Source organism: Zingiber officinale, chromosome 8B (genome assembly GCF_018446385.1).
Source record: "Zingiber officinale cultivar Zhangliang chromosome 8B, Zo_v1.1, whole genome shotgun sequence".
NCBI classification, from domain to species: Eukaryota; Viridiplantae; Streptophyta; class Magnoliopsida; order Zingiberales; family Zingiberaceae; genus Zingiber; species Zingiber officinale.
In genome coordinates, this window is record NC_056001.1 from 64,410,521 (window position 1) to 64,482,609 (window position 72,089).

At 40.3% G+C, this 72,089-nt stretch overlaps 4 protein-coding genes and 1 long non-coding RNA gene across 5 annotated transcripts; 1 reads left to right on the top strand and 4 right to left on the bottom strand.

The window, feature by feature from the left end:
• Positions 1 to 6,742: 6,742 nt before the first annotated feature.
• Positions 6,743 to 7,635, bottom strand: LOC122017278. Its single transcript, XM_042574847.1, has one exon. It carries the CDS (start codon positions 7,543 to 7,545, stop codon positions 6,874 to 6,876), a length of 672 nt encoding a protein of 223 aa, XP_042430781.1. The 5' UTR covers positions 7,546 to 7,635; the 3' UTR covers positions 6,743 to 6,873.
• Positions 7,636 to 14,536: 6,901 nt separating this feature from the next.
• On the bottom strand, positions 14,537 to 15,088 carry LOC122013903 (LOB domain-containing protein 18-like). The gene is made up of 2 exons (XM_042570115.1): positions 14,735 to 15,088; positions 14,537 to 14,560 (listed from the first exon to the last, which is right to left on the bottom strand). Exons 1-2 carry the CDS (start codon positions 15,086 to 15,088, stop codon positions 14,537 to 14,539), a joined length of 378 nt encoding a protein of 125 aa, XP_042426049.1.
• A 31,537-nt stretch (positions 15,089 to 46,625) lies between these two features.
• Positions 46,626 to 47,165, top strand: LOC122013904 (dirigent protein 2-like). The gene has a single exon (XM_042570117.1). It carries the CDS (start codon positions 46,626 to 46,628, stop codon positions 47,163 to 47,165), a length of 540 nt encoding a protein of 179 aa, XP_042426051.1.
• Positions 47,166 to 49,312: 2,147 nt separating this feature from the next.
• LOC122013905 (calcium-dependent protein kinase 20-like) lies at positions 49,313 to 50,543 on the bottom strand. Its single transcript, XM_042570118.1, has 3 exons — positions 50,514 to 50,543; positions 49,796 to 50,191; positions 49,313 to 49,690 (listed from the first exon to the last, which is right to left on the bottom strand). The coding sequence occupies exons 2-3, from the start codon at positions 50,042 to 50,044 to the stop codon at positions 49,313 to 49,315; spliced, it is 627 nt and encodes a 208-aa protein (XP_042426052.1). The 5' UTR covers positions 50,045 to 50,191; positions 50,514 to 50,543.
• Positions 50,544 to 51,414: 871 nt separating this feature from the next.
• Positions 51,415 to 52,184, bottom strand: LOC122017273. Its single transcript, XR_006121312.1, has 4 exons — positions 52,120 to 52,184; positions 51,863 to 51,925; positions 51,654 to 51,712; positions 51,415 to 51,471 (listed from the first exon to the last, which is right to left on the bottom strand). It is a non-coding gene; the product is annotated as an uncharacterized LOC122017273 (long non-coding RNA).
• Positions 52,185 to 72,089: the final 19,905 nt, after the last annotated feature.

The window sequence follows — 72,089 nt, forward strand, 5'->3', positions numbered from 1 at the left end:
GAGTTCAGTGGCGTTTCCAGCACAGTGTCCACTTCCATATGTCAGCTCTTTTAGTAATGCTCGAGCCTCAGTTTTGATGATATTGACATAGCACGTACGTGCCACCAGTTGATTTCCTTTGACTTCCTCGACTTGATCATCCATGAGGAATTTGAATTTCTGGTAAAACATTGATACAACCGCTCAGAACTCATTTAAAGTCGGTCGACCTAAAATTACATTATATGCTGAGGGTGCATCCACCACTATGAAGGTTGATCGGCGTGCCCTTATCAGGGACTCCTCCCCTAAGGAGATGACAAACTTTATTTGTCTAAGCGGCTGAACTTCATTGCCTGTGAATCCATACAGAGACGTTATCATGGGCTGAAGCTCACCCTTATCAATTTGTAGTTGCTCGAATGTCTCTTTAAAGATAATGTTGACCGAACTGCTTGTGTAAATAAAAATGTGATGTATGTTATAATTAACTATAATAACCTTAATTATTAAAGAGTTATCATGGGAAACTTTCACCCCTTCTAGATTCTCAAGCCCAAAGTTGATCTTGGTCCCTTGTGCCTGCTCCTAGCTATAGTCGAATGCGTGGATCTTCAATTGGCGGGTGTGTGACTTTCTCACCCAGTTAGAATCTTCATCGATTGGGCCTCCTGCGATCATGTTAATATCCCCTGAGTGGCATTATTACAATTTTGCTCTTGTCGTGTCGGGGGATGATCCTGCTGAGCTCGGGTCGGGGTCTGGGTCACATTCTCTTACTGTTGGGGCAATCTTTGGTGTCGCTCGGTGCCTTGATATTCTCTTCGGGGTGGTCCGTGCAACCTCCGATAACGATGATAGTTGGCAAATGACGACTGATGGCAAAAGGCTTGGTTAGTCGCCTAACGTTCCTCCTGATTGTAATGATAATAATTCTGAGTGTTATGTATCCCTAATTGATGATATATACAGAATTTTGGTAGAGCCCATCTAAGAGGATCGAGGAATCTTCTCCGCTAGATCTCCACGTGCTGTACAGCTTGAGGTCGCGACTCTTGGTGATAAGGTTGAAGATCCGCTCGAGATCCTTTATGAGGAAGAGCTCGGCGCTCCGCAACAGGTGATGGAGTGAGTATAGTGACCTCTTTCTTCCGAATGGATTGAGCTTCTTTTACGTTAATATACTTGGTCGGCCGGCCAAGTAAATGATCGAAGTCCTTTGGAGGCTTCCGCACCAAGGAGCAAAAAAAACTCATTATCTATGAGTCATTAAGCAAAGGCACTCATTAAAATCTCAGGGATGACCGAGGGAACATCCATGATCACCTAGTTGAACAAAAAGAGGCTTAAGATGGTTTTGTGGTAATGGCAGTTGTTGGTGAAGTGGTAGAGGAAAGACTTACGGAAATCCTTAAAATAACAGATGGATTCGGTCAGTAGTCGTTTGAACCACCTCCGTGCTGAGCTAGAGAGTGTGGCGAGAAACACTCAGTACTTTGCACCATCCTTGTACTGATGAAGGAGGGCGATGTTTTTGAACTTAAGGAGGTAGTCTTCTAGAACAGTTGACCCTCTATATCCCCTATTATCAGGGGTCGATAATATTTTAGCAGCTTATCTTCCAATATTTCATGGGAGAAGGGCATGCTTATCCGCTCAAGAGACCTGCTGACCCTCGAGGCTTTCCCCTTGTGCAAATTCAGCACCGGCGCGTCCCTAGAAAATGATACTTGGGGCCTTTCTTCTCCACTCATCTCCTTGAAAGGAGTGCAGAATAGTGCTCAGTGATGTACTATCGAGGATGGTGCACAAGTGGCAGGTTGATTGGTTGGATGGATGGTTGTATGAAGTCAACAATTAGTGGAGAAACTGGCTGAAATCCAATTGGGTCTTCTACTCGAGTCCCTCTTTTAGTGTGAGGACCCGTCTTGGACACAGCCGGATCATGTGTCAACGTACCAATGGCAGTCATTTGCTACTATTGCATTAACTTTTGTGCTCGAGTGGCTATCAGTAACTCGAAATCCTCTTGAGATAGGGTAATGGTGGTGACTCGTCCAACTTCTTCCATCTCTACATTTCATATTCAAGCGAAAGTTCTCACAGAGAACACAAAATTTGATCCCGTCTGAAAGCTACAGAGATGACGCGCTAGTAAAGGTAGCACTGCTATTAACCTGGAGAAGACTTTGCTAGGGAGAAATGATGATGCCTGGCGCTCCTTTCGACTCTTTCGAGTGTGCACAGAAAGGAGCCAAAGATGACCGAGCGAAAAGTGTGAATGAACTACAGTAAAGTTGAGTGAGCATAATAAAGAGTAATTTTGTATTGTAGTATGTAAAGCATATCTCGCTAGTGGAGAGAACCCCCCCCCCTTCTTTTTATATATATATCACCTCTCATAACTCTGCAATAATGAGGTGACAGGGAATATTCAGTGTTAGAAGATGTCGAATAATGGAAGGTGTACAATCTAGAATTTGTACTGTTATCCTTCGAGGAATCTTCTATTATACGTATATGAACAGTCTCATGTAACCTCTGTAATAATGATAAAAGTTGTATAATCACCTTCGTAAGAATGTTCTATTGAATGAATATATTGTAACCAAAGAATATTCTCTGATAGATAATTATTATTCTAAGAATCTGTTACGATTCCCTAATAATGTTGTCTTCAGAAATATAGCCCGACCAGATACTTGGACGAATGGGGTATCCCAACCATCTCTATATCCGACCGACTTTGCAATAAGAATTACCTTATGTATTTTTCCTTGAGTGTTCTCCTAGAATATAGCTTGGTCAGATACTTAGATGAACAGGGTATCCCGACTGTCTCTATGTCCGACTGGTTTTGTGATGAGATAACCTTATGCATTTTGCCTTGAGCATTCTTATATGAATCAGAAACAACACCTCGTAAACCTAATCAAACTTATAAATAGGAGCATTGTACCTTTGAAGGAGGAGTTGAATCCCATAAGTACGACCGACCATAAATCCGATCGGCAATATACTCGTAGGCTCATGTTGAAGATCTCATAAGTAATGAGGAGCTAAGTCTCATAGGTCCAGTGAGCTCTAGGACCGACTGGTTGTATAATGAGAGACTAATTATTGGATAATAAGGCACTCGAACTTGTAGGTATGACCAACCTTGTGACGGTCTGATTTATACTAAATGTTGTACTGTACTATAGGACAACGTTTGTAAGTTGAACGTAATATTGCAGAAGTGGAAAAATGAATCTCATATGCTCAATCGACTTCAGGGTCGTTCGGATTTAGCCTATATATTTTGGCGCTGAATGGAAAGATAGGTCTATTAAGTCTTCGGCCATATATTGAGAGTGAACATAGCTTAGATATATTCGGCCGGCCTTTGGGCCGGTCGGATATATATATAACAGAGTTACATCGTGCAAGTCATAATTTCGACCAACCTTTGTGTTGGTTGATTTTTTACAAGTAGAGCATTGGATCCTTCAAATACAACCGTCTCTTAGATCGATCATCCTTATACCAAAGATCTTAGCATTGAGTGAAAGGTTAAGTCTTGATGAGAGTGACGCCTTACCTACCATTCTTCTTTGACTTTAACTTTTACATTACCTCTAAGTTCCATTGTAATATTCCATATCAATAGAAGAGATTGAAAGATAGAGAGAAAAAATGTTCTCCATGAATAACTGGAGTAGAGGTTAATTATATTTTGCAGAGATGACTGGTTTATGAATTAATTTTAGAGGAATCTTTTGGATTAATCTGTCATTCAAATTAATTACTTTCCATGATTTGCACCAAAAAAAAAAAAAATCGGATCGATTTGAAATTTACATAAACGGCCCTAAACAGTTAGAAATTTGCAAATGCACGTAAAAACATAATCAAGTGAGCGCAATTGAGTAGATGGTTATTTATCTCATGAGATCTAATGATCGAATCTGAAGATCAAAGTATAAATTTTTGCATCATCCCATATAACTCAGTAACTCATTATTTTATTGATTTATCTTCTCAGTTATTATGATTTATCTATTTCGTATTGATCTTAGGACGTTAAGGGTGAACATTTCTATCATTTGCCATATTTATTTGAGGTATTAGGGTGAACGTTTTATCTTTTATCATATTTATTTAAAATTCATAAAATTTAAAAAAAAAATGAATAAAAAACTTTGAACTATTTTAGAATTAAAGTCTGAGATTTGTAATTTTAACTAGTAGTGAAATTCAAACATGATCTTTTTATCTTAAAATTAATATAATAGGTATCAAGTCATATAATTCATACTATTAATTAGATAATAAACTTTTTTTAAAACTTTAATTATTAGAAAAGTGTTAATAAATTTTTATATTATGGATGTGATATATTAGTATCATTAAAAAAATAATTTAGAATTATAATCATTAAATATACCTGATAATATGTTTTAGAGAATTTAAAAAAAGCTAGGAATATTATTAAGGACACTGTTAAATGGTTAGAATTTAATCAACTAAAATAAATATTTTATAATTTTTAAAATATTATTAAAAATATCTAAATAATATTATATTTTATGAATCGATTATATTTTTTTATCTATTTTTATATTTAATTTTTAAAATTTATCATGCTCGATATTAATAATTAATTATATTTTTAAAATGACATGCATTGATTAAATATCTTGGTATGAAAAGACATTCGTTAAAGAAAAACACAGTACGTGGATAGCCATAAATAAGATTCATTCTAGTTTATTTAAAAAAAAAATCACAAAAATCTGGGTGTATAATGATGATGATAAATATGGATATCACTGTGATTTTTACCGTGACATAATATCGCAAAGTGGGATTTTTTGAAATTGTCTGCAGTTGCTCTGCAGTCTTATCTGAAAATTTTCATCGCAAAAATTTGGGTCTTTGAAATTGACAATAAGGGATTTTATTAGTTTAAATCTAACTAAATTCAAATGGATTTGAAACTTTTTATTCTATTTAAGCTAAAAATAAAAATGTTTGAATTTTTTTTTTAAAAAAAAATCACTTTAGTGTTTAAATTTTGCTCTTAAATTGATAAACTGATCCATGTTAATCAGTGGTGGTCGTAGATAAATTATAATTAATGAGGCAAAATATTTTTTTCAAAATTATTTAGGTTAAAAAGAAGGGTTGAATTATGGAGGATATAAAATATATTTTAAAAAATTTTGGAGTTAAAGTTAAAAAGAGAGGGGAGGGCGTGTAATTAAGGAGGGTAAACTTTTACTAAACATTTCTTAGATTAATTAAGGAGGGTAATTAAAAAGATAGTGTTTTGGTAGAACTTTTACTAAACATTTCTTAGATTCTAACTTATATAAAAATATTTTGAGCGTTTGTAGACACGAGAGCAATAGTGAAAATTTAAATTTATTTTTTCTCTTGAAATTAGTAATATGGGTGAGAGAATAATTAATGATAAATTATTGTCACGTAAATTAAAAATCATATTTAATTAAAATATTAAATAAAAATTATACATAGAGATGTTAAATAAAAATTAATAAATAAAAATATATAATTTGATAATGTATGCCAATAAAAAAGTTTTTTTAATGCTTCTGAGGTGATATGATATGGTATCGTGGGACTAAAAAATAAAAATTAAAAAAAAAATATCAGATCATAACTTTAACTGAAGATAAGGATGATAATGTGTCGGGTTCGGATCGGATTCTATATCCTTTGTCTTCATACTCATCGGATATAGGATTTTCGATGGATATACCCATACTCATTAAAGGATCGAATATCTTGTATAATTTCAAGTTTTGTTCTTTCTATCCAACTATTATCAGTCAACAAAAATATATTAAAATTAACATCTTATTAAAAAAAATATATATATAATTAGAAAAATATATTAAACATCTATATAGTCTCCTCCTAATATCAACAAAAATAACAAGTTGATTTTGGAAAAAGAAAATTTTATTTAATATATGTATATATATTATTTAATCGGGTATTCGGGTCGGGTATCGGGTATTGATAGTCCCTCCATATCCTCCTCCATTCGGATTGAGTATCGGATCCTCTATCAGGTTCGGGTGAAATTGTCATCCCTAACTGAAGAAGATGCCCTAAGTTCGTTCATTAGCAATGAATGTAGATAAATTTTCAAACAAATTTGATCTAATAAGATATCAAAAACCAAATTAACTGCACTATTAATTGTAGCAATCAATTGCACTATTAATGAATAGGGGTGTAATCGAGTCGAGCCGAGCCGAACTCTTGGATGTTTGAGTTTGACTCGTTTATAATCGAGTCGAGCTCGAGCTTTATTTAACGAATATATTCATGACTCATGAGCTTATTCGAGCTTTGATCGAGCCTAAACGAGCTTAATATATAAATATAAATTATAAATTTAAATATTCATTAAAAACTAAATTATATATTTTTTAAAAATTATAATATTTTTGTTAAAATTTATAATTTTATTCTAATAAATAATTTAATATATTCGTCTATGTTTTTGATAAGTAGAGTGTAAAATCTATAAATTCAATATCAAAATTATTATTTTTTTATTAAAAAGTTGATTCATGAGCTTAACGAATATGTTCACGAGCTAACAAGCCGAATATTGTGAAGCTTGAGCTTATTTGTTTATCTTAACGGGTCTCATTAAACAAGCTCAAATAAACTTTTATCAAATCAAGTTTTGAATAGCTCACGAACGACTTAGCTCATTTACACCTATATCAATGAACATCGTAAATGTCAAACTAATTACCATTTTTTGTTTTTTTTGAAGTATTACCAATACTTAAACAGGGAAGAGCAGAGTACTGAAAGCAGAAGTGAAGTAACAAGTATTTAGTTAACAGATCGAGATCGGCCGCAAGGTCGTTATGCCGTTTTCCGACGGCGTCCTCCATCCTCCGGCTTCCCTGGCACGCTTTTTTGCAGGCGGAGTTGTTCGTAGAACTCCTTAATGAACTCCTCCGCCCGCCGATCCACCTTGCCGCCATCGTCCTTCCCCTCCCTGATCACTGGGAACGGCGAGTCCGTTACTCGCAGCCGCCGGACGCCCGCCTGGTTTCTCCAAGACAGCAGCACGGGGGACGGCGTGGCCGTGGTCGAGTCGGCGTCGTCAGGCGCGATCGCCATCTCCGCGGAGAGCGTCTCGAGCCCCCTGACCATGGCCGCTGCCACGTCGGCGTCGTACCCGAAGTCGAGGCCGTGGTGGCGGCGCTGACAAGCGGGGAGGAAGAAGGAAGGGTAGGAGGGGGTATTGCTGCAGCTGAATTCAAAGTCCTTGGAGTACTCGTAGAAGGCGAGGGAGGGGTCTATGGTAATGGAGCGGCAGGAGAAGGCGGAGCAGGCGTCGGCTCCGACGGCATTGCGGTGGTTGTGGTGGTGGATGAGGAAGTTTCCGATGGCTTTTCCGGCGAGTTTGCTGCGTTTGAGGAGGAGGTCAAGGTTCACGAGGAGTTTGTGCTTGGATAAGCCCTTGCGGAGGAGCATGACGTAGGTGGCGCGAAGCAGGTGCCACAGGCGCTTGACGAAGGAAGCATCCATGAAATTAATCTATATAGAGATTTCGATCGTTCAGAGAAAATCAAAAACTGAGGAAAGATCGTTGGAGAAGGAGAGAGATTGATTTTGCCTGTGTGTAGATTTAAAGGGAAGAATGGAATGGTATTTAAAGGGAAGCCGAAAGAGGAGGAAGTGGCCAAGAAAACTGGCTTTTGATTTATTAACATTTTCTTCTTCTGAAATTATAAATTTTGGTGGATAATTTATATATCTATATTCTATGTAAGGCATTTATGGATATTTAAGTTACAATAATGATTTTATATCGAGGTTAATTGGATATTTAAAATAAGTATGTAATTAAGTATAACTGATCGATTAGAGATTTGGGTGGAGAACAGGCGTGGCCCGACTGTGGTGGTGCTTGCAACATAAGCAATCACTGCTGCATAGTGCATGCATGCCAGTGCGGCATTAAAGGCGACAATAGTATTCATGTTTTATTAAAAACTAGCGATGATCCACCCACGTTATATCGGTGGAGACTCATGTAAGTGCAATACATAATTTTAGTAGCAAGCCATAATAATAAATGTTGGTATACGTTCAGGTTGAGTAAGTTGACTGGTTTTTATGTTTGATAATATATAAAAATTATAAGTGTAATTATTTATTTAGAAAGATTATTAGAGTAATTCTTCTCTAATCAATGTTTGACTAATTTGGTGTGAAAAAGAGTCAAGTAGGTCAAGATTAATTGGATACTTGACTAGGAAGTTCTAATTGGAAGTTAGGAAAGGACAAGTCTAACGGGGAGATTGGCAGATAATGAAAATCCAAATGGATCAGTGTTGACCAGACACTTGGTGTGGAAAGTCCTGGTAAGTGAAGCCAAGCAGATGGAAAGTCTTAGTGAGTGAAGGTAGGCAGTTGGAAAGTCCTGGTGAGTAAAGCTAAGCTAGGTAATTGGAAAGTCTTGATAAGTGAAGCTAGACAGTTGAAAAATCTTAGTGAGTGAAGCTAGATAGATGGAAAGTCCTAGTGAAAGAAGATAAGTAGTTTAAAAATTCTGATGAGTGAAATCAGATGAAAGACCTAGTGAGTGAAACTAGGTAAATAGGAAATCCTGGTGAGTGAGGCCAGGTAAAAGACATAGTGAGTGAATCCAAGTGAAAGTCTTAGTGAGTGAAGTCAGGCGTGTGGAAATCTAGGTGGATCCAGGGTGACCAGACACCTAGTGTCTAGAAGTCCAAGTGGGTCATGGTGTACCAAACACTTGGCACGAGACGGTAAGCCAAGTGGGTCAAGGTTGACTGGACACTTGGCATGGCTAGAAAAGTCTAAGTGAATTAAACGATTGACCGGACACTTAGTAAAGAAGTCCCAGTTGGTAAAGGTTGACCAGAAGCTAGGCATGAGTGAGTCCCAACAGGTCACGGTTGACCAGATGTTGGATTTATGACCATAAACTTGAGTTAGTCAAGTTAGAGTTCGTCAATCGATCAACCGATTGATTGAACCAGGACCCTAATCGATTGGGAGAGCTTCGCGAGAAAGGACAACCCAATAGATCAGCCAATCGATTAGGGTTACGCCAATCGATCAGACGATCAATTGGAGGCCACTTGCGGGAAGAGCACAATGTACTCCCCAATCGATTAGCCGATCGATTAGGATACTCCAATCGATTGGTCGATCGATTGGGGCTTATTTTTGTTGGTAGAATATCCCTTGGGTCAAGGTTGACCAAGTTGACTAAGCTTGAGTTGGCTCAAGCTTGAGTCTTAATGTTTGGATTTCGATATTTGACAATACATGGAGATTGCAGATGTAATCGTCTGATTGGAGAGATTGTTAGCACAATTTCCCTCTGGTTAAGGACTGATCAGTTAGATATGAAGAAGAGTCAAGTAGGTCAAGGTTGACCAGATAATTGACTGGGAAAGTCCTAACTGGTAGTTAGGCAAGGGAAACTCCTGGTGAATGAAGTCAGGTGAAAGACCTAGTGAGTGAAGCTACGCAGGTGAAAGTCTCGGTTGTTGGATCGTGAGTTTCGCTAGAGAGGGGGGTGAATAGCGATAAAAACTTTCGTAAAGAGTTAAGCATCGGAAAAAGAATAAGCAAGAGAAGAGCAAGGCTAACACAAGTTATTTTTACTTGGTTCGGAGCCTATGTCGACTCCTAATCCAAGGCCCGCACGCAAGGGTGCTTTCGATGGGCAATTCACTAGCAATTCGAAAAACTTGATTACAAATTAATTACAGCAATGCTAATGAAAATAACAACAATACCGACAAAATAAAGAAAAGAAGAGCGCGTGGTCAGAGTAGCTTTGCAGCGTTGCAGGAGCACACGAGAGCAGATTGTGAGTTCTGAGTTGTTGTTCTGACTCCAGCCTTGACCCTCCTTATATATGAGGTTCGGGGCGCTTGGAACCATCAGGGCGCCCTGATTGTGACGTAGCTGAGCTAATCAGTGAACTCTACGCGGCGAAATGACGTTAGGGATAAATTTTTGCCTCAGAGCGCCCGGGTACCTCCCGGGCGCCCGGAACCGTCCCAGGCGCCCGGACCCTAGTTTTCCAGCATCTTCCTTCCTGCAAGAAAAACGTTAGTCCGGAGGCAAATATATAATACATATGTCCTGCAAAACAAAGTGTTAGCACAGTTTAAGTTTAACAAGTAGAGTATGACTTAGATTCCATCTTTCCAAGACCAGAATCTAGTCAAGATCTTGACTTAGAGTTCCGAAATGGTTCTAACTGTTGGGACTGAAATGTAGCTAGAGGGGGGGGGGGAGGTGAATAGCTCGGCGCGATCTCGTGCTCGTCGTTGCTTGTTTCTTGTGGTGAAATGCAGCGGAAAATACAAAGAAACAACACTCAACGCTAACACTAGGGATTTACTTGGTATCCACCTCAAGAAGAGGTGACTAATCCAAGGATCCACACACTCACGAACCCTCCACTATGAAAAACACGGTAACTATCGAAGGTGGAGAAGCCTTACAAGCGCTTAGTACAAGAAGAAAGGAAAGGGAAACAAAATACAATGATATCTTACAAGTTTGCACAAGAAACCCTAACCCTAACTTCTTCCTTGCCTCTTGACTTGGACGTGCACCAGCACAAGCCTCCAAGAATCTTCAAGAACCGGCGGTGAGAGCTGTGGAGAAGTGGCTATGAAGTCGCTGTGGAGAAAGAATCGAAGCCGTGGAGGAACTGCTGAGAGAAACGCTCGCCAATAGCTAAATACGACGCCAACGGTCGAATCCCCACTACAACAAAAACCTTCATAGACATCGATTTTCCACCGGTGTCTATTTCATTTTCGACCGATGTCTATGAATCCGATGTTAAAAGTCTGCCATTTTAGACATTGGGTTAAAACCGGTGTAGTATCACTTAACGACACCGGTCTTCGAATCGGTTATTAACCGGTGTAGTATCACTTAACGACACTGTTTCATCAACGGTGTAAAACCGATGTAATATTGTATGTTAATAACACCAGTTTTGGCAGCAGTAATGACCGATGTAATATTAGTTAATAACACCGATTTTACAGCGGTGGAAAACCGATGTAATATGTATATTTTTTAACAGCACAAATTTGATTTCCGAAACAATGAAAAACCGACAATAAAAAAAAACACAAATATTCATAAATTATACAAATATTCTTCATTCAATAATATCCATAAAATACACAAATATTCACAAACTATATAAATAATCTTCTTACAACAATATCCATAAAATACCCAAACATTCTTTTTACATCAAAAGCTAGCTAATAGATATCAAAATCAAGGTAGAACATTCTTTTAACACATCAAGGTAGAACCACACTTCAAATGTAATCTAGCATGCATTCAGCCCATTCGAACCGCACTTCATCAATTTCAACTCTAAAGTACTTGAGATTTGTAAACTGTAAAAACACATAAATAATATATTAGTAAACCAAGACTAAAAAGGATACAGCATGCAAAGTATCAGTAGTACAAGATGTTAGCAGTTCCTGCTAACAGAATTATATGCAAAGCTATATAAAGAATATTAGGCAGTAAGAGCATGGATAACAATGAGTCTGTCACATACTGATGCTATATGGATAACTTAATGCCTATCCCATTGGATAAACTTTCATACACTCGAGCAAACTATTATTCTAGGCATGCATTCCATGCATAAATTTGTAGATATATATGATTCTATCTTATATGCGTTTGCAGTAGATGAAAGAAGGGGTAACAAAATATGTTGCACAAACAAGAAACAAGGAACAAAGTTTAACAATAGAGCATTGCCTGCAAACTTGGCTATGGACAAAAAAAAGGCAAGATAGTCTACATAGAAATAGATACTTAGAGAACAAGAAGATCCAGAAGGTATGGTCACTTTCACACATCAGTACTTTAACAAACAGAATATTACAAAGGCCAATCATAGGAAGGAGAATTTTACCGAGAAAATAAAGTTGTATCCCATTTCAAGAATAACACGCAGAAATTCTATCCTTCTCCACATCATTGACAAATATCCAGCAGTCATGTAAATCTTCTCATCTGAGAAATCCATTTCCTCAGTATAAAGAGCAAAACAGTGAGTATGCAAGGATATGCACCTTATGTACGCTTTCTTGTCCAAGGCAATGATTACCAAATGGTCCAGGAGTCTGCGTGTTCCATCTCCTGTCCGAAAACTTTGAAAAAACAAATCTATAATAGAACCAGGAGAAGCCCAAGCAACATTCAAAGTTGTTAATATTACTGTTTTGTTTTCCATAGCTGCTTCCTTTAGAACTTTCTCAAGCTTAACATCATTCTTTTCCTGCAAGCAGATATATAATTCTCTATAAAGGAGGAAAATTCACAATTGTTTGCAGGCACACAAGTTAAACGATATAAATTAGGGGGGGGATGACTTATTATATTGCATAAATCAAGTGATTTACTGACAGCTTAAGCTCATGGGGTAGATAATCATCCAATCGGATTTAACATTGTATTAAGCAGAAGAAACAAAATCAATCCAGGTACTAGGCTTGTCTACAAATTCAACTTCGCCAAAATGAAGTGTGTTGAGAATATAGCATTCAGAATTCAACATCAAAGGAATGGTAGCTAGAGAGTATCCTAGAAAGTCACAAGGCATAAAAATTTTGAAAACAGTTATAACTTTTCAATAGTTTAGAAACATTATAGACTAAACCCTATTATGTCTAATTGAAACAAGTTGATCGGGAAGGTTAAAATAAGTTAATCAGCTTTTCATATATGTTGGATTTACTATAGAAAACTTGCTGCACTATGCAGAAAAGACATTCAATTGCACTTTACAGTATCTTAAAGTTTTTCAAGAAGAACAAAATACTCTACAAAAGACTATTGTATACTTCATAAGTAACTCATATCATACACATACTAAGTGCATAATGAAAGTTGTTAAATTGTAGTTAGTCCAACAGAAATGGCTTCATAATTAGCATCAAGAAGTTCACCAAAACACAAATGATTAGGAAGACTAGCATATGAGGAATAGATTTAAATCATGAAACTTCTGACGCAGAAGGTACATGCTGGTCCAACAAAGTTGTACACAATTTAGTTGTTAAAATAAGTGAGATGAAACGTAAAGCAAAAAAACAGTTATGTGCAGAAATACATGTAATAATAAAATTGCTGCATAATTGAACATGCCCAAGATACACAGGATCATGACTCACTAAAACGTTGATGTTGTTGCTCAAATGTTATATCACGAGGAGGAAGGAACTCAAAGCCATACATGATAAATATATAGAGCCGAACCTGATCATAGAAGTAACCCAAGGCCATACTATGCAATCTTAAACATTTAAAAGAGAAACATTTTATCACCTGTTTGAGACCAATAATGTAATTCTCTTCCATGACTTTATCCCAATCAAACCTCTCTGTCAAACCATTTAGCAAGTCTGCGATCTGCTCATAATTCATTGGGCGCAAAGTATCAACTTCAAAACCAAACTTTTCATGTTCAGTACCAATTCTGTTTCAGCAAAAAAAACATACAAGTCATTATAACAATATGACCAACGATAGTGAAACGTCTCTTTTAACTTCAAAGATAAACAAAGAGGCATCCCTTCCATATGGAATAGAAAAAATGAAACAATTCAATAAGTACAAGGAAATTAATTTTCATAAGAAACAACATCGATAAACTATTGATTCCTAGAGGCCAGCTCCATGGATCTTTTCTCAACATTGACCTCTATGTAAGGAAATGAATGGAAAAAAAAACAAATTCATAAACAAGGAGCCTTAAATAAGGAAATAAAGCAGTTTATTCAGGGTACAATAAATGGACAAGATTAATTTGCAATATTAATACGAAGGAAAAAAATCTTCTTTGTTCCTGTACTTCACAAGGATACTAGGACAGTAACTAATACAACCAGCCAAGTCTTCCTCGACTTAGATAATTAACAGGATATGTATTTAGTTCCTACAGAATTCCATATACTAATCATTCAAAGAAAACTTAAAAAAAACATAATAATTGGAAAGGAGAAACAAAATCACATCAATAGAGATCCTGTATAAACTTCTGTACACCAAATGCATGATCAGAGGCAATCCATATTTATCCACCAACGATCCCAGGAAGGACTAGCAGGCATAGCAGAAAAGCCAGATGAAGAGTATATACCTCCATTTCTCCTTGGGCTTGCAACCCGAAGCGAGATACCTCACGAGATCGGAGTAGAAACCGACACCAAATTGACCAATCATGCTCACATCCACGCCGGCTTGGAGTGCCTCCATGAACTCCTTGGTGCCATACCGTGCGATAGTGCCCAAATTGTTCACTAAATCTCCTTGGTGCCAGACCGTGCGATAGTGTCCGGTTTTAGTATTGTTCTTGATGAACACTTTCCATGGGCGGGTAGGGTGAGAGGAGGCCTACGTTTTCAGTCACGAAAAGGTAAGGTTTGACTTCATTGAAAGCACAAAGGCGGATGAGACGTCGAGAGGAGATGGGTGTTCAGGTCGCTGGGACGTTGTCCGCCTCCACGACATGTGTCGATTTGTTGCGTTATGATTAAATGAAATATTGATTAAGAATCAATCATCTCGCTACCTAGGACAGAATACAATCGATCGAGATCGATCGATCGATGGAGCTAAAAAAATTAATGATCAATAATATCATATATATATATGTATATAGTATATTACATACCTGTTGTTCGAGGGCGAAGATGTGAGCGACGCAGCCGTAAACGGGATCACGGAGGCGAGCCTGTGCCTCGTAGCAGATGGTGACGACGGCGTCAAGACGCTTGTGAGCGGGGATGTGGAGAAGCAACTTGGAGATGTTGCTGGCACCGAAAACCTTGTGAACCGCCGCGAAGTACTGCGTCGCGCCCTGCTCCGAGTCAAAATAGGGAGCGAAGATGCATCCTGTCACGCACTTACGCCGCAGAAACTTGCAGGCCCCGCAAGGCCCTCCTCCTCCTGCTCCTCCTCCTCCACTGCCAGCTCCGCTTCCTCCTCCTGATCCTGCTCCTGCGCTGATACTGCTTCCACTACTCATATCACACCCTGCAGCCAGCCAGCCCCAGTTGATAATACTGGCTATCTATTACGCGCGCATGAGAGCTTGTAGCAGTCTTGAAGGAAGAGTGATCGATCGAGATTATAAGAGGGAGGGAGAGAGCTAAAATGGTGTGAGGAGAGAGAAATTAAGAGGGGCGGTGGGTTTGGAGGAGTTACTACTGTTCGATGCTCGTTGGCTTTTGGTTTCTCTAGCACTTTAAAGCCACGCCAAGCGCCCAATCCTATCTCTTCTCCCCACTGATCTCACAGGCCACTTCTACACGGCCAGGGCCAGGGCCAGGGCAGCCCTTCCCTTAGTAGCTTGCGTGAAGAAAGCATGCAATGCAAATTTAATTAATTTAAATAAGAAAACCAAACCCTATCTCTATATTTCCTCGGCTCCATCTGATCTATTCTTGCTGTAGCTAGCTTGTCACTGTGCATCAGTACCACTGCACAAATTGTGTTCGGTCGATGGAGGTTGGGGGAGGCAGAGGAAGGCAGCTGCTTGGACATGGCTTTTTACGCCGCCGCACCTTCGGCGCCAGGACCGAGTGCTTCCCTTCTGGCGGCGTCGATGATGGTCGGGCGGAGGAGGATAATGTGGAGGAGTTTGCTCAGAGGTTGGAGGAATCGATTCTCGAGCTTCAGCGGCAACAAGGAAATGGAGGAGACGCATCCCTGTTCTCTGCTTCCTTTTGCCTCAACACGAGCTCGCCGTCGTCGTTGAGCAAGCAAGAGCCTTCAACAGAGCCCCCGTGGGTGCCGGTGAGGCCGGAGCCGCTGGACTGGCCCGGCCAGATAGTGCCGGCGAGCGTGGAGAAGAAGCAGGTGGTTTTGATCCGATTGAGGGGGGCATCGATCCAAGAAGGGGAAGAGATCCAGGAAGGGGAAGAGGGAGATGAGGCTGAGACAGATGGTCGGGAGGTTTAGGCTGAGAGAAGCGGCGCGATATTAGTTTAGGTTTTGAGGGAACGAAGTGTTGTAAATTTTGGTTGGAAAAATTAAATTATTTTTTTTTGGTTCATTAACACCGGGTTTTAAAAATCGCTGTTAAAACTGGTGTCTATTAACAAAAAAAAGGCGCTCATAGACATCGGCTAAAAAATCGATGTCTATGAGCGAAAATCTGCGCTCATAGACATCAGTTTTTGGAAAAACGGATGTAAAATACTCATAGACATCGGTTTTTGCTTAAAACTGTTGTTGTTCCACCGATGTCTATGAGGGTTTTTCTTGTAGTGCCCAATCGATTGGATTGCTCCCAATCGATTGGGGAGACTTTGGATCGATCGATCGATCGATCCAGAGTGTCTCTGTGCTTTCGATCGGGAATTGCCTGGATTGATCGACCGATCAATCCAGGGCTTATCGCACAGAATCGTGACTCCCAATCGATCGGCTGATCGATTGGAGGCTCTGAATGATCGACCGATCGATCCAGAGCCATTCTGTGCGATCGCGAGCTTCTCCCAATCGATCCACTGATCGATTGGGAGGAGGCTTGTCGCGGGGACTCACCCAATCGATTAGTCGATCGATTGGGCATGAGCCAATCGATCGACTGATCGATCCAGCTCAAGGTTTTGTCCAAAACCAAGTCCAACGTCTCCTAACCCAACATCCGGTCAACTATGACCTGTTGGTACATCATGCCTAGCATTCGGTCACCCTTGACCTGCCAGGACTCCCTCACCAAGTGTTTGGTCAATCCTTTTGACCCACTTGGACTTTTCTCCTCGTGCCAAGTATCTGATCAATCCCTTTGACCTACTTAGACTTCCCACTGCCTGACTTGACTCACCAGGTCTTTCCTTACTGCCTATTTTCACTCATTAAGACTTCCCAACTGCCTAGCTTCACTCACTAGGTCTTTCACCTGGCTTCACTCACCAGGATTTCCAACTGTCTAGCTTCACTCACTAGGTCTTTTACCTGACTTCACTCACCAGGATTTTCTTCTGTCTAGCTTCACTCACTAGGTCTTTCACTTGACTTCACTCACCAGGATTTTCTTCTGCCTAACTTCACTCACTAAGACTTTCCACAACTTCCTGGCTTCCCAGTTAGGACTTTCGCCTGGCTTCACTCACCAGAATTTTTCAGTCAAGTATCTAGTCAACCTTGACCTACTTGACTCTTCTTCACAATCTCCCCACATGAACAATCGCACCTGCAATCTCCATGTCTTGTCTACATGTATTGTCAAACATCAAAATCCAAACATCAAGACTCGAGCTTGACCCAATTCAAGCTCAGTCAACCAAGTCAACCTTGACCTAGGGAATATTGCACCAACACTAAGTCGGATCGGTGCCTAAGTTCCCTTCCCAGGAATGCGTCCTCACAATTACTCCCCTCCAGTGACTTACCTTTACTTACCTGCCAGACGTCCGGTCAGCCCTTCGACCCGTCTAGGCTTCGTGCCAGCTATTCGGTCAGCCCGTCGACCTAGCTGGACTTCATGCCAAACGTCCGGTCAGCTCGTCGACCCGTTTAGACTTCATGCCAGCTATCCGGTCGGCCCGTCGACCTAGCTGGGCTTAGTGCCAGACATCAGGTCAGCCTGTTGACCTGTCTGGACTTCTCCTGCACACTTAGTCAGAGTGTTTAGAAAATAACAAAACTAACTTAACTTATTTTATCATTCATCAAAACTTGAGTTAGACCGTTAGTACTAACCGCACCAACAATCTCCCCCTTTTTGATGCAATGACAACCTGGTTAAGTTAGTGATAAATATGCATGTAAGAAACAAGCATATGGTTGTTGAGTTAGCTTTTAAGTTTTGTCTTGTTTGTGTTTGTTTAACTAACTTAACCACCTATCCCTCCCCCTTTGACATTCATCAAAAAAGTAACATAGAACAACAAGGTAAAAAAGATCAAGGTTAAGAATTTTTAGAAATGTAAGTCAGATTATCTTAGGGGAGCATAACATAGAAAATGATTTAACTTTTTAACTTTCAAAATTAAATAAGATTTAATTTTTTCAAGACTTAGTTTGTAAAATCCAACTTTCAAAATCAACTTTTGAAACTAAGAAAAAATCTATTTTCAATTTTAAGTTTGTAACCTTCAATTTTCAAAATATATATATTTAAAAATATAATTTTCAAAACGAAGTATACAAAAAAGTATAAGTTACAAAACTTATTTTTCAAAGTCAACTTTTCAAATCTAAGCTTAGAAGGTCTAAATATCAATACTAAGTAGAAAAAAAATGATTTTCAAAATTAAGTTTAAAAAGTTTAAAGTTCGAAAATAAAAATATATTTTTAAACCTAAGTTTAAAACAATCCAATTAAGGAAATCTTAGTTTCAAAATCAATTTTCAAAATGTAAAATCTGATTTTGTAACCTTTTAGATAAATTTTCAAAAGTATGTTTTGAAATTTAAATATGATTTTAAAAATTTGAGGACTCCAATTTTCAAAATTAACTTTTTAAAACTAAATTTGGAAGGTTTAAATCAGAAATTTGAAAAGTTGAAAGAAGATTTAAAAATAATTTTAACTTTCAAAACTGATTTCGAAAGCTAATTTTAAAATTTTGAACACTTAGTTTTGACTTGGTTTTAAAAAAGGTATTTAAAATAATTAACCTCCCCCTGAACCTGACATTATAAAAACCTGACTATTCAGAGGATAGCAGCTTTCATTTGGTTAGTCAAGTTAAGTCTAAGCATCAGTTAGTGTTTGACTAAACTGAATGACTTAATTTGATTAATATCTGTTTGGTATTTAATGTCAAGACTTATATCGATGCACTGATATAAGCATCTTAAGTCCAGGCAATCTGCCTATGCATCTCACCCCTTTCTATGTTTGGCAATCACAGACAAGGGAATCCTAGGGTGTTGGTGAGATGCTCAAGTACTAGCCCTAGGGGAACATGATTTCTAAGGTTAATATTCTAGTCTAAGGCTAAAACTGATTTTGAAATACTAAAAATAGGGAGTTTTGAAAACATAACAGCATTTTACCTTAGAATTTGAAAATAGTTATTTTTGAAAATAATTTTTGTAATCCTAGTCTATTAAACAAAACCAGAGTCAATCATTTTCAAAGTTGAGATATACCTAAGTAGGTGTAGAATATCATAAGTTAATGTCAAAGTCAAGGTACAGTGATCATCATAAAATATACATAGTGATCGGGATATCTATCAAGATGAGGAGGAGGGGGGGTGGTCCGGATCCCAAGGGACGGAACATCTCGATCAGCTCGGCGTGACGGGTCCGGGCATCCTCTTGGGAACTGGATAGATCGCATCGAAGGTCCGAGATATCCTGTCTCACGTCTCGTCTGAAGTCAGAGACCTCCTGCCGAAGACTCGTCATGGATAGCTCGAGTCCGACAACTCAATAGCCTAGAGTGCGATGAGTGGGACGAGGTGCTCGGCTTGGAGGTGGAGGCGGTACCGGGGTCGGAGCGTTCTTGCCGAACAGTGCAACCATGAACTCATCATGCTCTGCCTCCTCCTGGGCATCTGGGTCTGGCTGGTGCTGTGCCCCCTCCGCCAAGACATGACACCATCATCATCTAAGTGGACACCCGCTAATGAGAAGCTCCTAGGTCCTATGACGTCGAACTCAGTCATGGCCCGAACATTACCTCGGGTGGCGTTGATATGTAGGTGGGCAAAATATGTCGTCAAAATATGATAGTACGGCATATGAACTCGAGCGCTGGTGACGTATTCAGCTACGTAGATAATGGTCTGAAATATATGTAGATTAATATCTATGAATAATCTATGGCAAAGTGCGTACAAGAGAAAGGAATGAAATGGACGCATCATCGTTATGTCACAAGTGGATAATGGTAAGATGCAGAAAACTAAAACCCTATAGAGTGCATAATCATGAACTCGAAGGCCTACTAACCTAAACATAGTCACCGTGGGTACACGCACCCCTCCGAAAAAATACGAGTAAATAGTATCCAGAGTAATGTGTGAGTAGGGATCACCAAATGGTAGATCCATAGGAGGGTAACACTGAAAGGTGTATAGATGGTCGTAACTCTAAGAAGTCCTGGTTAGTGGTAGGAGATAATATAATATCTGTACCAGCTACCCTAGTAACATAGGAGAGATCATCTACCCTAATCAAGTTATTATAAAATTCAGCACATAAATCTATATTTACTAAACTAGTACAATAAACAAGGTTTCGCAAGTTATAGTGGCTAATAACCTCTACAACTGTAACACATGAACGTAAGAAAAACTCTTTATCTAGGCATTTAGTCCTAATAGCCACATAAATAGTCGACTCAAACTTAATCCAAAGTTTGTCAGTAGGGAACCTAGGGTCAATACTAGCAGTCAAGGGCCCAGCACCAGATCTAGAGCGTTTTCTACATAAAAAAAACTATACTTAAGTAAATAATTAGTGAAATATTTAAAGAAACTTAGGAGGAAAAAGAGAGTTACCGAGGTATCGTGACTAAAGTTTTAGAGGTGACGACCTCGGTTGATTCGCACCAGCATAATAACCTCAGAATGGAATAAAATTTTAATTTAGATCACTCTCGCGGTAAAGCTCGGAAAGAGCCTTGACAGATAGGAATTCCGAGCTTTACCGCGAGAATTTAATTTAATTTAATTTAATTTAATTTAATTTAATTTAATTTAATTTAATTTAATTTTTATTTTAATTTAATTTATTTTAATTGAGTCCTTAGTCATCTCACCCGATCTACGTTTTCAATCAGGGAATCCTATAATTTTGTGAGATGAATTAGGTTCAATTTTAGAGTTTGCTTTAACTTTATGTTAGATTCAGGTTTAACAGATGGACATTCTTTAGATAAACTTCTGGGTTATGTTGAGTCACTTGGGCATCATTAGAGTAACCATACATTCGAGATTTTCCAAATAGTCCTATCCACTGGACTTAGTAAAAAATCTTGGTCTAACTGGTTAGGATCCATAAAGGGTAGTTTCAGTCAGTTTCACTTAGCCAAATGCACCAGGTTGAAGCCATATCTTCCTAGACATGCATAGACTAAGCTTCCCTAACGTACTATCATCCAAAATTTCACCAGTACCATAGGTCAAGTTAAACTTGAACCCTTTCTAATTAGTCCTAATTACCCTGCCGGGTAGATTAGTTTGGGTTACCCTGCCGGGTAGGTTAGTTTTGGAGGTGTCATCTATTCTAGAACCCCCCCTGAATTATTGGCCTTTATTTAATTTTTGGTTCTTGGTTTATGTCTGTTCTTTTTGTAATTATATTTAACTTCATGATATTCTAAGTTTTGGTGGGTTTTAAAATATTTAGTTTTTGAATTTGTTGATTTAGATTTGTATTTAGGTTTTTGATTTGAATTATCTGATTTTATATAGTATATTTTTTTCTTTAGGTATGTAGTATTGGTTAAGTCCTACTTGCATAGTTAAGCACGCTTTCGGAACCCAAGCTTTACTTGTTGGATTATTAATGATTTAAATGTTTTATTTGAACTTGACTTATAGGACTCGGTTTTGTTGTAAATTGCTTTTTGATTATTTAATATTAAATCTAAATTTTTAGATCTTGTTGTAAATTTTTCTAACATTTCTTTTAATTTATTAATTTCTATTTTTAGTGATAAATTCTCCTCCTCAAGTGTTAGATCTCGAGTTGGATTATTTTTTGTAATTTGTTCCTTGAGGTTTTGGTTTTCCTCAAGGAGTAATTTGTTTTTATCTTCTAATTTAACTAATTTCCTATTTAAACAAGAAATAATTTTAAAGAACTTTCGATTTAAATTTTGGTATACCTCTTCGGAACCTTCGGAAACGAGTACGGACTCGTGGCTCGATTCGGGTTCGAACCCGCCTTTCAATTCGTCCTCCGACTCTGCTTCGCAGGCCATCAGCGCGAGGTGACTCTAGTGCTTCTGATCTTCGGCCTCCGATTCGTTCGAGGAAGAGTTGCCCCACGTCGCTTTGAGGGCCTTCTTTTTGATCATCTTCGGTTTGTTGTTCTTCAATCTCGAGCACTCGTTCTTGTAGTGGCCCTTCTTGTTGCACCCGAAGCACGTCACATTCATTGGTTCGGTTGAAGAGTTGATCTTCTTCAGGTCCTTCTTGTTGAAACTCTTCTTCCTCCTGGTGAACATTTTCCTTACCAGGTTCACAAGGTACTCCTCTTCTTCAGAATCGTGGTCAGAATCTTCATCGGGTTCAGACTTGTTCTTTGTTCTTTCCTCGGAGGAACCTGCAAATAGGGCAATACCTTTCTCGGTTTGGGCGTTAGTCTGTTCGTGTAGTTCTAATTCACAAAATAGTTCATCTAATTTTAACTTAGATAGATTTTTAGAAATTTAGTAGGCATCCACGATAGATGCCCACAAATTATTGCATGGAAATGCGTTTAACGCGTACCTTATCAGATCTCGGTTTTTCATCTGGTGGCCTATTGCATGGAGTCCGTTGAGGATATCCTTGATCTTAGCGTGCAGCTGACTCGCCGTTTCTCCTTCCTACATTTTTATATTAAATATTCTATTTAATAACAAATCTCATTTCGTTACCTTAGCGTCACTGGTTCCTTCGTGCAGCTCGATCAACTTGTCCCAAAGTTCTTTCGTGTTCTGGTACGGTCCTACCCGATTAAGCTCTTCCCTAGTCAGTCTGCACTGTAGCATGTTGATTGCCTTGTTCTCCGTCGATGCTTTCTTCTTCATGTCCGGAGTCCACTGTTTTGGATCAAGTGGACTTCCAGAGTTGTCAACTGGTGCTCTGTAGGCTTTTGTGACGTTAAACCATTGGTCGAAGTCCGTCTTCAGGTATACTTCCATTCTTCTCTTCTAGTACGAAAAATCATCCCCGTTAAATAGGGGAGGACGTACCGTGCTGAAACCTTCAATTTGAGACATCCTGCACACAAGAAAGCAACTAGACAAGCAAGGTCCCAAGACTTGGTCTTGGATTAGTAGTGCGGTAAAAAATAGAAGTAATAGAGAGAACTAAATTGGTGTTGCACCAATTTAGATTAACTGCAACGAGAAAATATTTTCAAAAAGGTAATAGTACCAGTTTGGAATTATGCGAAAAACTGAAAAGTCGAAAAAAATAGAAAAGAAATTTCACCCCCTTGTCTGATTGGTGGTTGCACCAAATCAGAGCGGTACCTGCTCTGATACCACTTATTGGATCGTGAGTTTCGCTAGAGGGTGGCGGGTGAATAGCGATAAAAACTTTCATAAAGAGTTAAGCAGCGGAAAAAGAATAAGCAAGAGAAGAGCAAGGCTAACACAAGTTATTTTTACTTGGTTCGAAGCCTGTATCGACTCCTACTCCAAGACCCACACGCAAGGGTGCTTTCGATGGGCAATTCACTAGCAATTCGAAAAACTTGATTACAAATTAATTACAGGAATGCTAATGAAACTAACAACAATACCGACAAAATAAAGAAAAGAAGAGCGCGTGGTCGGAGTAGCTTCACAGCGTTACAGGAGCACACGAGAGCAGATTGTGAGTTCTGAGTTGTTGTTCTGATTCCAGCCTTGACCCTCCTTATATATGAGGTTCGGGACGCCTGGAACCATCAGGGCGCCCTAGTTGTGACATAGCCGAGCCAATCAGTGAACTCCACGCGGCAAAATAATGTTGGGGATAAATTTTTACCTCAGGGCGCCTGGGTACCTCCCGAGCGCCCGGAACTGTCCCAAACGCCAGGACCCTAGTTTTCCAGCATCTTCCTTCCTGCAAGAAAAATGTTAGTCCAGAGACAAATATATAATACATATGTCCTGCAAAACAAAGTGTTAGCACAGTTTAAGTTTAACAAGTAGAGTATGACATAGATTCCGTCTTTCTGAGACCGGAATCTAGTCAAGATCTCGACTTAGAGTTCTGAAATGGTTCTAAGTCGGATCAGCGCCTAAGTTCCCTTCCCGGGAATGCGTCCTCACAGTCACTCCCCTCCAGTGACTTACCTTTACTTACCTGCCAGACGTCCAGTCAGCCCTTAGCTTCGACCCATCTGGGCTTCGTGCCAACTATCCGGTCAGCCCGTCGACCTATCTGGACTTCATGCCAAACGTGCGATCAGCCCGTCAACCCGTTTGGACTTCGTGCCAACTATCCGGTCGGCCCGTCGACCTAGCTGGGCTTTGTGCCAGACATCAGGTGAGCCCATCGACCTATCTGGACTTCTCCTACACACTTGGTCAGAGTGTTTAGAAAACAACAAAACTAACTTAACCTATTTTGTCATTTATCAAAACTTGAGTTAGACCGTTAGTGCTAACCGCACCAATACTGGTGAGTGAAGCTGGGCAATTGAAAAATCCTGGTGAGTGAAGTCAGGTGAATGACCTAGTGAGTGAAGCTAGGCAGGTGAAAATCTCGGTGAGTAAAGCCGGGCAGTGGGAAAATCCTGGTGAGTGAACAAGCTAGGTGAAAATCCTAGAGAGTGAATCTAGGTGAAAGTCCTGGTGAGCGAAGCCAGGCAGATGAAAGCCCTAGTGAGTGAAGCTAGGCAAAAGGAAAGACCTGGTTAGTGAAGTCAGACAAATGGAGATCCATATGGGTCAAAGTTGACTGGAAACCTAGTGTTGGGAAGCTCAAGTAGGTCAAATGATTGACTGGATACTTGGCACAAGAAAATCTAGATGGGTTAAAGGTGACTGGACATCTGGTGGAAGTCCAAGTAGGTCATGGAGTACCGGACACTTGGCACGAAACGGTAAGTCCAAGTGGCTCAAGATTGATCGGACACTTGGCATGAAGAGAAAATTCCAAGTGGATCAAAGGGTTGACCGAACACTTGGTGAAGAAGTTCCGGCAGGTCAAGGTTGACCGGATGCTAGGCATAAGTGTAGGATCGAAAAGAATTTAGATATCTCCACAATAGCATGATATTGTCCACTTTGGGCCTAGACCCTCATGGCTTTGCTCTTGGGCTCTCCCCAAAAGGCCTCATGCCAATGGAGATATCTTTTCTCTTATAAACTCATGATCTTTCCCATGTGTTTCCAATATGGGACTATGTTTGCAACCTTGCAACTCCAACAATCCCCCCCTCAAACAAAGGACCATGGGCTTCCCACGTCTGATCCTCGACCCACCAGGTCTTCCTGCCCCTCGGTCTACTCGACCTACTAGGACTTCCTGCCCCTCGGTCTACCCGACCTACTAGGACTTCCTGCCCCTCGGTCTACCCGACCTACTAGGACTTCCTTGCCTAGCCGCAACTAGGACTTCCTGCCCCTCGGTCTACCCGACCTACTAGTACTTCCTGCCTGGTGTCTGGTCCTCTTGATCCGAACATAGGAGCCCCCACTTTCTTTGTTCGAGGTCAATATTGTACCCACATGGCTTAATCAGACCATAGCTCTTGTGCACAGTCGGTGGTTAAACCTTCTGGCAGTCCGGGCTCTGATACCAATTGTAGGATCGAAAAGAATTTAGATATCTCCACAATAGCATGATATTGTCCACTTTGGGCCTAGACCCTCATGACTTTGCTCTTGGGCTCTACCCAAAAGGCCTCATGCTAATGGAGATATCTTTTCTCTTATAAACTCATGATCTTTCCCATGTGTTTCCAATATGGGACTATGTTTGCAACCTTGCAACTCCAACAATAAGGAGTTCCAACAGGTCACAGTTGATCGGATGTTGGAATTGGGGAACCTTGGACTTGAGTTAGGCAAGTCAAGGGGATATCAATCGATCAGTTGATCGATTGAACCGAAGCCCAATCGATTAGCCAATCGATTGGGAGAGTGCTGCGATAAATAGCAACCCAATCGATCGACTGATCGATTGGGAGATTATATCACACGTACAGAAGCATTCCCAATCGATCAGTCAATTGATTGGGCACCACCAATCAATCGACCAATCGATTGGCAGCTAGTTTTCTAATGCGATTGCGAGGAAGCTTGAATCGATCGGTCGATTGATTCAAGCCTTCGTCTAGAGAGCACAGAGACGCTCTGAATCGATCGACCGATCGATTCAAGTCTCTCCAATCGATCAGCCAATCGATTGGGATACTACCATTGCGCAGGATGTAGGTTTTGGACGGTTGAAATTGTTGGGATCTGACGTGACAATCAATTGGGAGGAGCCCCAATCGATTAGAAGCCCTAGAAGTGCAGATATAAAGGCGACGAAGCGTTCAAACGCTGCAACCCTTCTTCCCGATCTTCACGCGCTCTTCCACGACGTTCACTGCCAGTTCTTGGAAGCTCTTGGAGACAAGTGCAAGTGCACTTCCAAGGTTCAAGAGGCATCAACAAGCAACAAGTGAGCAAAAAGAAGGTTTTTCTTTGTATTCTTATATTTTTCTTCTTGTGTGTGTTGTATTTGTTGTGTGAGTGTTGTACGAGGTTTCTCCACCTCCGGGTATGCTAAACAAGCTTTTTCCCAAGTCTATAAATGCATCCCCTTAACATACGTCATACGAGCTCCAATTAAATCCCAGAAAATTTCTAAAATTTTTTAAAAATTTTGTTAAGATTTTTCGTCCATTAAACCTTATTATTTAATTATTATTTGTTGTCATATTTTACAGTTACCGAGAAGGAGTGTTTTTATTAGTGTAGTGAGCGTAGGTGAATTCTTGGATTAATCACCTCTTCTTGAGGTGGATACCAAGTACATCCCTTATGTTAGCATTGTGAGTGTTTGCTTCAAGTTCTTTTCCACTGCACATCATCACGAAGTAAGCAACGACAAGCGCGCGATGAGCTATCCCCCCCCCCCCCCCCCTTTAACATAAATCGACCCTAATAAGTGGTATCAGAGCGAGGTCGCTCTTCACCAGAATCATCGCTGGAAGGGGAAAGAAACTAGAGGGTGAAGAAGTTGAAGTAATTTCATCAAGTCGAAAACTTCATCAAAAGCTCAACTTCAAGATGAAATTTTGAGATGGATTCGGATTCGACACAAGGGTGTCTCCACTATTTACAATGACGAGCTTCGATTCTTGGAAATCAAGAATTGAAAATTTCTTGATGATGGAGATAGAGCAATGGTTTGCTCTCATGGAAGGCTTTGAAGCTCCAAAAGATTCAAAAGGCAAAATTCTCAAAAAAAGCAAATGGAGCAAGGAGTAAATTCAAAGGTGCGAGGTAAATGGCAAGGCAACCAAGTTATTGGTTAGTCTATTGACAAGCACAATCATTTGCAAAATTGGAGAATACAAGGACGCAAATGAACTTTGGAGCAAATTGGTCAAGCTTCATGAAGAATCCTCCACTGTACCAACTTAAGAGAAATCCAATGAGGGTAATTCATTGGAGCAAGACCAAGAGAAGGAGGACTCCGAGGTTGATAGGTGCTCAACATTGGAGAAGAAGTCCAAGAAACTTCATCCTCAACGGAGTACAACAAAAAGGCAAAGAGAGAGCATACTCTTTGTTCAATGGGCAAGAGGATGAAGATAAAGAAGCCTCCACCTCTAGGATTGAGGGGGAGCGACATTCATTGACACCGGACCAAGAAGAAGGAGAGACTTCTACTTTCGGGTCAAGTGAAGAAGAAGAAGATGGTGCCACCTCCACAAATCAAGAAAAATCAAATGGAGGATCAAGTGTCATCCCTACACGTGAAGGTGTAATAAGTTTAATTAAAAATAAAAATCATATTATATGTTTTGAGTGTAGGGAAAAAGGACACTATAAGAGCAAATGCCCAAAGTTGACTAAAAAAAAGAGTCAACCGACACTAAGGGTGCGTTTGGTTCAAGTTATCATGTATAACCTTGGTTATGTGATTACCAGGTAATTACATAACCAAGGTTATGAGGAATAAAACATAATCAAATGTTGTTTGGTTCAATTTAGGTAATGCAACAAAAATATATTTGTTTGAAGGTTTTAATGAATAACCTAGTTTAATATTTTACTATATTACCCTTAGTTACAAAACCAACTATACATAATAATAATAATAATAATAATAATATTATTATTATTATTATTATTTAAACTCTACTATATTTTACTATATTTTCATGTTTTTCTTTATTTTTATATATATTTTATTATTTTTATTTGTTTGTTTTTTATTACTTTTATTTTTTCAGTTTTTAAAGCTTTTTTTACTTTTTTTTAAAGTTTTTTTACTTTTTTTTATTTTTTTAAAAAAAGCTTTTTTCCTTTTTTTATTATTTTTTATTTTTTAGGTTTTTTTGTTTTTTTGTTTTTAAATTTTTTATGTATTTTTTTACATTTTTCCATTTTTTATTTTTTATTAATGTTTTTTAACATTTTTTATTTTTTAATGGTTTTTCTATTTTTTATTTTTTATGTTTTTTTCTCTTTTTTAATTTTTTATGTTTTTTTTTATATTTTTTAATTTTTTTTAAATTTTTTCTAAAGTTTTTTTTACATTTTTTATTTTTTATTATTTTTTTAAAAAAATTTTAATTTAATTTTTTATATTTTTCATTGTTTTCTTTACGTTTTTTTTTTGTCACATTTTTCTCTTATCCGATAGTATTTTAGATAAAAAAAATTCGTTAACCCCTGAATCAAGAAAAACCTCAGTTTTCCGAGGTTTTCCGATTCCTGGTTGCATGCCCCTTTTGCTGACGTGTCGAGCATGAAACATTACTCGGGAATCATCGATTACCTAAACCAAACAGGGTTTTAGTTGATAATCTTGGATGGATAACCAAGGTTATCAAGAATAACCTCCAACCAAACGCACCCTAAAGGGTAAGGAGAAGAGCAATGAACACATTGTGTGTTTCCTTTGTAATCAAAAAGGACATTACCGAAATCAATGTCCTAAGGGGAAGAAATTGGTCAAAGCAAAAGGAGAAAGCTCAAGTCAAGGGGGAGCTTGTAAGAGCAAACCCAAGGTATCATTTATCGAACCAACTCCTTTGAATAATGATAAAAAGTATGTTAGTTCTAATTTTTATCATTTCAATACTATTTATCATAAAAATAGGAGGCATGACAATGTTAGAGAAAAATATGTAGCTCTTCATGCAAAAACTACCACACTCAGGGTTAGGAAGGTAAATAAAAACTTAGGAAATAACTCTAAGGATCTTAGTTATATGCCTAAAAATAGAAATACTCATAGAAATCATGAAAGATTAAAATCTAAGGATTTAATGATAGAAAATCAAGTCTTGAGATCAAGACTTGATAAAATATAAAAGACCCTAAAAAGGATGGAAAATATCCTCAAGGGACAAAATGAATACAACCTAGGGCTAGGAACACAAAGGTCACATAATGACCATAGAGGTTTGGAATACAAACCTAAAACCAAGAAGGATGTACCTTCTTACCATAGGGTTCCATATAGTTATGGAACCAACCCTAGGTTTAGGGGTCAAGACAAAGATACAAGGGAAGTTATCCCTAGAAGTATTTTTACCACGACCAATGTGACTAAGACTTCTAAGAAGTCTAAGAAAGTCATTAAGAAGGTCACAAGGGAAGCTATTGTAAGGAAATATGTTGCTTAACACGCAAACGCGCAACGAAAAAATATATTTCCTCCAGAAGATCCAGCCGAAGGGAAACATAATTATATACTAAGTTTATATCTAAGAACATGATAGAGTATACCTTTGTTGCGTGCTCACGGACTCCCAACAGTTCGGATCTCAGCACGAACACATGCTCGCGCCTCTATGGTATCCACATGAACAAGGATTCGTTTGTCTCACAAACTCACTAAGTGGAGATGCCTACCACCTAAGGTTGTGCTAGCAACCTATGAAGGAGGATTCGTCCAAGAAAAGAAGAGAGGGAGGAGATAATGAAGAAGTGAGAAAAATGAGAGTAAAATTGGCTTAAGTATTTTCATCTAATGAAAATACTTAATGCTCATTAACTCCATTAATGAGCCTGAATGAGTATTCACTCTTCATTAATGGCCATTTTGAAACTCCTCATCTTTCATATTCAATTTCAAAAAATTGAACCCAATGATTCATTGAATTCAAAATTCAATGAATGTCACCATTTATCATTGAATTCAAAATTCAATAAATATCATCATTAAGCCTCACTTGAGTCTAACTCAAGTCTAACTCACTCGAGTCTAACTCAAGGCTAATTCAATCGAGTCTTACTCAATTAATTCTCATGCAATTCAAATTTAATGAATCACTATTTCATTAATTTGAATTGACTTTCTCTAGTCTAATTTGAATTGGACTTAATCAAATAATTAGATCCAATTGAGTCTAACTCAATAAGTCCAATTCGGATTAGACTTAATCCAATTATTCATCATATGAATACATCTCCAAATCTACCTGTTCTTTGTGTGTGACCCAATAGGTTCTCATAATGTTGGCAATGTACTCAAATCAACATTTAGATACATAAGCAATGAGTGGCATCTAGCAAGGTATCATTGCTGCCCAAGTGACGAAAAGGTCAAGATCTGACCTAACCTGTCCGTGGCTATTATCTTGTATGACTTAGTTCCTCTATCCTTGATATCTAGATTGATCAATAAGGCATAGACCGTGTCATCCTTTGTGTTTCTTGATCTCTAAGTAGACACACTCAATCAAATAAACTCAATATCTCATATTGACTCATTTAAGCATGATCATGCTATCTTTATGTCCTACTAATCAAGGGCCCACAGATATCACTTCCATCATATGGAAGGGATAGATCCCATCTACATCACTTATATCCCTCCGCATAATTCATTGCATACCCAGTGATCGGCTTTATTGTCTACCTTGTTACAGGTGACATTTGCCGATATCAAAGTACACAACTCCTTATGTAGATAATTGTAGTGACTTCAAGTCTAAGGACTATTCATACCAATAGTCACATGAGAATGTTTATGGCACTCATATAACGATCCATGAAACATTCTCATGGCGGGTCATTCAGTATATATTCTCTAATATATACCCATGTGTCAACCTGATATCCCATATCCATGACTTGTGAGATTAATATCGTCCTTGTATATTAATGCTTGACTAGGAATAGTTAAGAGTAGTGTTCTATATATATATCTACATATCTCACTATCAATTCAACTAATTGATATGTTGTAGATAAGAACCTACTACTCAAGGATATTATTATACGTATTCAATTGACACTGAACTGAAATAAATATAATAACTAACTTTTTTATTTTATTAATAATGATATATGATACAAAATGAGCCCTTTACAATCATCTCATAATTGATACCAGGGCTAATACTAATAGTTATCCCTAGAGTTGACCTAGAGGAAGTGACCAAGGCTTCTAAGAAGCCTAGAAAGGTATTAGGAAGGTATCAAGGGAAGTTATCTCTAGTGAATACCTAGAACATCCAAGGAGCACCAATAGGTGTTGGGTTCCTAGGAGCATCTTCTCTACCTCCTAGATGGGTTAGAGAGTGTCAACTTTAAATGGGTAGGGTGGTTAACCCAACCTTGATAAAATTGACACTTGGAGGTATTTTCAAGATTTTTGTTAACCTTTGAAAATGAAAATGATTAATTGATTACTCTTTGGAAGAGTAAAATGTGCCAAAATTTGATGAATTGGACTTAATTTAAATTGTCACAAATTGAAAAAGGATAAGAAATGCCAAGTTGAGATTTTGGTATTTTCTTAGGGAGGTAAGGGCAATTTAGGTCTTAATTTAAAATGATTACTCTTTGAAAGAGTAAAGTGTGCCAAACCTTAAAGAATTATACTTAATTTAAATTGGCACAAATTAAGAAAAGTAAAAGAAATGTCAAATTGAGTGTTTGACATTTTCTTGAGAAAAAGTGGACAATCTAGGATCAATTTTAGGTTTAGCTAAGGATTAAGGATATTTAGATAGGTTATCTAGGTATATTTTGTTTATGCTAATTTTCCATGCTTTGTTTGCCTATCATATGCCATGACATCATATTTTGCATTCATGTTTATTATGAAAAAGATAAAAAAAATCATGACATGTCATACATACATCATGTAGCAATAGTATATTTTCTTTTAAAAATTATTTTATTTTGATGTATGCTATAAATCATCATGCATTATTTTTAATTCCTAGTAATTAAGGATAATGACATTTACTAACAAGTAACATTCTAGGTAGATGTTCATAATTCAAAATGCTTAGATAGATATGCATGATCCCTACCTTAGGGAAAAACCAAAATCTACATCTCACAAAGACTATAAGGTGACTTGTATATGTTTTAATACATATTAAATACAAGTGAGATGTTAGGTTGATGAATAAGACTCAAGATGTTGATTTAGTGCATCTAGTTGAGTTTTAATTTCATCAAAACACATAGTTATGTGTACTCCAATCATTAGAAAAGCTAATGTACAAGTCATGTGCATTGAGCCCAAAGAATATGGTTGGAAATTAGTTTTGAAAAATATTTTAAATGTATTTTAGAAAACCTTGGTGAAGGCTATCATTTTATAGTACTTATCATTGAAAAGTTAGACACAAACTTGAAAAAAAATATTGAGGTTTTTGCAAATTTCCAAGTTTGTGTCAATCTTTGAAAATAAGATATATTTTCTTAGAAAACTATTTTTCCATGATAACATATACCCTAGATAGTGTCAACAAGAGTTTGCACAATTTTTATAATTTTGTAGAATTTTTAGGGTATTTATGAAATTCGGCAGAAATTGGATTTCAGAATTTCAGAAATCTAATCGATCAGCCGATCGATTGGGAAGCCTCAATTGATTGGCCGATCAATTGAGAATGCATTTTCCGTGAACAAAGTGTCGTGGAATCGATCAATCGATCAATTGACCCAAGGCTGGATTGATCAGTGGATCGATTCATGCAGATTTTCTGCGAGCAAAAACTTGTGGAATCGATCAGTGGATCGATTGAAATGGTTTCAATTGATTGAGACCTAACTTCAATCGAGTGAGAAGGTTGTTTTTGACTGTAAATGTCTGATTTAGCACTTTAAATCATTTTTAGTCTAGGTAACCATTCTTAACCCCTTGAAACACATTTATATATATTTAAGGAAAGTTTTCATGATGAAAACAAGGATGGATTTGTTAAGGACCACTAGATTGAAGTTAGGTTAAGATTTACCTTCAAATATTGATATTTGAATATCAAAACTTCAAATTTTGGATTTCCTAAAAGTTTAGGGATTCCAAGTTATTGTTGGTGCAATGACATAAGTTTGGAGCATATCTTTAGAGGAAGTTACACTTTAAAGACATGAAAACTAATTTTTCATGCACCTTGGAAGGTGGTTAACCTTCTTTAGAGTAAATGCTCAAGGTTGAGCATTGAAAAATAATGGAGAGTGAATATCTTCATTGTTGAGTTGTGGATACTCTAGGATGAGCATGTTGAAGTGGATTAATGCTCAAGGATGGGCATTTGATACAGTGAAGGGTATGAGACCTTCACTGTTGGAATGATGAATGCTCTTGGATAAGCATGGTGAAGTGGTTAATGCTCAAGGGTGAGCATTGGATACAATGAAGGGTATGAGACCTTCATTGTGGTTTTGTGAACAACATGGTAGGTTGTGAACAACGTTGAGTAACTCTTTAGGTGGAGAGTTTTTGATGTGTGTCAATAGGAGGAGAATGTAGGATTTAAGTTAGGCCTTTACGCCTCTAGGAAAGTTAGGGGGAGAATGCAGGATCTAAACTATGCCTTCATTATCCAAAGGGGGAGTTTACCCTTTAGGAAAGAGAGAGAATGAAGGAAACCCTCATTCATGCTTTGGTATGAAGAGAAATTGAGGCTATGGGATTAGCCTAACTTAAAGGTATTGCTAAACATCAAAAAGAGGGAGATTATTGATGTAATATCCCCTGAGTCAAGGTTGACCAGGTTGACTAAGCTTGAGTTGGCTCAATCTTGAGTCTTAATATTTGGGTTTCGATGTTTGACAATACATGGAGATTGCAGATACAATCGTCCGATTGAGGAGATTGTTAGCACAATTTCCCTCTAGTTATGACCAGTTAGATGTGAAGAAGAGTCAAGTAGGTCAAAGTTGACCGGATATTTGACTAGGAAAGTGCTAACTGGTGGCTAGGCAAGGAAAAATTCTAGTGAGTGAAGCCAAGTGAAAGACCTAGTGAGTGAAGCTAGGCAGGTGAAAGTCCCGGTGAGTGAAGCCGGGCAGTTGGAAAATCTTAGTGAGTGAAGCGAGGTGAAAGACCTAGTGAGTGAAGTTAGGCAGGTAAAAATCCCGGTAAATGAAGCCGAGCAGTGGGAAAATCCTTGTGAGTGAAGCTAGGTGAAAATCCTAGAGAGTGAATCTAGATGAAAGTCCTGGTGAGCGAAGCCAGGCAGATGAAAGCCCTAGTAAGTGAAGTTAGGCAAAAGGAAAGACTTGGTGAGTGAAGTCAGACACATGGAGATCCATATGAGTCAAAGTTGACTGGACACCTGGTGTTGGGAAGCTCAAGTAGGTCAAATGATTGACCGGATACTTGGCACGAGAAAATCTAGATGGGTCAAAGGTGACGGGACATCTGGTGGAAGTCCAAGTGGGTCATAGAGTACCGAACACTTGGCACGAGATGGTAAGTCCAAGTGGCTCAAGGTTGATCGGACACTTAGCATGAGGAGAAAATTCCAAGTGGATCAAAGGGTTGACCGGACACTTGGTGAAGAAGTCCCAGCAGGTCAAGGTTGACCGGATGCTAGACATGAGGAGTTCCAACATGTCACGGTTGACCGGATGTTGGAATTTGGGAAACCTTGGACTTGAGTTAAACAAGTCAAGGGGGTATCAATCAATTGGTTGATCGATTGAATCGAAGCCCAATCGATCAGCCAATCGATTGGGAGAGTGCTACGATAAACAATAGCTCAATTGATCAATTGATCAATTGGGAGCTTATATCGCACACACAGAAGCATTCCCAATCGATCAACCGATCGATTGGGCACCGCCAATCAATCAGTCGATCGATTGGGCATCGCCAATCAATCAGCCAATCGATTGGGCACCGCCAATCGATCGACTAATCGATTGGCAGCTGGTTTTCTCGCACGATCGCGAGGAAGTTTGAATCGATCGGTAGATTGATTCAAGCCTTCGTCTAGAGAGCATAGAGGCGCTCTGAATCGATCAACCGATCGATTCAAGTCTCCCCAATCGATCAGCCGATCGATTGGAATACGACTATTTCATAGGATGTAGGTTTTGGATAGTTGAAGTTGTTGGGAGCTAACGTGACAATCGATTGGGAGGAGGAGCCCCAATCGATTGGAAGCCCTAGAAGCGCAGATATAAAGGCGACGAAGCGTTCAAACGCTGCAACCCTTCTTCCCGATCTTCACACGCTCTTCCACAACATTCACCGCCAGTTCTTGGAAGCTCTTGGAGACAAGTACAGGTGCACTTCCAAGGTTCAAGAGGCATCAACAAGCAACAAGTGAGCAAGAAGTAGGTTTTACTTTGTATTCTTGTATTTTTCTTCTTGCGTGTGTTGTATTTGTTGTGTGAGTGTTGTACGAGGTTTCTCCACATCCAGTAGTTACCGAGAATGAGTATTTTTATTAGTGGAGTGAGCATCGTGTGTGGATCCTTGGATTAATCACCTCTTCTTGAGGTGGATACCAAGTATATCCCTTGTGTTAGCGTTGTGAGTGTTTGATTCGAGTTATTTTCCGCTGCACATCATCACGAAGCAAGCAACGACAAGCATGCGACGAGCTATTCACCTAACCCTCTCCCCCCTCTAGCACAAATCGACCTTAACAGTTTTCTCGCGAGATTCCGAGGCAGCCTGAATCGATTGGTCAATCGATTTTAGATTTATCTACGAGTAGCACAGAGGTGCTCTGGATCGATCGATCGATCGATCAAAGCCTCCCAATCAATTGGGATATGACCATTGCGCAGGATACAGGCTTTGGATGGCTGGGATTGTGTGGATCTGACGTGACAATCAATTGGGAGCCCTAGATTGTGATAGGATAAAGCCATTGGCGAGTTTCAAATGTGCAGATGTTCTCCCTTTCTCTTCACCAAGCTTACGACTACTTATCGCCGCTTCTTGAAGCATCTTGGAGATAAGTGTTGTTGCACTTCTAAGGTCAAGGGGCATCTACAAGCTACACGAGTTCAAGCAAGAAGGAGCTTTTCCCTTGTATTCTTGTATTTATTTCTTGTGTTGAGTTGTATGTTTGTGTGAGTGTTATAAGAGGTTTCTCCACCTCTGGTTGTTCTGAGAAGGAGTTTCTTTCTTAGTGGAGAGTGTGCTCGATGTGTGAATCCTTGGATTAGTCTAATCTTCTTGAGGTGGATACCAAGTAAATCCTTGTATTAGGATTGGGAGTTTGCTTTTAGTCTATTCCGCTGCAAATCATCACCATCGAAGCGCAAGAAGTTATTTACTCCCTTCTAGCTCAGAAGTGACCTAACAACAAATTCCTCCTTATAAAAAATTAATTTAATATCATACTTGATGATCCGGTGGTAAGAGCCCGGGACCCCCTAACGAGGGGTCAACGCCACGTGGAGGTCAAATGGCCAAGTAGCCGGCCGGAGAAGGGTGAGCCGACCGGACTTGGAAGAAATGGATAAGGCCGATCGGCCGACCAAGGGACATTCGGTAGTAAAAGGCGCCCTGACCGGGTTGGGGTTCTGACGCTCAATGAAACAATGTCTCAGAGCCGAGAGGAAGTCACTCGCCTGGAAGTCTCCCCGGCATCTCAGCACAAGCGACAGGCGAGATGTGAGGGGCGTGCCGTCCGGCCGGCGCAGGGGATGAAGGCCGTCCGGACGATGTTCTCCATCCAGCCGGCCGGACGTACGTCCCGGCCGGCGGTAAAGGAGAACAGGAACATCTCCTGATAGCCGTCAAGTCACATGACTAAGCCATACTCCTAGTATGACAACGGGGTGTCTTGTTGTCCCATCGAAGGCGCGATGAGACTGTTGCAGTATGGCGTCAGGTAAGTTTTCTGACAGGCACACACCGAGTCATGGGCTGTGGATACGCATGCGCCTCAATAGGCGTGTAGGAGCTTTTTCATCGCCCTATATAAAGAACCGTAGACTTCGCCGGAGGTACGCATTCTACAAGCTTGGGAGCTCCTTTTTCCACTACTTACCTGACTTGAGCGTCGGAGGGTCGCCGCCGGGAACCCCTTCCCGGCCCGACTTCTGTGCAGGATCGCCGGAGCTTCGGAGGCATGTGCCATCGACTAGGAGAGCGCCACGTGCCCAGCGTCCCTTGGTTCGACGATTCGGATAGGATCAATTTGGCGTCGTCTATGGGAACGCTCCTGCATCCGATCGGAAACAATGGAAGAGGCTGGACGACAACACGCGGTGACACTTCGGTGATGAACTCGGCCTGATCGAGATAAGGCCGCCAACTTGTGGAGCAAAAGGCGATCGAGCGGCCGGAGCGAAAGAAGCAACTTCTGTCGGTGGCGGAAGCACCACCGCCGCATTTCATCGGGCCTGTTGCACCCCAGGCCGTGGCGTACCAGGATAGGGATCTTCTTGGATGAAATGCCTGGGCGAGATAATGAAGGGAAAGCCCCGCGGACGTGTCGCCCGAGTGGATCAATCCAATTTTGAGGCTATCCCACGAGACCCTCGCCCAAGCACTACGCCTCCGACGATCGTGAGTACAATGGAACAACGACCCGGATGATCATCGGTAAGTTCGATAACACTACTACTCTATCAATACGGATGGAGTAAAGTGCCGAGTTTTCTTACCACTCTCTCGGGCTCAGCGGTGGTTTCGGAGATTGCCGGACGGATCCATCACAAGCTTCAAAGATTTCGACGGCCTTCCTCCACAATTTTGCAAGCGGTCGACTAGAAAACCAGCGTGAGCCTGTTCGCCATCAAGCAAGAAGCCCGTGAATCGCTTCGAGCTTCCAGCAGTTCAACCAAGTGGCGATGGACATTCCAACGCCACCTCGAAACCATGATGAACGCTTCACACAAGGCCCGGTGGATGGGGATTTCTTCGATCGCTCATCCGAAAGCCGCCCGAGACTATGATCACATGCTACACAGGGCGAACGAATACATCAACGTGGAAGATGCACAAGGCCAGAAAAAGAAATTCCAACCGGCGGGCTCCTCCGTCGGCGGAAACAACACGCAACCCATCACTGCCCGGAGGACAAGGGTCAAGCAATCCGATCCCCATGCCGGTCACGTGCAAGAGGTAGGCATCGCCCAAGCCAAAAAGAAATGGACCCGATGTTACGCTCCTTCCACCGACGGATCGCACAACACAAGGATTGTGAAGTCTTCCTTCGTCTCATCCGTACCAGGAATGTGACGACGGTCTCCCTCAATCGACGGTGAGAGAATTGAGCCCGATGAGCGAGTCAAGGAGGCCTTCAATTCGTCGATCCAAGGCATCGGGACAACTCGTCTGTGGAGTCAAAGGTCCCCGTTAGAATTACAAGGAAAATGCGTCACTTGTTTGGATCCTCTATAGGCCACAGGGGACTGTCTGCCCTCGCCCGAGTCCTAGCTAGATCGTCAGGCCTATTAATTTGCTCATCGGTTCAACCGTCGAGAGGACTAGGAGTTGAAGTACCCCACGACGACGCTCTGCTCATCAAAGCGGTAATAGCCAATTACACAATTCACCGCGTATTTGTTGACACAGGAGCTCTCAACATCTTATTTAAGAAGGCGTTCGATTAGCTGCAAATTGATCGAGCTGTTACCCATGACAACTCCGCTCTACGGGTTTCGGTAAGTTCACCGGACGGATCCGGTGGCTACCTCGTTGGGAGAAGAGCGCTCGGAAGGACAAGGACAACAAACTTTGTGGTGGTCGACTCTCCTCGTCCTACAACGTCATTCGGGACGATCGGCGCGTGAATTCCGGGCGGTCGTCTCAACCTTCCATCAAGATCAAATTCCACGAGGAGGACAAAGTGGGAGAAATGCGAGGAGATCAGCTAGCAGCTCGGCGATGCTACATAGAGATGGTCCGAGAAGCCAATTCCGCTCGGGCGCCGATCGAGGTGAACGCCATCACCGAAAAGTCACCCTCTTTAATTTATGAAGAAAAAGTGCAGATCCCATCCGATCGGAAGCCACAACCTTCATTGCGTCCGATCCGGAGGAGAAGCGAAGAAGAGCGATCAATGCCTCAAGAAATCATGATGTCTTAATGCAGTGCGACACATGAGTTGCCAGAATCTCGCGAACATAAGCGAAGTTACATGTCCGACCGGACGCCTACCGGTAAAGCAGAGAAAAAGAGATTTCAATGCCGAGCACAAATCATCGGAGGTGGAGAAGCTTCGCAAAGCCATACACGAAGTTTCCGAGTTGGTTGGCTGACGTAGTATTAGTCTCCAAACCGGGCAACAAATGGAGAGTGTGTATAGATTTCCGGGATCTCAACAAAGCTTGCCCGAAAGATTTTTATCCTCTGCCCCGGATAGACTAGCTGGTGGACTCTACGGCCGACTGCGAATTAATCTGTATGCTCGACGCCTACCAGGGCTATCACCAAGTGCCGCTCGCCCGTGAAGATCAAGAAAAGGTCAGCTTCGTGACGGCCGACGGCACTTATTGCTACAATGTGATGCCGTTCGGATTGAAAAATGCGGGAGCCACATATCAGCGCTTAATGAATAAAGTATTCAGAGAGCAGATCGGGCGGAACCTAGAAGTTTATGTGGACGACATTCTCATCAAATCCGTCCGAGCGGAAGACCGTCGAGCTCCGACGTTAAATATCGAGAGACGAGCCGGCGTCTATAAACGTCCGAGCGGCCCGCGTTGCAATAATCTAGTGCAAACCCCTTTGAGATAAGGCGCAAAGCTAATTAAAAATGTGAGCAAGTGAACGAATGACGTTCAAGCGCCGAGCGGCTACCTAGTTGCATGGCAAAAGATGTTATTGAAGGCAAACCGCTTGAGTCCACGCTATAGCGTAAAGCCGAGCGGAGGAGTTATAAAGAGCACTTAAAATTCGACGAAAGAAAAATTTCTTGTCAAAGCAGAAGTTGGAGGAACAGAAAAGATTATCTATTATGCACGGGGTGAACCAAAAAAGTTACTACAAAGATAAGTTGAGCCGAACGGCTGGAATACAAAAAAGTTCAAAAAGACGCTTATCACGCGTCAAAGTCAAAAAGAGAGTCGGGGATGGCGTCTATAAACGTCCGAGCGGAAGACCGTCGAGCTCCGACGTTAAATATCGAGAGGCGAGCCGGCGTCTATAAATGTCCGAGCGGCTCGCATTGCAAGAATCTAGTGCAAACCCCTTTGAGATAAGGCGCACAGCTAGAGATGGTTAATTAGAATTAAAAATGTGAGCAAGTGAACGAATGACGTTCGAGCGCCGAGCGGCTACCTAGTTGCATGGAGAAAGATGTTATTGAAGGCAAGCCGCTTGAGTCCACGCTATAGCGTAAAGCCGAGCGGAGGAGTTATAAAGAACACTTAAAATGTGACGAAAGAAAAATTTCTTGTCAAAACAGAAGTTGGAGGAACAGAAAAGATTATCTATTATGCACTGGGTGAACCAAAAAAGTTACTACAAAGATAAGTTGAGCCGAACGGCTGGAATACAAAAAAGTTCATAAAAACGCTCCTCACACATTAAAATCAAAAAGAGCGTCGGGGATGGAGTCCATCACGCTCGCGAGGTCCTCGGGGGGGATGGTCAGCTCGGCAGGCAGGTGGCCTTTGGTCTTCAGATAGCCCACCGCCGCCTTGATCGCCTCCTCGAAAGTGAGGGATATCTTGTCGGTAAACTTCTCTCTGAAGTCTTCCGAGCGGAGGAACGCCTTCCTCCCTTCTTCGGAGCGAGCCGACTCCCCCTCTTGATATTCTTTGAGCGCGGCGTGGGCAGTGTCGCTGGCGGCCTGAAGATCCTTCAAATCTCCATCAAATCTTTGGAGATCGGCCGAGCGGCTCTCCTTCTCGGTGGCTAGCAGGGCGTCCAAATCTTTGATGCGTTGTTCTAGCCCCCTGATCTCCACCTTCATGCGGTCCATATCATTGATGGCCTGTTGCTTCCGAGTGGTCGCCGTTTTGATCTCCTTATCTCGTTGCTTGATCATCGTTTCAAGCCGAACGACCTTGCTCGCCAGATCGGAAGCCCTTTTCCGTTCGGCATCCAGTAGTTTTTTGGCCTTCTCCAGAGCGGCCGTCGACGGCCCGGCACCCCCCGCAGCTTTTTGTTTTTTCAACTCGTCCTCCAGTTCGGTCAATCGATCGCTAATGGCGATCTGCTCCACCCAGTTCTGCTAGCAAATGTGGACAGGTTAAAAACATAATTTAAATACCTAAACAAAGAGGGATATCCCGTGGTTGTTGTAGATGCTCACGCCGTGCTGCCCGAGAGTCATCTTGGCTATTCGGCCGAAGGCCCACCCAAGCTTGGGCGGAGGGCTGTCAAGTGTCTGCTGCCGGGGACCACAGCCGATCGGATCAGCCATGTACGCCCGAAGGAAGGCGCGAGCATTTTAATTAAATTTTGGTGCTTGGCTCGCCAGGAAGCGTCGGCCTTCCGGACGGCCCACGGTGGACGAGGAGGAAGCTCGCCCAAGCGCCCGTCTGGCGCAAAGTTCTCGAAGGGGCGGACGGCACCTCGTAGGTGGCCTCGGAGAACCATGAGGGTCGGAGTACTCGGGAAACCGTCCCGACAAGACCGTGCATCTGCGCCCGGCTCGTGGCTCATCAAGTGTAGTCGAGGCAGATGCGGATTCCGGTCGTCGGCGTTTCCGAGCGCGTAGCGGCACATCATCGGCCGAACGACCCTCCACCTCGGCTTTGGTAGGAGGTTCTATGTCGCCTGCGGCCTCATCGTGAGAGGCGGGGCGTCGAGGCTTCGGGACAGTTGGTGTCCCCTCACCTTCTTCGCCGGCCGGATCGGTTGGAGCAAGTCCTTGTTCGTCACCGCCTCAATCTGAGCGGCCTTCAATTTGAGCTTCTCGGTAGCTTTGGCGGCCACATGACTTCAGCTGCAGGAGCAAAAATAAATCAGTTAGAACAAAACAAACGGGAAGATAAGGAAACTTACTCATGCTGCAGGGCGATTGGCCGTGGTAGAGGACAAGCCGAATATGTGCATTACTCCCGGGAGGAGTAGGTTGTCAATATGATAGCGCTGGCCAACTAGCCGTTCGGCTGCATGAAGGTAGGCCGCATCACCTCTAAATTTGCTGAGCTCCGGTTGCGATGGCATCGCCGTCTGCCACTTGGTGCGAAAAGTTGGCCGCTCGGGAAAACGTATATAGAAAAAATGCTCCTTCCAATGTTTGTTGGAGCTCGGCATATTATCAAAAAGGACGAAGCCTATCCTAGACTGGAAAACAAAGGTGCCCCACTTGGCTTGCTTGGGATAAAAAAAGTAGTGGAAAATTTTTGGTTCTAAGGGGATGCCGTTCAGTTTGAATAAAACTATCACTCCGCTCAGCAGCCTAATAGAGTTGGGAACTACCTGGCCGAGCGGAATGCGAAAATAATTGCAAACTTCTAAGAAAAACTTGTGGGGAGGAAAACGCAGTCCGGCCAGAAATTGGTCTCGGAAGAAAAGAACAGTGCCGGACGGCGGTTCGTGAGGCCGATCGGCCGGTGTGGCTAACACTATTTGGTGGTCGGTCGGCAGGTCATAGGCTCGAGTGAGGCGCAAGGCGTCCTCTTCGTCGAACCATCTTTCCATGTTCGAATACCAAAGACCCGGAGCACCGCCGGTCGATTGCGAGGTGCTAGTCATGGTCGACAGGCAAGGATACGGGACCAAAAGGGAAGGTTCAAGCAAGGAATGGAGGAAAACCGACTGAAGGAAACGATTAACAGAAAGAAGAAAACGTTGGGAACGAGAAGGAGGGTCTTACGAGCAAGAAAGATGATCGACGGGGGCCTGGGGGTTGCCGAAGAATTGAGGGGCGAGGTCGCCGGAGAAAAAAAATGAGCAGAGGAGCGCCGGAGGAAGATGAAGCAACAAGGCGGCGGAAACGGAGTCGCGGGCTTTATATCGCCGCCCGGGAGCAACCTCCACCGTCCGATCCAGGTCGTCGATAACGAGGTCATCATCCAGCCGTCCATTTCAAACGGTGGCTGTCCCATCGGAAGTGACGCCACCACCATACTCTGACAAACACATGATCTCCACGTGTCAGCTGGATACTGGCCGCATTTAATGAGCTCCCCTTACCGTGCGCAGTGCACGTGATGAATAGTAGGGGAGAGCATAGGACATGGAGTCCAAGAGACCACAAGGCACGGACCAGATATCGCCGAACGGGCGAGCATCATTACACCTGGCCGAGCGGCCCAATGCAATTATCGTTGTTCTGTCAGATCGGCAGTCCAGTCAGTCGGACTTCGCCTCCTTCGAGGGGAAGGCAAGTGATCCGGTGGTAAGAGCCCGGGACCCCTAACGAGGGGTCAACGCCACGTGGAGGTCAAATGGCCAAGTAGCAAAGAGCCGAGCGGAAGAATTAAGAGAAGGTGATATACTGCTAAACAGTCCCTACATAGCACCCTACCAAAAATGTCCCCAGCATATTGAGGCCAAGGGCTGGCCGGACGGACGCGATGTGAGCGTCGTCCGGCCGGCGCATAAGTTGAGGGCTGGCCTGACGGACTCCCCGTCCGATCGGCCTGCCGGACACCTCGGCCTGTGGTAGGTAGAGAAGGACAAGAACATCTTATGACAGCTATCCAGTCCTATGGCTAGGCCATACTCCAAGTCTTACAATGGGGTGTTCTGTTGTCCCATCGAAGATATGCGTGGACTGTAGCAGTATGGCGTCAGGTAAGCTTTCTGACAGACACATACCGAGGCATGGGCTACGGACACGTAGGCGCCTCGATGGGCGTGTAGGAGCTCTTTCACCGCTCTATATAAAGAGCCTCATACTTCGTTGGAGGTACGCATTCTACAAGCTTGGGAGCTCCTTTTTCCACTACTTACCTGACTTGAGCGTCGGAGGGTCGTCGCCGGGAACCCCTTCCCGGCCCGACTTCTGTGCAGGATCGCCGGAGCTTCGGAGGCCTGTGCCATCGACTAGGAGAGTGCCACGTGCCCAGCGTCCCTTGGTTCGACGATTCGGACAGGATCACTTGATATTAATGATTCATGAGGAAAATTTTTAATAATAAGCCGTAGCTGAGTTTCGAAGTCTAAATCCCTAATTAATTAATGAGAAAATTTTCTAAAAATACATCAAGTAGTAAATTTATTAATAAAAAAATTTCTACTAATACATCGTAGTTGAGTCTTAATTAAATTTTATATCCCTGGTTAATACGTCTATAAAAATTACTAATAAATCTTAAAATTATTTTCGATATAAAAAAATATTAATATAATTTAGTTTTGGGCTTCCTCGACTAATTGAGAGTTAGTTAAAATAGTAAGATAAATATTAGTTAGAATTTTGAGATTTTTTTTTAAATATTTTTTAATAGCAAAGTTACTTTCGCATTCTTTCTTTTTTTTTTGGTGCATTTGTGATCTCCCAATGGAGCTAATTAATTCCATGGGCGGTGAACTTGAAGAAATTAAAAAATAGCAAACACAAACTAACATGCAAGGACTTAAAATTTCATATAACTGTAACTAATGACTGCTTCTTCTGTTTTTTTGCTGTAGGAATCTGATGGTCAGTGGATCCAATCTTATTCCGATCGAACAATTATGAGCTATAATTAATTAGTAAAGCAAAAAATAACTAAGATCAATTGTAAGTGATTGAATAGATTAAACGACACTATTGACTAATAGTAGCATTCATAGATTAAATTAAACACTACAATCCAATTAATAGATTAAAAATAAATAAGTTCTTGCCTGATCTCTTTAATCACGTGAGCAAAAAGGTTGGTAAAGAACAAAATGGGGGAGACAATAACTAATGCAGCAAAAGGAAGCTACAGAACATGAACTCTCGCAGTGAAATCCAAGGCCTTGTAGCTAGCTAGCAAATATGGCCTACAAAGAAAGATCTACAAGACACTAGCTAGCTAGATCTCCTAATTTTTTCTACTCCAAATTTAATTCACTTGATTATTCAATGCCGTGAAGAGAGATTTTTTTTATCAAGATGCAATTTAATGTCTTTTTTCCCTCGCATTATCGACTATTTTTTAATTTCTTATCTTATTTAAAAGATATATTACAAAGGCATGAAGGAATAGATAGAAATAGAAAAAATGCATGCAATTGGCGATAATGGAGCCTTTTGACTTGGCTGGGTGACCGGCTGGGACGGCCACACTCTGACACACTAATATTCTTAATTAAGAGTTATATGTGTAATTAAGTTAGATTAATATATAATTAGAATGATTTATACAGAATTAAATGTATATTCATATAGGTCGATTCAAAGCTAGCGAAAAAGCCTAACAGGTTTGTACAACAAAAAAAAAACCTTTAACCTAATAATTAGTGATGTTAATGGCATTTGAGAAAGTCCTAACAAATATTTATTCGTTATTAATTAAACAATTATGCAATTGCGAAGCTTAACTATCTTTTGAGTTGGCTATTATTAATTAATTGAAGATATATATCTCTAGAACCCTAAAATACTTTTATGATGTTATGTAGGATAAGTCAATACGCATTATAGATGCAAAATCAAAGAGAGAGAAAAAAAAAAGGGGGCTAGCTAGTTACGTTGTTCCCATGCAGAACAATGGAAAGAAACGAAATGAAATATGGAATCATAGACAACCACATCTTGTTCATCAAAATATTGCATCTTATTCTTATTGTCAACATTGGAAAATTAATCATATATATAATCAATATATGACTTATATACGAAGGTATTGAATGTTGAACAATTATGCTAATCGGGTTTTTTTATAACTACTGAGAGCCGTCCGGTGTCCGTCTTGGAATTGCTGGAGCGGATTTAGTCACCAATTGTCAAGTCATTAGAACGGTTGGATCAGCCCCCACGGGCGGGATCAACCGGTTATGACATGGTATTCTTACAACATGGGTCGGGAGGTCGAAGGTCTGCGGCAGCAATTGCGATAACATCAATATCTGTCCGTGCTAAACATCTTCGACCGCCATGTCATCGTCGGGCCCGTATTCACCGTGATTTACTCCCTCTCATACTCGTGGGGCAGGAGTGAGGGGGCCGCTGGGCGGCGGGACCCGTCTTTTTGCAACATTAGAACGGTTGGATCTAGACGGTTTGGTTTATCAATTCGCTAATTAAGAGAATTGAAATCGAGTACACGTGTTTAATTTTGTTACGTTTGATCAATTCAAATTCACATCAAACTCAAATTTTGTTTAAGTTTATTTCATTTAATTTGGAATCATTTTTTAAAAAAAAATTGTTGACCGATGATTTCCTTGACTTTTTCACTTTTTCATTTTATTATTATTTTTTATTTCTAGTTCCATCGTCATAACTTCACATTTTCCATGCGAATGATCTCATCTGCAAATTTTTTTAGTCAGTCTCTTGATTGTGCACGTTGCATACTCTTCCATTCAACTATTTGACATTTTACAGACTTTCGCCTGCATTAGTTCTTTCTATAAATATGTACTTGCATATCCCTTAATATGCACTACCAGAATCAGAACACATTGTGTTATTGCTTTTCGATCGCTTAATTAAATTATCGTATCACATTCATCATAGCAATGGCAATGATCGGAAGCAGTTGTTTTACATCTCGCCTCCTCTTCCTTTTCCACCTTCTCCTCGTCGGAGCCTCGGCCTTTGCCGACGACGACTTCACCTTCGTGGTGCCGATGTACTCCCACGAATTCAGGCTCGGCACTTCCAACGCCACGGTGGTAGAGTCGGTAAATCTCTACCCGAACTCCACCCTGCCGGGCTTCGGCAACATTATCGTCCTCGACAACTCTCTCCGAGTCGGCGACGACCCCAACTCCACCGTCATAGGCAGGTTCCAAGGGGTCCTTGTCTTCGCTGACATGTCGATAAACTCATCGCTTTCGGCGGGGAACCTGGTGTTCACCGGCGGTGAGTACAATGGGAGCTCGATTGCGTTCTTCGGGGTTTTCCAGTCGTTTGCGGGATCGGTGAGAAGCATCATCGGCGGCACGGGGAGGTTCGGGTTGGCGACGGGGTACCTGGTGAATGAACCCATCGTCTACACCTCGCCCACCACGCTCTACTCACTCTGGACTGCCTACGTCAAGCTTCCTCCCCGATAATTACTTAATTAATCCATTTATATTATATTTTTATAATTATAAATCTTTTAATTTAATGATGAATTACATGTAGAACTGCATTTACTTTACCACTTCAAAGTAAATAAATGGTTGAATCAACGATTACAGTTATATATATATATATATATATATATATATATGCGTGATCTAATGATGATTAACGCTTTAATTTTTATAACAATGACATCAGCATCAGGTCAAACTATAAGACTTAGTGTATGTTGAATGACTTTTCTGTGGCAAAAGTTGAAATCAAGGGTCTCACCCTATATTTTCTTGAATGTTATAATGGGACTTTCGTCCCACAACATGGTAAATCTGAGGGGGTATAATGGTGGCATATATGCAGAGAGGAGGGATGAGACAACTAGTAAAGTAAATTGACCCCAAACTCATACGTGGTAATATCCTGTATAAATCTTCTGCGCCAGATGACTTTTGCTCAATGCAGGACGGGGGGTGGCATCGGCGGTCATCCTCTTTTATCGGCGATAAAATTCTTAATATTATACGATTTTATCGATAGAGATAGAGGATATCATCCTTTGTTCCGTGTAAAAATCACTCTTCCATACTTAAATTACTAGATCCACCACTAAGAGAACCCACAGCCAAGACTTCAAATGCTCAAGTGATCCGGCGGCGGTGAGTTCCATGATTCTTCCTTTTGATTGCCGGTCCAGCTGTTTGTTTTGGTAAATCGCTTAGCATTGAAGATTCACATTTTGGAATCTATGATGAAATCTGTTAGTATCATTTACATTAATAGTCTATCTGATATTTTATTGAATGACAAGTAAATTATGTTAGATATTTTGATGATCTAATATATTTTCTGAGCATGTAGAGGTTGACGGATCTAGGGTACTTGATACCAGGATAAAACCCAACTACATCTGAGAATTTGATAGTTAGTGCGAAGCCTAGATAGGTAAAACGACTGACCTGATATCTAGCGGAAAGTCCGGTTGCCTCACGGGACCTAACAACTGGCCAAAATCCAATTAGATCTGTGAACCTGACAATTGGCGAGACGACATGGTTTTTAGAGTGTATATTAAAAGTCTAGCTTTTGTAAACATTTATTTTGAAATAAAGAATCACATTGGTAAAAAATATCTACATTTATATGCTAAGTGTAGTTGTTCAATTAATTTATATTGTAGATAACATGGTGTGTGGTGTCACGCACAGAAGATCATGTTATCGGTTCTTTATAAATTATAAACAGTAGCTCACGACTAAGATGAATAGGAACAAACACTACAACAAAAACCCTCATAGACATCGGTTTTCCACCGGTGTCTATTTCATTTTCGACCGATGTCTATGAAGCCGATGTAAAAGGTCTGCCATTTTAGACATCGGGTTAAAACCGGTGTAGTATCGCTTAACGACACCGGTCTTCGAATCGGTTATTAACCGGTGTAGTATCACTTAACGACACCGTTTCATCAACGGTGTAAAACCGATGTAATATTGTATGTTAATAACACCAGTTTTGGCAGCGGTAAATGATCGATGTAATAGTAGTTTAATAACACCGGTTTTACAGCGGTGGAAAACCGATGTAATATGAATATTTTTTAACAGCACAAATTTGATTTCCGAAACAATGAAAAACCGGCAATAATAAAAAAAAACACAAATATTCACAAATTACACAAATATTCTTCATTCAATAATATCCATAAAATACACAAATATTCACAAATTATATAAATAATCTTCTTACAACAGTATCCATAAAATACCCAAACATTCTTTTTACATCAAAAGCTAGCTAATAGATATCAAAATCAAGGTAGAACATTCTTTTTACAACACATCAAGGTAGAACCGCACTTCAAATGTAATCTAGCATGCATTCAGCCCACTCGAACCGCACTTCATCAATTTCAACTCTGGAGTACTTGAGATTTGTAAACTGTAAAAACACATAAATAATATATTAGTAAACCAAGACCAAAAATCATAGTTGAAAAAGTAGTAAGAGCACCAGGTAACAAGATGATTAATTTGAATGCTTAAAAAGAGACATATTCATCATTTATCTCAACCACATCAATGCTTACTTCAATGCTTGCAATAAGGATCTTGAGTGGTTCACAAGCCAAGACTAGTTATTAACCATCCTGTGATGAAAGACGTCCATTGTCAGCTGATGTTGTTATAATTGCAAATGCAGCCATATTTTCGTAAACTATTGATGTCCGCAGACAAAAGTATAAAGCAGATGAATGGTTCATGGACAGAAGACTTAAATTTCTGACCTTGTCTGTGTCGACATCATGAATGATTGCATTAATAACTTCTTCTCGGTTTGGACCCAAGTCGTCAGCTAAGGAATCACTGAGTTCTTCAATTTCTATGTATCCACTCTTGTTCAGATCGAAGTATGAGAAGGCTCTGTGCAGGTGTTCATCGTTTCCAATCTTGCGCAAGTGGATTGAGACAGCAACAAATTCTCCGTATTCTAAGGTACCGCTTCCATTGACATCAGCCTGTCATCAACAAGATCGAATAAGAGACAGAGGTTTTAAGTAAGGCATCATGATATTTTCAACGAAGACGATCCTGCTCAACGAGATGTTCGGTTAAGCACTCACTGCTTCCATTAATATCTGAATGTCTGAATCTGAAATCTGGTGACCGAGCTTATGCAAACCGAGTTTCAGCTCCTCAAAGCATAGTTTCCCATCTTGATTAATGTCCATCTTGTCAAACATTTCCTTTATGTCTGCAACTTCCTCGACAGAGAGGTATTCAGCCACAACCTGTAAGAAAGAGCAGAGCAGACTTATCATGCAATATAATTCACTAATCAACAAATAGATAATCAAAATCAAAAGTTGCATGCCTTAAGAGTGTTGAGCTATGATCACTTACCCGTAGGGCTTTCTTTTTAAGTTTGTTCATCCCAGAGAATTGCTGAAGTCTTGCTCGTACGGTTTCACCTAGATTAACATTGGGAGCTTTACTTGCATTCTGCAGCCATGTATGATCTGCGAATTCATAGATTAAGTACATTCTATATAACTAAATTGGTTCGATTAGAAAAGATATCTATATAACTTCTTGTTGATGTTCTATATGTAAGCAAGGCACTATCAGTGAAGATGAGTTTCAAACTGATGACTGGCACCTTCATACATAATAGAATGATGGAACATGCGTTATACTGACTCAACGAGTAAAACATCATTTTCAATGAGAAATAAGTTTCTCTACTCTTACAAAGCATGAACGATTATACAGAGAAACTAACATAACCAGTACTTAATACTCTCTTTACAAAGGACGAATAAGCGAGGAGCTAAAAGTTACCAAGAACTTGCTGAGTTGTCAACCTCTTCTTAGGATTTGGTTCGAGCATCTATAAATTATAAAATGAGGAGCATTCAAAAGCCAAGACTGAGATCACTCATTTATCTATCATTTCAACCTAATAAATTAGTTACTTTGGTTTTACAAAGTCTCCCAATTGTGAGGAAGAATCTATAAAATGAGGAGCATTCAAAAGCCAAGACTGAGATCACTCATCTATCTATCATTTCAACCTAATAAATTAGTTACTTTGGTTTTGCAAAAATATCATGAGGAAGAATCTATAGAAGTACCTGGACAACATGGGAAAATTCATTAAGGAATGCATTTTGTGTGGCTAGGGACAGATGACTACAAGCCAAAACCTCTAGCATATGCTTGATAGCCAAATCAAGAACTCCAATAAAAGAATACCATGTAAGTAAATGGAAGGAGATAAGGTCAAAAGCATCAAAGATAAATTCACAAATATACAAACAAAGCATAGAGAACCTTCCAACATTGTAGTGAACATGATTAGATATATAACTCCAACCATTTTCTATGTAAACGAAGAGTGCATTCCTGTAAGCTCGAATCGCATGTTGTCTCTACATTTTACAGAATGAATGTTTTACAATTAGCACATAAAACTTTGAACATACTTTAAATATCTGAGACAAGTTTCAATATGAAGATGAATTTGACATGCAATCGAGTACCTGATCATAAATGTAGTAACGATTTCCAGACAAAACAAGATGAAAACCATACTTGCGTAACATTGGTGGGATGGAAAGCAAATAGCAGTAGGATGCTTGTTCAAGCATCACAGCTGCATGCAGAGAAGGCTCCTGATGACTCACGATGTCAGCTTACTAGTATACTTCCCATTTCTTTCATAATCATCAAGAAAATGAGAAACCACAGTGGCTGGAATAACATATCCAATATTTTCAGTGTCTTCGGATCTGAAAACCTAAATGAAATATCTAGTGAGATATGAAAGAAGGTAGAATGCTAATTTAGGTGCAAAAGAAGTACTCAGATGCATTTCCATTAAACATTATTCTGGGACAAAGTTAATCTATAAAAGATTTTTGAAAAGTTTGGAATAGATAAAGTAGGGAAAATAAAAGGCAGATTTAGCAGAAGGAATACCTGGAATGCCACACCAATACACTCACCACGATCATTGAAGGCAGGACCACCACTGTTTCCTGCAAAACAAGTACGTTTCTTTGACAACATTAATATGCTTTTACAAGAATATATCTGTACCTTGCCAGAGAAAGTGGTGCAATAACATCCAACTATCTAAAAAATAAAATGCTATCTTTCTAGCAAGGAAACTAGGTTGAGTTACCAACCAGGGTTTATTGCAGCATCAATCTGAATACCAAGCAGATCAGAGGATCCATGAGCATACTAACCTGAAACAGAAGCAAAAAAAAAGTGATTAATATTAAAAAGCTCATTTGGACACCATGTTCTAAAATTTTCAACCAACTTAAAATTGATAACACTTAAGTCAGCAATTTATCATCTATAAAACAATCTCAACAAGAATATAAAATTCACCAAAAAAATACTAAAAGCTTATGATCACAATTTCATGAAATCAAACCTCAATTCGTGATACCACACCCTTTGTCACAGAGATTGTATCTCCACCAAGTGGATATCCTACAACAGTTAATGAATCCTGTGTATCATATAACTTGTTAGTTTGATGAATTATGGAAGAACAACTAGATTAAATAACCCTATAGAAAAGAGAGCCTTAGAAAATGTTAATTGTTGCAACAACTGAACTTCTACTTGATCACACTTCATCACATAAAGATTTGAGAACAAATACAGACTTGGCATACCAAAAGTACATATTACCACTGATAAAATTCAAGTGTGGATAATCAATATCTTTATTGTTTCAAATGAAAACATGCTGCAAGTGGCAAAGCATAAATTCACTTGGAGAAACATGGAGTACGTTGCCTTATGAAAGAACATTATAGATTATATTATAATAGCCCATCACCTACCAGTGATTCAAAATGGAACATAAAATTTCCTCACTTTCTTCACATTGGATAAATACCTAACCACTATGTGACAAGAACCACAAGCAATCTATCAAACTTGGTAACTGGAGTTTGCTTTGATGAACAAAAAGGCTAATTATGGCATTTTGATACACTTAATTCATCAAAATTACAGATATAGAAGTGTAGGCCAGTTATTTACAATTTTCCAGCTCTTCATTATCCTGCAAGTCAGGGATTAAAAAAATAATCATATGTTGTATCATTGAAGCAAAATGAAAATAATTAAGCCAATTCAATGAACAACTGGAGAAGGGCTAATACCAGGTTCAATGATGCATCAAAAGAAACACAAATTACTTATGGAAAAGTTGCTTATCATGAAGGAAGAGCAACATTTTTGCAATTCATGAACAACAGCAACCTGAAGGCAAGGCAATTGACCAAAACGAAGTGGTTCAGCACCTTTCCAGAATTCTTCACTCTCAACTGCAAGTAATGCAATGTCGCACTCTATGCCTCTAGCTAAGACCTGTAAATCAGGTTACTGAGAAATTTGGTAACCCAAGATTGAGAAGTCAAGCTCAGAAATAGTAAGAAGAACTAATGCTTTTAAAGGAAAGGAGGTATATAGAAAATCAATACCAGCTATGCCAAAATATTACCAATAGTTTTCAAAAAGATTACAGAACATACTGCAAACACATTCATAAAAACCTGGAATAAGTATTTAACAGAAGATTTTAAGATGCTATTTGCAAATATGAATGAAGAAAAAGACAGATGATTTCCAATTACAAGCTCTATCACAATATAATTCTCACAAAGCACGGACCTAAGAATTTCCCACTGTGCTTTGTAACAGTTAAGAGTATTCAAGTTATTAGAGTATTTTGAGTCATGTAATGGAGTTTAATCCCACATTAGGTACTTTAGGTTTATATATTAACTCTAATGCACATGAGGTGCATATAATATCACAGTTATCCCACATTAGGTACTTTAGGTTTTTCCACCGTTAAAGTCAGCCACCATCCGCTGGATTAACAAAATTAACTAAGTTATACAAGATACAAAATAAACTTGAATGATGAGTCATGGGAAAATTAAATTCTGACGGCACTAGGCAAGGATGAAACATGCCCTTATACAATTCGAATAGTGTAGATCCAAGGCAAAGCAATAAATTTCCAAGAGAAGTAAAAAAATGCAGATACGCAGTTTCCTAGTAATTTTGCTTCAGAGAGTATCGCATCCCACACTATCGGGAAAAAAAGAGAGAGGCTAAAATCGAGCAAACAAAACCCTCCGACACAAGCATAACAGAAATGCACAGCAAAGAGGAAGCAAACAGACACTGCGATATAAAACGAGGCGGGAAAGCGTTTTTACTGGTGTGGTTCCACTTGACGGAGTTGATTTGAGATCCGGGGGAAGGCGTGTAGCTGAGGGTGCAGGGATCGTCGGCATCCACCGTGACGTCGAAGAGCTTGCTCAGAGGTTGCTCAAAGGTTGGAGGAATCGATTCTCGAGCTTCAGCGGCAACAAGGAAATGGAGGAGACGCATCCCTGTTCTCTGCTTCCTTTTGCCTCAACACGAGCTCGCCGCCGTCGTTGAGCAAGCAAGAGCCTTCAACGGAGCCCCCGTGGGTGCTGGTGAGGCCGGAGCCGTCGGACTGGCCCGGCCAGATCGTGCCGGCGAGCGTGGAGAAGAAGCAGGTGGTTTTGATCCGATTGAGGGGGCATCGATCCAAGAAGGGGAAGAGATCCAGGAAGGGGAAGGGGAAGATGAGGCTGAGAGAGATGGTCAGGAGGTTTAGGTTTAGGCTGAGAGAAGCGGCGCGATATTGGTTTAGGTTTGGAGGGAACGAAGTGTTGTAAATTTTGGCTAGTGGAAAAATTAAATTAATTTTTTTTTGGTTCATTACCATCGGATTTTAAAAACCGTTGTTAAAACCGGTGTCTATTAATAAAAAAAAAAGGCGCTCATAGACATCGGCTAAAAAACCGATGTCTATGAGCGAAAATCTGCGCTCATAGACACCGGTTTTTGAAAAAATCGGTATAAAATACTCATAGACATCGGTTTTTGCTTAAAACTGTTGTTGTTCCACCGATGTCAATGAGGGTTTTTGTTGTAGTGAAATCATTGGAATAGTCATAGTGTAATTTGATATTAGTTTATCTTAACTATAAAATTACACTAGTACACTCTGAGTGTATTGAGCATGACCATTTAAGGTAAGTTCTTTTTATACTGACTTAATAAAAGAACAAGACCTTAGTTATTATAAAAGTATGTGTTCTTAATCCCAATATAATAACAAACACATATATTTAGTATTTATTTCTTTGACTTATCAAAGGGTGAGATTTAGCTCGATAAATCAATAAGCCCGATAAGTTGGGAAATGATATTACTTATAGTGTGTATTGTTGATTATAGAAGGAAACTGTGTCCTAGTAATTTAGGCTGATAATGTCCTCAAGAGGAGCTCATAAGGATTGTCATGTTAAACCCTACAGGTGAACTTAGTCCGACACGACAATAAAGTTGAGTGGTACTACTCTTGGACTAAGATATTAATTAAAGTGAGTTGTCAGTAACTCAATTAATTAGTGGACATCCGACATCTTAAACACAGGGAGATTAACACACTCATAATAACAATGAGCCCAAATGTAATTTGGGATTAGTGCGGTAGTTCAATAATAATTCTTTAGTGGTATGAATTATTATTGATGAAATTAAGTTGGGTGTTCGGGGCGAACACGAGAAGCTTAATTTCATCGGGAGACCAAAACCAATTCCTCCTCTCGGTCCCTATCGTAGCCTCTTAATTATAAAGTGTTATACCCACCTATACCCACTTTCCTACCCAACCTTAGGTGGTCGGCCAAGCAAGCTTGGAGTCCAAGCTTAGGTCGGCCAAGCCAAAGGTTGAGCCAAGTTAAGGTGGTCGGCCCTAGCTTGGAGCCCAAGCTTGGTGTGCCCGACCATGTAAAGAATAAAAGGGATTTTATTTAAAATCTTTCCATATGTGGATACCATGGTTTTAAAAGAGAGTTTAAAATTTAAATCTTTCCTTTTATAGCTTTCTACAAAAGATTAAGTGAAAGGTTTGATATCTTTCTTTATTTGTAGTTAAAAGGAAGATTTTTAATTTTTGATAAAACTTTCCTTTTTTGTAACCATCTTGAAGGTATAAAAGAGAGTTTTAAAATTAAATCTTTCATATTATAGTTTCTACAAAAGATTAAGAAAAGATTTGATATCTTTCCTTATTTATAGAATAAGCGGAAGATTTTAATTTTAAAGATAACTTTCCTTTTTGGAAATCATCCACATGTTTTAATAGAGAGATTTTAATTTATAAAATTTCCTTTTATAACCAACCATGAAGGAAAAAATTATTAGAGAAATTTTTATTTTAAAAAATTTTCGGAACCAAATAATGAAGTTTTAATTTTGTGTTTAAAACTTGCCTTATTTGGAGCACATGAGGTGGCCGGCCATGTAAAGGGTTAAAAGGAATTTTTAATTAAATTTTCCTTATTAACCAATGACAAAGAGAATAAGGGAATTTTAATTATAATTAAATTTCCTTATATGTCAAGACCAAGAATATAAAAGAGGGGGTAGAGGTGCCTCACCTTACAATATATCTTCTATAGTTTCTCCTCTCTTCCTTGGTGTGTGGCCGGCCCTATTCTCTTCTCCTTTTCTCTTCTTCTTTAGTGGCCGGTGCATCCCCTTCTTGGAGTTCTTGTGGTGGCCGGTTCTTGCTAGTAGAAGAAGGAGAGAAATGAGGCTTTGCTCTTGCATCCCTTGGAGCTTGGTTGGTGGCCGAGACTTACTATCTCTTGGAGAAAGGTGCTTGGCCGAAACTTGGAAGAAGGAAGAAGGAGGCTTGGTGGATTCTCATCTCGGTAGATCGTTGCCCACACAACGTCCAAGATAAGAAGAGGAATATGATAGAAGATCAAGAGGTTTTTGTTTACAAAGAAAGGTATAACTAGTAATTATTTTTCGCATCATACTAGTTTTCTTTATATGAATTCCAAACACAAGAGGCTAGTGATTCTAGGTTTCGGATTTGTTTCAAATTTGTGTTTTCTTTGTTTTTCAATCTTGTGATTCGATTGTTCTTTTTGGTTAAACCTAGAGTTACTAAAAGGAAATTAAATATTAAATTTCATTGAAAGGTTTTGTCTAGGAAGTGGTGGTTGCTCCCATATCCAAGAAGGCCTAGTGCCTCGCATGTTTAACCTGGAAGTCGATCTTTGAAATTAATATTTAATTGAATTTGTAACATGGGTGGATTTGGATCAATAATGTTAAGTTCCGTTTGTGATCCAAGTCTAAACTTAAAAGAACAGATAAGTTAAATTTGGAATCAATAATGTTAAGTTCCGTTTGCGATTCCAAATTTAATTTCTAAAGAACATAATAGGTTGTTAGGAAAGGTTCGACACTTGTATAAAATTTTTGTACAATGGAACCGGTATGATCTTTTGAGTAGCAACCAACAACTGGTATCAGAGCTAGGGTTTACCTCTGTGTGTTTGGTTTTCAGTTTAATTATGCACATGTCATACATAATTTAGGCAGGATAATAGTATGATATGCTAACTCTGTGGTTGCAAGATCGAACTTTATGGATTATGGTTATTGTGTGTGATTGGACCCTTGGACATGTCAAGGGCATTTTATTATGTGTGCATGATTGTATTTAACTAATACAGCAGGAGATGTATTAGCCCTAGGATTTTACATTTATGTTCGATCTAGACTTGATGTACATTCCCTTGTGGAATATAGGATCGATGTATGTAAAATTTTATTTTTTTATGTTGCGGATCGTATCCTTGCGAGGCGTGGTGCTATTGAAGGACCAGAGGCGCAGCGGAAAAGGAAGCTCGATGGACCCGATGGCATGAACCCTAGGGCTGGCAGCACGCGAAGGACAGTGATGGAAAAGGTCATAGTAGTTGGAAAATTAATTTCCATATTTATTGCTTTTATTTACTGTGATGTGTGTGATGTGTGCTTGCTAGGTTAAAATTCCCACCTTAAATAACTAAGTGGGAGAGGGATTTTTAAATAAATTCCACAGTCTCCATTACTGGTTTGTAAGTGATGCAAACAAACTTGCGCGTTGGCTCTGAGTGCCTTCCTCCATATCGGATGAGTTTGTTTGCGGATCACTAGATCAAACTTCCATTTGGATGATTATAGGAAATTAATTAGGAGCGTGTGATCTTCCCCATCGGAAGGGGCACAATCTTATTTAATGGACTAAGTATCAAGTAATGGTATACACTTAGGCACATTTAATAGTATTCTCTCCATCGGAGTCACTGCTATTATTTGTGTGACCGAAGGAAAATCAACTATTAATTTTATTTGTCATAAAGTTAGGTTGACAAGAATAAAATTAATGGTTAAAACCTCCTCTTACAAATGTTTGATTTTGTATACGTCCACACTATCGTAGCATGCAAAATTCACGGTGTTTTGAGGTGTTGGTAAATTTAAATAGCATTGTTTGAGGAATCAATATTATTCTAAATTTAAAGTCTTGACCAAAGTTTATTTTGTGATTCTTAGGATGGCTTTCAACCCACTGGCCATTATACTGAAAGAGAACAAACTTACTGGTCCCAATTATATAGATTGGAAAAGAAACCTGGACATTGTTCTAACTGCTGAAGGCTATAAGTTTGTACTGCCAGAGGTGTTGGTTGCTACTCGGAAAACCTAATGGTTCCACTGTACAAAAATTTTGTACAAAGGTCTGAACCTTTTCCTAGCTATCATGTGTTCTTTTAAATTAAACTTGGATCGCCTGCGGAACTTAACACGTTTGATCCAAAGTTTAATCTATTTATTCTTTAGGTTTAGACTTGGATCTCCTGCGAAACTTAACACGTTCGATCCAAATCACCTAGGTTATTAATTTCATTAAATATTAGTTTCCAAAATTGGCTTCCAGGACTGCATGGCGAGGCACACGGCCTTCTTGGATATGGGAACAACCACCACCGCCTAGACAAAGCCTTTTAAGGAAAGTTAATATTTAATTTCCTTAAATAACTTTAGGTCAACCGAAAAGAACAATCAAATCACAAGGAAAAGAAAAATAAAAAAAAACACAAATTTGATAACTATTTCGAAATACTAGAATCGCAAGCCTCTTGTATTTGGTATTATTTCCCAAAATAACTAGTATGATGCAGAAAGCAAAAATACTAGTTATACCTTTTAGAAAGACTTCTTGATCTTCTACCGTATTCCTCTTCTAAGCTCGGACGTTGTGTGGGCAACGATCTTCCAAGATGAGGACCACCTAGCACCTTCTTCTTCTTCCTTCAAGTTTCGGCCAAGCACCAAAATCCAAGGATGAAAAACTTTTTCCACTAACTAAGCTCCAAAGGATGCAAGCTTTCTCTCCTTCTTCTTCTTCTTCTACAAGTAGTATCTGGCCACCACAAAAGCTCCAAGCAAGGAAGAGTTTCGGCCACCACAACGAGGAAGAGAGGGAGAGAGGATGGCCGGCCACAACACCAAGGAAAAAGAGGGAGAAAATAATAGAAGTTGTGTGTCATGAAGGCACCCCAACCCCCTCTTTTATAATCCTTAGCTTTGGTAAATTAGAAAATTTAATTACAATAAAATTTCCTTAACTTTCCTTGACATGAATTAATTAAGAAAAACTAAACAAAATTTCCTTAACATCCATGTCATGGTCGGCCACATCAATAAGAGCAAACAAGGCAATTTCAATCAACAATTTAAAATTCCTTATTTGTCTTCGAAAATTTTAAAAAATAAAATTTCCCTTTAAAATCCCTTCATGGTTGATAAAAAGAAATTTCTATAATTTTTATTTTTCAACATGTGAATAATTTATAAAGAAGAAAAATAAAATATCTTTCCAATCTACAAATAAGGAAAGAGATCTAATCTCTTTCTTTAATCTTTTGTAGATCCTTTTAAAGAGATATTTTAATTTTTAATCTCTCCAATAAATTATATCTTTCACATAAGAAAATTTTAAAATTAAAATTTTTTTAAATTTAATGGGGGCCGGCCACCTAAGCTTGGGTTCAAGCTAGGGCCGGCCACCCATGAACCAAGGCTTGGCCGGCCCTAGCCTGATCCACAAGCTAGCTTGGCCGACCCCCTACATCATGGGTATGAAGGTGGGTATAGTTGGGTATAGTACTCTATAAATAAGAGGCTACGATAGTGACTGAGAGGAGGAATTAGTTTTGGTCTCCCGATAAAATTAAGCATCCCGTGTTCGCCCCGAACACACAACTTTAATTTTATCAATAATAATTCATTCCACTAGAGAACTATTATTGAACTACCGCACCAATCCCAAATTACATTTTTGGACTCCTTCTTATTATGAGTGTGTTAGTCTCCCTGTGTTTAAGATGTCGAATGTCCACTAATTAAGTGAGTTACTGACAACTCATTTAATTAATATCTTAGTCCAAGAATAGTACCACTCAACCTTATCGTCATGTCGGACTAAGTCCACCTGTAGGGTTTAACATGACAATCCTTATGAGCTCATCTTAGGGACATTATCAACCTAGATTACTAGGACACAGTTTCCTTCTATAATCAACAACACACACTATAAGTGATATCATTTCCCAACTTATCGGGCTTATTGATTTATCGAACTAAATCTCACCCATTGATAAATTAAAGAAATAAATATCAAATATATGTGCTTGTTATTATATTAGGATTAAGAGCACACACTTCCATAATAACTGAGGTCTTTGTTCCTTTATAAAGTCAATATAAAAGAAACAACCTCAAATGGTCCTACTCAATACACTCTAAGTGTACTAGTGTAATTATATAGTTAAGATAAACTAATTCCTAATTACACTACGACCTTCCAATGGTTTGTTCCTTTCCATTTTGGTCGTGAGCTGCTGTTTATAATTTATAAGGTACTGATAACATCATCTTCTGTATGTGACACCACATACTATGTTATCTACAATATAAATTAATTGAACAACTACAAACAAATGTAGATAATTTGACCAAATGTGATTCTTTATTCAAAATAAATGTTTACAAAAACTTAGGCTTTCAGTATACACTCTAACAAGAGGTTTGTGTTTGGAGATTGTTGGTGCAATATTCCCCAGGTCAAGGTTGACCTAGTTTGACTGAGCTTGAATTGGGTCAAGCTCGAGTCTTAATATTTATATTTTGATGGTTTGACAATACATGTAGACAACACATGGAGATTGCAGGTGTAATTGTTCATGTGTGGAGATTGTGATGGAGAGTCAAGTAGGTTAAGGTTGATCGGATACTTGACTGGAAAATCCTGGTGAGTGAAGCCAGGTGAAAGTCCTAACTTGGATGTTAGGCAGAAAGGAAATCCTGGAGAATGAAGCCAGGTGAAAGACCTAGTGAGTGAAGCTAGGCAGTGAGAAAATCCTGGTGAGTGAAGCCAGGTGAAAGACCTAGTGAGTGAAGCTAGGCAGTGAGAAAATCCTGGTGAGTGAAGCCAGGTCAAAATCCTAGTGAGTGAAACTAGGTGAAAGTCCTGGTGAGTGAGCCAGGCAGTTAGAAAGTCCTAGTGAGTGAAGCTAGGCAAATGGAAATCCTAGTGAGTGAAGCTAGGTGAAAGTCCTGGTGAGTGAAGCCAGGCAAGGGAAATCCAGATGGGTCAAGGTTGACCAGACATCTGGTGGAAGTCCAAGTAGGTCAAAGGGATTGACTAGACACTTGGCACAGGAAAATTCAGATGGGTCAAGGTTGACCAGACATCTGGTGGAAGTCCAAGTAGGTCAAAGGGATTAACCGGATACTTGGCACGAGGAGAAAAGTCCAAGTGGGTCAAAGGAATTGACCGGACACTTGGTGAGGGAGTCCTAGCAGGTCAAGGGAGACCAGATGCTAGGCATGATGTACCAACAGGTCAAGGTTGACTAGATGTTGGTTTGGGGGCTTGGGACTTGGTTTTGGGAAAAAACCAGCAGCTGGATCGATCAGCCGATCGATTGGCTGAAGCCCAATCGATCGGCTGGAGCCCAATCGATCGGTCGATCAATTGGGGAGTCCCCGCGAGAAGCCTTCGTCCCAATCGATCAGTGGATTGATTGGGAGGCAGTCGCGAGCACACAGAAGCCTGCTGGATCGATCGGCGGATGGATCCAGAGGTCCCAATCGATCAGTGGATCGATTGGGAAGCTGTGATTTGTCGCGATAAGCCCAGGATCGATCGGCCGATCGATCCAGGCAAATTCCCAGAGCACAGAGGCGCTCTGGATCGATCGGTTGATCGATCCAAAGCCTTCCCGATAGATTGGGAGCAATCCAATCGATCGGGATCCAACCGTTGGCGCAGATAAAGGCCGTTGGTGTGCGTTTTCTTCGGTAGAACTTCACGCATACAGCTCCGATCTTTACAGGCGACTCCACAGCTTCTCCACAGAGCTCTCCACGCCAGATCTTGAAGATTCTTGGAAGTTTTGTCCAAGTCAAGAGGCGAAGAAGAGAAGTTAGGGTTAGGGCTTTTATTGCACTTCTTTTAAGCTTTTGCTTGTTCTTTACTGCCCTTTTTCTTTCTTCTTGTATTGAGAGTCTTGTAGGGCTTCTCCGCCTTCGGTAGTTACCGTAAAGGAGTGTTTCATTAGTGGAGGGTGCGTGCGTGTGTGGATCCTTGGATTAGTCACCTCTTGTGAGGTGGATACCAAGTAAATCCTTAAGTGTTAGCGTTGTATGTTTTTGTTTCTTGTATTTCCGCTACACACCATCAAAGAAACAAGCAACGAAGAACACGAAGCGCGCGACAAGCTATTCACCCCCCCTCTAGCTACATTTCGGTCCCAACAGTTTGCCCTAATGTGCCTAATAGTGATTCTAGCCAAGAGAAGATTGAGTATCATAAGAAATGGGTAAAGGCAGATGAGATGGTGCGGTGTTACATTTTGGCTTCAATGTCAAATGTGCTGCAACATCAGCATCAGGATTTACCAACTGCTTATGATATAATGAACAATCTCAAGGATCTCTTCGGACACCAGGATCGGGCTGCTAGGCAAGAAGCTATGAGAAAATTAATGACAGCCACCATGTCAGAAGAGACACCCGTAAGGGATCACATCCTAAAGATAATGGCTTATTTAAACGAAATACAAATCCTTGGAGGAGAAATCAATAGGGAAACCCAGATCGATATTATTCTCCAAACGCTGTCCAAAAGTTTTGAGCATTTTCGCCTGAACTATAATATCAATAAAAGGATGTATTCATTGGCGGAACTACTGACAGAACTTCAGGCAGCAGAAGGGTTATTTCGTCAAAATTCTCAGATTCACTATGGTGAAAATGGTTCTACTTCTAAGTCAAAATGCAAGAAGAAGAAGAAACGGGTTGTCTCAGCAAAGAAGATGAATAAACCTCTAAGTACAGGACCAAAAGCTGGAATGAAAAAGCCGAAGGGCAAGTGCTTCATCTGCAAGCTGTCAGGATATTGGAAGACAGACTGTCCTCGTAGGAAAGAGAACAATAACGGTATATCTCATTCTCTAGTAGTTGAAACATGTTTAGCGGTGTTATATACCAGCACCTAATGTGTAGATACGGGAGCCATTGATCATGTCTGCAACTCTTTGCAGGGATTCCAGAAAACCCGATGACTATTTGAAGGAGAGATAACCATCTACATGGGCAATGCTACTAAGGTGGTGGATGTTGCAGTGGGAGACATCTACTTATCATTTGATAGGAATAGAAGTTTGGTTTTAAGAAATTATCTTTATGTATCCAGTTTCAGAAAGAATTTAATTTCAGTTTCTAAACTATATTTGGATGGATATTCTGTTTCTTTTAATAACAATGTGGTTATCAAGAGAAATAGAGTTATTATCTGTTCTGGTGCATTGATTGGCAATTTATATACTTTAAATCTAATTTCTCCCATAAAGCAACAAATGGAAATTAATAACACATCTTCTTATTCCAATAAGAGAAAGGAACCTTCAGAAATGAACCAAACATATCTTTGGCATCTAAGGCTTAGTCATATTAACTTAAGTAGGATTCAAAGGCTTATAGCTGATGGACTCTTGGGTTCATTAGTGGTGGAAAACTTTCCAACCTGTGAATCTTGCTTGGAAGGTAAAATGACCAAGAGACCTTTTAAGGCCAAGGGGTATAGAGCCAAAGATATATTAGAACTGGTTCATTCTGATTTGTGTGGTCCTATGTCTATCCAGGCAAGAGGTTGTTGGTGCAATATCCCTTAGGTCAAGGTTGACTGAGTTGACCAAGCTTGAGTCTTGGTCATAGTTTCGATGTTTGATAATACATGTAGACACATGGACAATGCAGGTGCAGTTGTTCATGTGGGGAGATTCTGATCAGGGACTGATCAGTGTGATTGAAGAAGAGTCAAGTAGGTCAAGAGTGACCGGATACCTGACTAGGAAGTCCTAACTAGGATGTTAGGCAGAAGAAGGAAAGTCCTAGTGAGTGAAGCTAGGCAAAATGGAAGTCCTAGTGAGTGAAGCTAGGCAGATGGAAAACCCTAGTGAGTGAAGCTAGGTGAAAGCCCTGGTGAGTGAAGCCAGGTAGAAGGAAAGCCCTAGTGAGTGAAGCTAGGCAGATTAGAAGTCCTAGTGAGTGAAGCTAGGCAGATGGAAAACCCTAGTGAGTGAAGCTAGGTGAAAGCCCTGGTGAGTGAAGCCAGGCAAGGGCAAATCCAGATAGATCAAGGATGATCGGACATCTGGTGTTGGGAAGTCCAAGTAGGTCAAAGGATTGACTGGATACTTGGCACGAGGAAATCCAGTTGGGTCAAGGTTGACCAGACATCTGGTGGAAGTCCAAGTAGGTCAAGGGAGTGACCGGATACTTGGCACGAAGAGAAAAGTCCAAGTGGGTCAAAGGGACTGACCGGATACTTGGTGGGAAGTCCTAACAAGTCAAAGGAGTGACCAGATGCTAGGCATGATGTACCAACAGGTCAAGGTTGACCAGATGTTGGTTTGAGAGGCTTAGGACTTGGTTTTGGGCAAAAACCAAGAGCTGGATCGATCAATGGATTGATCCAAGAGCTGGATCGATCAGTGGATCGATCCAGGCTTTTCTCAGCGAACAGAGAGCCTCTGGATCGATCAGTGGATCGATCCAGAGGTCCCAATCGATCAGTGGATCGATTGGGACGCTGCTGCTTCGCGCGATAAGCGCTGGATTGATCCATGGATCGATCCAGACGTTCTTCCAGAGCACAGAGGCGCTCTGGATCGATCCGTGGATCGATCCAAAGCCTCCCCGATCGATTGGGAGCAATCCAATCGATCGGGATCTGATCGTTGGCGTCGATAAAGGCCGCAGGCACACGATTCCTTCGGCAGCACTTCACCGATTCACTCTAGATACTCTCCAGCACCTCCATAGCTCTCTCCAAGCTCCAGATCGCCAGTTCTTGAAGATTCTTGGAGGCTTTTCAAGTCAAGAGGCGGATCAAAAACAAGAAGAAGAAGTTAGGGTTAGGGTTTTTATTGCACATCTTGTAAGCTTTTGCTTATCTTGTATTTCCCTTTCTTCTTCTTGTATTAAGAGTGTTGTAGGGCTTCTCCGCCTTTGGTAGTTACCATAAAGGAGTGTTATTCATAGTGGAGGGTGCGTGAGTAGGTGTGGATCCTTGGACTAGTCACCTCTTGTGAGGTGGATACCAAGTAAACCATCCTTGTTAGCATTGTATGCTTTTGTTTCTTATATTTCCGCTGCATATCTCTGAAGAAATGAGCAACGCCGACGACGAGCACGCGAAGAGCTATTCACCCCCCCTCTAGCTACTTTTCGGTCCCAACAAGTGGTATCAGAGCGAGGCCGCTCTTCACTGGAATCATCGCCGGAAGGGGCAAACAAAACAAGCAAAGCTAGAGGGTGAAGAAGTTGGAGCAATTCTACAAGTCGAAGACTTCATCACAAGAAGCTCAACTTCAAATGGAATTCCGAGATGGACTCGGATTCGACACTAGGGTGCCTCCACCATACACATCTACAAGTTTCGATCTTTGGAAATCAAGGATCGAAAACTTCTTGATGGTGGAGATAGAGCAATGGTTTGCTCTCATGGAAGGTTTTGAAGCTTCCACAAATTCCAAGGGCAAAGTACTCAAGAGGAGCAAGTGGAGCCAAGACCAAATCCAAAGATGTGAGGCCAATGACAAAGTGACCAAGCTTTTGGTCAATTTATTGCCGAGCAACATCTTGGAGAAAATAGGAGAATTTGTAGATGCCAAAGAGTTATGGAGTAAATTGGCAAGGATTCATGAGATCCCCTCCACTGTACCAAATCAAGAGGAATCCAAAGAGGGCGACTCATTGGAGCAAGATCAAGAGGAGGACTCCGAAGTTGAGAGATACTCAACTTCCGAAGAAGAGGAAGTCAAAGAAGCTTCATCCTCAAAGGAGTGCAATCAAAAGAGCAAGGAAGGAGCATATTCCTTGTTTCATGTACAAGAGGATGAAGAAGAAGGTGAAGCCTCCACCTCTAGGATTGAGGGGGATCAATCTTCATTGACACCGGAGCTAGAGCAAGAAGAATCCTCCATATCCGGGTCAAGAGAAGATGAGGATGAAGAAGTTTCCACCTCCGCAAGTCAAGCAAAATCGAATGGAGGAATATCTTCGGATCAAGAGGAAGCTTCTACCTCCGGATCAAAAGGAGAAGATGCCACCCTTACAAGCAAAGGTATAAACATTTCAATTAATAATAAAAATCATATCATATGCTTTGAATGTAGGGAACATGGGCATTACAAAAGTAAATGCCCTAAATTGGCCAAGAAGAAGGGCCAAGTGGCACAAAAGGGCAAAGTGAAGCCCAAGGAGACCATCCCCAATACAAAGAAGAGCAAGGAGCATATTATATGCTTCTCTTGCAATCAAAAGGGGCATTACCAAAGTCAATGTCCCAAGGGGAAGAAGATGGTCAAGGCTCAAGGAGGAAGCTCAATTCAAGGGGGAGCCCCTAAGGTAAACAGAAAGGTAACTTTCATTGAGCCTATTCCCTTGCATAATGGTAAAAAACATGCTAATTCAAGTTTATATCATTTTAATGTTATTTACCATGAAAATAGGAGACATGATAAAATTAAAGAAAAACATGTAGCTTATCATGCTAAGACTACCACACCTAGGATTAGGAAGATGGATAAAAATCTAAGCAATCACACTAAGGACCATAGTTATAAGTCTAGAAACAAAAATGCTCATGGGTGTAATAAAAAATCAAAATCTAAGGATTTAATGATAAAAAATCAAGTCTTGAGGTCAAGGCTTGATAAAATGGAAAAGACCCTAAAAAGGATGAAAAATATCCTAAAAGGGCAAAATGAGCATAGCCTAGGTCTAGGAGCACAAAGGTCATCTAATGGCCATAGAGGTTTGGGATACAAACCCAAGGCTAAGAAGGATGTGCCCTCTTACCATAGGGTTCCATATAGTTATGGAACCAACCCTAGGTCTAGTGGTCAAGTCAAAAATACTAGGAAGGTTATTCCTAAGAGTATTTTTACAATAAATGTGACTAAGACTTCTAAGAAGTCTAAGAAAGTCACTAACAAGGTCACAAGGGAAGCAATCCCTAGAGTTGACTTAGAAAATGTGACCAAGGCTTCTAAGAAGCCCAACAAGGTCACTAGGAAGGTATCTAGGGAAGTTATCCCTAGTGAGTACCTAGAGCATCCAAGGAGCACCAATAGGTGTTGGGTTCCTAAGAGCATTTTCTCTACCCCATAGATGGGTTAGAGAGTGTCAACTCCGATTAGAAGGGTAGTTTAACCCAACTTTGAGGAAATTGACACTCAAGGAGCATTTTCAAGGTTTTTGTTAACCTTTGAAAATGAAATGGAATTATTATTTACTCCTTGAAAGAGTAAAATGTGCCTAATGGTGGAAAATTTGATTTTATCTTAAAATGGCATAAATTGGGAAAACCTAGAGAAATACCAAGTTGGGATTTTGGTATTCTCTTAGAACCTTAAGGCAATCCGAGCTTTAATTTAAAGTGCTACTCTTGAGGAAAAGTGGTATATGTCAACATTTGAGGATATGCTTAATTTTTAAGTGGCATAAACAAATCAAGAAAAATAGAAATGTCAATTTGAGTTTTGGCATATTCTTGAAGCATTTATGGCAATCTAAGTTTACCATTTTAAGTTAAAATAAGTGGTATATTTTGAGTTAGCTAAGTTGTTAAGGATACTTAGATAGGTAATCTAGGTATATTCTGTTTATGCTAAACATTGCCATGATTGTTTGCCCATGATATGCCATGACATCATATTTAGTTCTGTATTTTGCATTCATTCCTTTATTGTGAAAAATACAAAAATACCATGTCATGTCATACATACATCATGTAGTTATAGGACTCTTTCTTTTGAAAGATATATTATATTGATGTATGCCATAACATTAATCATGCATTTAGTTTGATTTCCTTGTAATTAAGGACAAATGGCATTTAACAACACTTATTAACAAGTGACATCCTAGGTGGATGTCTAATATCTCTAAAATGCCTAGATAGATATGCATGATCCCTAGAATAGGGCAAAACCAAATTTTACATCTCACAAAGACCTATAAGATGACTTGTATGTGTTTTGTCCACAATAGATACAAGTGAGATGTTAGGATGATGAACAAAACTCAACATGTTGATTTAGTGCATTTCTTTGAGTTTTAAGTTCATCAAAACACATAGTTATGTGTTTTTCCATCATTGGGAAAGCTAATGTAGAAGTCATGTGCATTAAGCCCAAGGAACATGGTGGGATATTGGTTTTGAAAATGTTTTTAAAATAATTTTGGAAAACCTTGGTGAAGGTTATATTTTGATAGTAATCACCATTGAACATGTAGACACAAACTTGAAGAAAACACTAAAGTTTTTGCAAGTTTTCAAGCTTGTGTCAATCCTTGAAAATATGATGTATTTTCATAGAAAACTATTTTTCCATGATAAAGTATGCCCTAAATAATGTCTACACAAAATTTCATGATTTTTGGATTTTTGTAGAATTTTCTAGGGGTTTTTGAAGTTGGCTGAATTTGAAATTCAGCAACTATCAGAGCTCCGATCGATCCATGGATCGATTGGGGTGCCTGAATCGATCAGTGGATCGATTCAGACGGTAATGCTCGCGAGAAGAAGCTCGCTGGATCGATCAGCCGATCGATCCACACATCCTGAATCGATCAGTGGATCGATTCAAATAGGTTGAATCGATTGGAACCCAACTCCAATCGATCCAGGACGCTGATTTTGGCTGGGAAGGTCTGATTTCAGCACTCTAAACCTATTTTAGTCAATATAAGCATTCCTAACCCCTCAAAATATATGTGTATACATAAAAAGGGTGTTTTCATATTGAAAACAAGGATGGATTGGTTAAGAAAGACTAAATTGAAGTTTAGGTTGAGGTTGATTTCAATATTGAATTTTTGAACCTCAAAACTTCTCAATTTGGGTTTCCTAAAGGTTTAGGGATTCCAAGTCATTGTTGGTGCAATGACAGAAGTTACCACCATGTCTTTAGGGGGAGGGACTCTTTAAAGGCATGAAAATTATCTTTCATGAACCTTGGAAGGTGGTTAACCTTCCGTTAAGAAAATGCTCATGGATGAGTGTTTGAACTTGAAATGGGGAGTGGATATCCTCAGTATTTCAAGTGGTTTCAAGTAGTTGAAAAATGCTCAAGGTTGGGCATTTGTCTACATTGAGGAAGAATTTAGCAGGAAGAATGAAGGGTATGGGACCTTCATTATCGTATTGCTCACAACAAGTGAAGTTGTGAACATTGAGGCGCAACTCTTCAAGGGGAGAGTTTTCAACAATGGATTTGTTGAAGTGTGCCCAAAATTGAGGCATGGGTTGATGTGTGCTCAAAGATGAGTTGATGTGTGCCAATAGGGGGAGAATGTGTGGTTTACGTTAGGCCTTCATTATCTATGGGGGAGGTCATAGGGGGAGAATGAAGGGAACCAACATTCATACTTTTGGCATGAATGGAGTTAAGGCTATGGGATTAGCTTAACTCAGAATGGTCCAAACTTAAAGGTATTGTCAAACATCAAAAATGGGGAGATTGTTGGTGCAATATCCCTTAGGTCAAGGTTGACTGAGTTGACCAAGCTTGAGTCTTGGTCATAGTTTCGATGTTTGACAATACATGTAGACACATGGACAATGCAGGTGCAGTTGTTCATGTGGGGAGATTCTGATCAGGGACTGATCAGTGTGATTGAAGAAGAGTCAAGTAAGTCAAGAGTGACCGGATACCTGACTAGGAAGTCCTAACTAGGATGTTAGGCAGAAAAAGGAAAGTCCTAGTGAGTGAAGCTAGGCAAAATGGAAGTCCTAGTGAGTGAAGCTAGGCAGATAGAAAACCCTAGTGAGTGAAGCTAGGTGAAAGCCCTGGTGAGTGAAGTCAGGTAGAAGGAAAGCCCTAGTGAGTGAAGCTAGGCAGATTGGAAGTCCTAGTGAGTGAAGCTAGGCAGATGGAAAACCCTAGTGAGTGAAGCTAGGTGAAAGCCCTGGTGAGTGAAGCCAGGCAAGGGCAAATCCAGATAGATCAAGGATGATCGGACATCTGGTGTTGGGAAGTCCAAGTAGGTCAAAGGATTGACTGGATACTTGGCACGAGGAAATCCAGTTGGGTCAAGGTTGACCAGACATCTGGTGGAAGTCCAAGTAGGTCAAGGGAGTGACCGGATACTTGGCACGAAGAGAAAAGTCCAAGTGGGTCAAAGGGACTGACCGGATACTTGGTGGGAAGTCCTAACAAGTCAAAGGAGTGACCAGATGCTAGGCATGATGTACCAACAGGTCAAGGTTGACCAGATGTTGGTTTGAGAGGCTTAGGACTTGGTTTTGGGCAAAAACCAAAAGCTGGATCGATCAGTAGATCGATCCAGGAGCTGGATCGATCAGTAGATCGATCCAGGAGCTGGATCGATCAGTGGATCGATCCAGGCTTTTCTCAGCGAACAGAGAGCCTCTGGATCGATCAGTGGATCGATCCAGAGGTCCCAATCGATCAGTGGATCGATTGGGACGCTACTGCTTCATGCGATAAGCGCTGGATCGATCCAGATGTTCTTCCAGAGCACAGAGGCGCTCTGGATCGATCCAAAGCCTCCCCGATCAATTGGGAGCAATCCAATCGATCGAGATCCGACCGTTGGCGTCGATAAAGGCCACAGGCGCACGATTCCTTCGGCAGCACTTCACCGATTCACTCCAGATACTCTCCAGCACCTCCATAGCTCTCTCCAAGCTCCAGATCGCCAGTTCTTGAAGATTCTTGGAGGCTTTTCAAGTCAAGAGGCGGATCAAAAACAAGAAGAAGAAGTTAGGGTTAGGGTTTTTATTGCACATCTTGTAAGCTTTTGCTTATCTTGTATTTCCCTTTCTTCTTCTTGTATTAAGAGTGTTGTAGGGCTTCTCCGCCTTTGGTAGTTACCATAAAGGAGTGTTATTCATAGTGGAGGGTGCGTGAGTAGGTGTGGATCCTTGGACTAGTCACCTCTTGTGAGGTGGATACCAAGTAAACCATCCTTGTTAGCGTTGTATGCTTTTGTTTCTTATATTTCCGCTGCATATCTCTGAAGAAACGAGCAACGCCGACGACGAGCACGCGAAGAGCTATTCACCCCCCCCCTCTAGCTACTTTTCGGTCCCAACAGAGGTGGCTTCGAATACTTTATCTCTTCCATAGATGATTATTCGAGATACGGATACATTTACTTGATGCGCCGCAAGTCTGAGTGCTTTGATAAGTTCAAATAGTACAAGGCTGATGTGGAGAAACGTCATGGTAAAAGTATCAAGATACTACGGTTTGATCATGGTGACGAATACCTCTTAGGAGAGTTTAGGAATTACTTATCAAAGGTCGGGATTCAATCCCAATTGTCCGCACCTGGTACACCCCAACAGAATGGTGTGGCAGAACGAAGGAATATGACTCTTATGGAAATGGTTAGATCGATGATGAGTTATTCAGAATTATCAAATTCATTTTGGGGATACGCTCTGGAAACGACAGCGCACATTTTGAACTTGGTACCTGTTGGTGCGGGTAGCACTAACGGTCTAACTCAGGTTTTGATGAATGACAAATCAGATTAAGTTAGTTTGTTGTTGTCTAACACTTTGATCGAGTGTGCAAGAGAAGTCCAGACAGGTCGAAGGGCTGACCGGATGTCTGGCACGAAGCCCAGCTAGGTCGACGGGCTGACCGGAGAGCCGGTACGAAGTCCAAGCGGGTCGACGGGCTGACCGGACGCTTAGGCACGAAGTGCAGCTAGGTTGACGGGTTGACCAGATAGCTGGAACGAAGTCCAGACGGGTCGACGGGCTGACCGGACGTCTGGCAGGTAAGTAAGGTAAGTCACTGGAGGGGAGTGATTGCGAGGACGTGTTCCCGGGAAGGGAACATTAGGCGTCGATCCGGCTTAGATCCATTTCGGATATCTAAG

What these genes read in the sequence shown, in the direction of transcription:
- LOC122017278 (XM_042574847.1), bottom strand. Translation starts at nt 7,545, where the DNA reads ATGGATGCTTCCTTCGTCAAGCGCCTGTGGCACCTGCTTCGCGCCACC.
- LOC122013903 (XM_042570115.1), bottom strand. Translation starts at nt 15,088, where the DNA reads ATGAGTAGTGGAAGCAGTATCAGCGCAGGAGCAGGATCAGGAGGAGGA. An exon ending in TCTTCGCCCTCGAACAACAG is followed by an intron (nt 14,561 to 14,734) that starts GTATGTAATATA and finishes CATGTCGTGGAG; the next exon opens with GCGGACAACGTCCCAGCGAC.
- LOC122013904 (XM_042570117.1), top strand. Translation starts at nt 46,626, where the DNA reads ATGGCAATGATCGGAAGCAGTTGTTTTACATCTCGCCTCCTCTTCCTT.
- LOC122013905 (XM_042570118.1), bottom strand. Translation starts at nt 50,044, where the DNA reads ATGCAACTTTTGATTTTGATTATCTATTTGTTGATTAGTGAATTATAT. An exon ending in TTCAGATATTAATGGAAGCA is followed by an intron (nt 49,691 to 49,795) that starts GTGAGTGCTTAA and finishes TGTTGATGACAG; the next exon opens with GCTGATGTCAATGGAAGCGG.